This window comes from Vitis vinifera, chromosome 5 (assembly GCF_030704535.1).
Source record: "Vitis vinifera cultivar Pinot Noir 40024 chromosome 5, ASM3070453v1".
NCBI classification, from domain to species: Eukaryota; Viridiplantae; Streptophyta; class Magnoliopsida; order Vitales; family Vitaceae; genus Vitis; species Vitis vinifera.
Window position 1 is genome coordinate 7954957 of NC_081809.1, and position 64871 is coordinate 8019827.

Genomic DNA, 64871 nt, shown 5'->3' on the forward strand with positions numbered 1-64871 from the left:
AAAAGAATAAGGCAATGATGGCCACTTAGAGTGAAAGTGAAGATGAATCATCCGAAGAAGAAAATGAGAAAGAAGTGGCAAACATGTGTTTCATGGCAATAGATGAACTTGATGAGGTAAAATCTAACCTTAGTGATTAAGATATACATGATGCATTTGAAGAATTGTATGAGGATTTTTAAAAACTTAGTTTGAAAAATATTTCTCTTAAAAAGAAAGTTCAACAACTTGACAAAGAACTTAGAGAAGTAAAAGAAAAATTTTCAAATGTTAAAGTTTCTAAAACTCATCTTGAAAAAGAAAATGAGATTCTAAGAAAGAAAAATGAATAGTTGAACTCCTCTCTTTCAATCTTTTCTTCTAGACAAAAATCTTTTGAAATGATTCTAACTAGCTAAAAATGTGTTTTTGACAAACAAGGGTTAAGATTTAAATCTTCAAAAAATCAAAAGTATTTTAAAAACTATTTTGTAAAGGAATCCACAAGTGCAAGTCCTTCCACTACTTGCAACTTTTGTGGAAGAGAATGGCACATTAGTAGTACGCCCTTTAAGAAATGGTTCTCAAAAGAATTTAAATGCAAAAACTAAAAAAGATTTGGATTGAGAAATCCAAGGTCACTAACCCTCAAGGACCCAAAAAGATATAGGTACCTAAATCAACTTGAGTTTTATGTTGTAAGGTTCAAAGAATGATAAGTGGTTCTTAGATAATGGTTGCTCAAGACACATGACCGGAGATGAATCCAAGTTTGCTTTTCTTAAAAAGAAAAATGGAGGATATGTTACCTTTGGAGACAATGCAAAAGAAAGGATGATTGGTCAAGGCAACATTGGTAATGGCACATCCTCTCTCATTGAAAGTGTTTTATTAGTAGATGGTTTCAAACATAACCTTTTAAGCATTAGTCAATTTTGCGACAAAGGTTTTTAAGTGATTTTTTAAGCATCTCATTGCATCATCAAGGATATTCAAAATGATAAAACCATTTTCATGGGCCATAGATGTGATAATGTTTATGCTATAAATATTTCAAAATATGATGGCCATGATAGATGTTTTTCAAGCATGCATGATCAAAGTTGGTTGTGCCATAGGAGATTGAGACATGCTAACATAGACCTCATTTCCCAACTCAACAAAGATGAACTTGTTAGAGGCCTTCCCAAAATAATTTTTTAAAAAGATAAAGTTTGTGAAGCTTGTCAAGTGGGAAAGTAAATCAAAAACTCTTTTAAAAACAAAAACTTCATTTCCACATCTAGGCCACTTGAGTTGTTGCATATGGATTTATTTGGTCCCTCTAGGACACCAAGTCTTAGAGGAAATTCTTATGCATATGCTATTGTGGACGACTTCTCTAGATACACATGAGTCTTGTTTTTTAGTCAAAAGAATAAAGTTTTTTATGAGTTTTCAAAGTTTTGCAATAAGATTCAAAATGAAAAAGGTTTTTCAATTACTTATATAAGAAGTGATCATGGGAGAGAATTCGAAAATATTGATTTTGAAGAGTATTGCAATGAGCATGGAATTGACCACAATTTTTTGGCTCTTAGAACTCCTCAACAAAATGGGGTAGTTGAAAGGAAAAATAGAACTCTTCAAAAAATGACAAGAACCATACTAAATGAAAACAACTTACCAAAATATTTTTAGGCCAAAACGGTTAACACTTCTTGTTATGTTTTAAATAGAGTATTATTGAGGCTCATACTTAAGAAAACTCCCTATGAGCTTTGGAAAAACAAAAAACCCAACATTAGTTATTCCAAAGTCTTTGGATGCAATATTTTATAATAAACACCAAAGACAATCTTGGAAAATTTGATGCAAAATTGGATGTTGGAATTTTCCTTGGTTACTCAACTTCAAGTAAAGCTTTTCGAGTTTTAACAAAAGAACCATGGTTGTAGAGGAGTCCATCCATGTTATTTTTTATGAATCTCCAAGAAAGAGAGAGGATTGATGATGATTTAGGTTTGAAGACCTCTATAGGAAGATTGCAAATCGAAGATAGAAGACAACAAGAAGAAAATGGAGAGAATCCAAAGAAAGAAGGATCACCATTGGCACTACCCCCTCATCAACAAGCGCAAGGTGAATCAAGTCAAGAGCTTCCTAAAGAATGGAAGTTTGTCATCAATCACCCACAAGATCAAATTATAGGCAATCCATCTAGTGGGGTAAGAACTAGATCCTCTCTTAGAAATATTTGCAATAATCTAGCTTTTATCTCTCAAATTGAGCCTAAAAATATAAATGATGTTTTAGATGATGAAAATTGGATAATTGCAATGCAAGAAGAGTTAAATCCATTTGAAAGAAGTGGAGTATGGGAATTAGTACCAAGACCTTCAAATCAAAGTGTTATTGGAACTAGATGGATCTTTAGAAATAAAATGGATGAAAATAGCATAATTGTTAGAAATAAAGCAAGATTGGTAGCCCAAGGTTTTAATCAAGAAGAAATGATAGATTATGAAGAAACCTTTGCCCCCGTAGCTAGGTTGGAAGCCATTAGGATGCTACTTGCCTTTGCATGTTTTAAAGACTTTGTTTTATATCAAATGGATGTGAAAAGTGCTTTTTTAAATGGTTTTATAAATGAAGAAGTATATGTTGAACAACCACCCGGTTTTCAAAGTTTCAACTTTCCTAACCATGTTTTTAAACTTAAAAAGACACTTTATGGTTTGAAACAAGCACCTAGATCATGGTATGAAAAATTGAGTAAATTTCTTTTGAAAAAAATGTTTTAAAATGGGAAAAATTGACACAACTCTTTTTATAAAAACCAAAGAAAATGATATGCTCTTAGTTCAAATATATATTGATGATATCATTTTTGGTGCTACTAATGTCTCTCTTTATGAAGAATTTTCTAAGTGCATGCATAGTGAGTTTGAAATGAGCATGATAGGAGAACTCAACTTCTTCCTTGGACTTCAAATCAAGCAACTAAAGGAATGAACCTTCATCAATCAAGCAAAGTATATAAGAGATCTTCTCAAAAGGTTCAACATGGAAGAAGCCAAAACAATGAAGACTCTAATGAGCTCATCCATTAAGCTTGATAAGGATGAGAAAGGTAAATCCATTGACTCTATTATGTATAGAGGCATGATAGGTTCTTTGCTCTATTTGACCACTAGTAGACCTTACATTATGTATAGTGTGTGTTTGTGTACTAGATTTCAATCTTGTCTTAAAAAATCTCACTTAAGTGTCGTGAAAAGAATCCTCAAATATTTGAAAGGGACAATGGACATAGGCTTATGGTATCCTAAGAGTGATAACTTTGAATTAATTGGTTTTTTGGATGCTGATTTTGTCAGTTGTAGGGTTGAAAAATAAAACACTAGTGGCACTTTTCATTTCTTAAGACACTTACTTGTCTCATGGCATAATAAGAAGCAAAATTTGGTAGCTTTGTCAACAGCAGAAGCTAAATACATAGCAACTGGTTTATGTTGTGCACAAATCCTTTGGATGAAATAAACACTTAGTGATTTTGATTTATCTTTTGAGCATATTCCTATTAAATGTGATAATAGTAGTGCCATAAGTATATCAAAAAATCTCGTGCAACACTCTAGGACTAAGCATATAGAGATTAGACATAATTTTCTTAGATATCATACACAAAAGGATGATATAACACTTGAATTTGTAAGCATAAAAGACCAACTTGCCGATATCTTTACAAAACCTCTAAGAACATTTTGTTGATATTAGAGGACAATTAGGAGTGATTTCTTTATGATCTAATGTGATGAATTCTTGATGAATATACTTTTTGATTGCATGAATTTCATGTCATATATGCATCATATAGAAATATACTTAGATAATGGTCAAATTTCGACCAAAAATCAAAATTCCCATGGCATTAGGCATAAAAATTTTGGAATTTCAACTGAAAATGGTAGGAGGAGGATCACAAAATGAGAAAGTATGCAAAAATTGAAAAATCAAAACGTTGACCAAGCGGTCAATCGGACTAGACCGATCGACTAGTTTGTCGAGATTTAGGATTTTTAAGAGACTCCAACGCTTCAATTTTTGCACCGTTCTCCTCTATTTCTTCACGGTTTCTCTGATTTTGTCTTTTAGAGACTAATTTGAGTGCGTTTTGGATCAATTGAAGCATTTTGGATTGGATTTTAGGAAGATTGAAAGTTAAGGTTTCGGATTTGGGTCGCCTTCTCTTCCTCTCGCGTGTCACAATCAGCTTTAGCATTGTTCTCTTTCCATTTTCACACACCTAGGGTTTCAGTTGTGAGCATCTCTCTCTCTTTACCAACCACTACTCCCTTGCTTCTTCCATATGGCTCCTAGGCGAGAGTCCGCTACTTCTAGGGCACAAGGCAAGCACCCAACTGAGTCGTCTCAGTCAAAGGCACGTCGAAAAGTGAGATTTGACATTGCCTTGTTCAGTTCCATGGAGGACTACCAACTATACAAGCAACACTTTGCTTAGAGACGAGTAGTTCCCAAGAGAAATATTAATTTTCCTCAACTTCAGCATTTCGAATTTAAGGGTCTATTTACTAGGATGGTTGGTTGTCTATTGTCACAATTTCGGAGCCGGTTTTCCTGACCTTAGTGCGAGTTTTTTACTCGAGGGCGACTTATGGCATGGGTGGCATGATCATTTCTACTGTTGGAGGAGTTGAGATCTGTCTGGACCCAGAGAGCATCTGCCATATTTTCGATATTGCTCTGGTTGGACTCAAAGTATACAAGTCCAAAATGTGGCCCATTGTGCCAGGATTTGAGCTTAGAGAGGTCATTCAGAGGATTTGTGAACTTCCAGACGCCCAGGAGATGGGCAAACCATTGCCACACAGTTTGACGGTCATCAACAGGGTGCTACACCATATATTGTGCTCTATCTTTCTACCACGAAGTGGACATTGAGATGAGGTCTCTTATTATGAGGCATTCCTTATTGACTCCATTCTAACGGAGAGACGAATTCATCTACTATGTCATCATTCACTAAGCCTCCTCACAGTGACATACCACCTCATCAGGCACCTCTTGCTCCTGACCATGCTCCATTGATGGATTTATTTACTCATATTAGCTCTCTAGGCACTCGCATGAAGGAGTTTGTTGTAGTTAGTGATACATGGTTCTACTCCATAGAGGATCGCATGGATCAGTATCAGACTGGCTTCACGTCACAGTTTGAGTATCTCCAATAGAGGATTGAGCATATTGAGGATCACTTGAGCATGAGAAGATGATGGCTTTTCTATGCTCTGTGTTTCCACCTCCACCTCGTCAACCTTGATTTCTTAGAGACCCATTGTTTTCATTTTGTAATGTTGCCAAAAGGGGGAGATATTTAGGATCTAGGACTCTATAGGAGACTTACATGCATATCATTTTCATATCATTGTTTGGATCGTACATATTGGATAGTGATACTTTTTACTTATATATGATATGCCTATATGTTTCATGTCTTACATTGTTTCTTATTGCAAATTATCTCTAACATGTCTTGATTATCTTTTTTTTAACTTCATAAATTTTGATTGTTAACCCATGATTGGTTTGAGGGGAAGATTCTTCTTCTCCTAGATAACCAAGGTTTGTCATCATAAAAAAATTGGAGATTGTTAGCCCAAGGGTTCTCCTAATCATGTTTTGATGATAACAAACCATGCTTAAGTTACTAATTGGTTTGAATTATAAAGAATTTCAAGTGTTAATTTGAAAATTCATCAAAGAACCTAATGGATGCAAGATCAAGATTTTTGGAAGACCTTTAATCATAAGAAACATATGTAAGATGAATGCATGGGTGCACTTAAGATTTGCATATCATTTCATGCATATTTGGAAAACACGGTTTATGCTTTAAAGTTACATTTCCATCAAAATTTGAGATCCATCAAATGAACCTTAGGAAAAATGTTTTAAAATTGGCATATAATTTTACCTAAAGACCTTGCCTAAGTGTTAGAAGCAAAAGGACAAAAAAAATATAGGTTTTCTGGTCAAAAATGGTGAACCAGTCAAGGCATTGTCTAAATCAGCTCAATCGGCCAAGGTACCGGTCGATCGGTTTCCCTTTCCCTGTCGAGATCTAGTCAAGAGGTACAAAAATCACAATCTCTGTCTCTTTCTCTCTTTGTCTATCTTCCAGTAGTCTTTCCTTCCCGGTCGAGGGATTTGCCTTCCCGATTGAGGTCCGATTGAGAGTAATAGTCACTTGCCAAATATTAAATGCTCCAACAGTTAGTGAACTGGTCGACCCCCACCTTGCCCAGTTGAGGTTACTTTTTGGTTTTCTTGGCTCCCGATGTTAGAAACCTATAAATAGAGAGTTCCACTTCATTTATGAGCAAGAGAACACTTGCATTTATTTGTTTACCTACTTGTTCTTGCCTTAAAAGCTCTCATTTCTTTTCTTGGTGCATTAAATCTCCATTTTGATATCCTTTAGTGCACCTTTGTGATTCATCTTAGCCTTGAGTTGTATTTGAGCCCTTTTTTTAGCTAGGTTGAGAGTTTCATACTTGTTAATTGAGTGTTAAAGCCTTCAAGTGAGTTGAAACTTGTAGAGATTATGTGAGAGTCGATTGGAGCCGAAATCCAAGTGTAAAGGTGATTAGAAGCTTGGTTGAAGCTTCAAGTTAGTGGAATCCTCACTCAATTAGGAGCTTGAGGAGAGTGGACGTAGCCAAGGAAGTGTCGAACCACTATAAAATTTGAGTTTGATTTCTCTAACATTGTCTCTTTATATTTGTTTATCTTGTGCTTAAATTTATTGTGTTTAAAAAGAATTTTTAAATACCCAATTCACCCCCCTCTTGGGTGTTTTTCTCTTTTAAAATTAGCCTTTATTTTCTCACAAACTATTGTAGTATAGTGGTTTTTAGGTGTCATCCATTAGGATGAATTGTTCTCGGTAATTAAGGCGTGAATGAGAGGAGAATTAATGATTGTGATTAAGTAAAATTGATTTGAAAATTCATGGTGAAAAATCAATTTAACAATGGTTTCTAATTGAGAAAAACAATGAAATGTGAAATAAAATAAAATTAATAGGAAATGAAATTCTCGAAGTTAGAATTTTCTAAAAAACAAATTCCATGGTGAATGGATGTTGAGATCTAATTTTCATCAAGTTAGATTGAAAACCGAAATTTTCATATAAACTGATTTTTTATTTAGTTTTAGGTCTAGATTTAATTTCCCTTAAAATTAGGTTATTTAATCCAAGAAATCAATTCAAATCATATATTCAATTCATCTTAAATTATCTTCCAATTATTCACACAATGCAACTATTCAATCTCATCAAATCTAGCTTTTAAGAATTTAATGAATCTACCTAGTTTGCATTGTAATAGTCATCCATGACAATTTGAAGAGAAAAATAATTCAATTAATCAATCACTTGGATCAAATTACCTTTGCAATTAAAGTTCATTTCTCTAATTCACCACAGATTTTGTCTCTAGATCCTCCTTTCTCAAAGAAAAATGAGATTTAGCCACACATGATTGGAGATTTGGTCTCATAAGGCATGTTTAGCTAGTGATAAAATGAGAGAAAATAAAGAAAAATAGAGAATTCGATTAAGAAAGAAAATCTAAAAAATTCTACAATTAGAAATGTCCAAAAAGCTTTTTCATGAGAAAATCAAGTTTCTATTTATAGGCCAAGGTCAAGTGGACACTTGACATCATCTAAGAGGTCTTCCGGAAGCTTCTTCATCAAGAAATCTGGAGTTTAATAATAAAATGGTCATTTCACAAGAGCTCAAACAATTTCGCATGATTATGTGAAATAAAAAATGCAACAACAGCAATTTACATCTTCTTGGAGCATTTCGCATGACTGTGTGAAATTTTCACATGATCATGTGGAATCGACTTGACAACTCTCATTTAGCCTACAACATAATTCCACCTTTTGGTCCATTTTTCATAGTCATGCGAAATGGAAATATTTGATTTTTAAGTTTTCTTTTGTCATTTCTTTCATTTCCTTCTCTTGATTCCACTTCAACTACCTCCGAATCCTGGTCCAAACCAATTGCATTACTTCTTTCATTATGCATTTGGATCATCATCAACATTATTTGTTCTCTTCAATTTGATTCATCTCTTTTGTCACCAATTTATCAAAATCATACCTTGAAATGACTCCAAAACTTCATAAAACTTGTTAGTAACTCTTGCAAGGGCAACAACATATTAATTAAGTGTTTTAGGCATAGTTACTACTCAAAAGATGCGAAACTCATGATAATTATTATATAAAATATGCTCTTTTTGAGTAGTAATCAACTTTCTTGCATAAGCAGACCTTTTAGGGTGGAGTACTAAAGACCAATATGCTTGTCCTTGTTGTAATAAAGAAACTTGCTCTTATTGATTGCACCATGGGAGAAAATTTTGCTACATGAGTTATCATCAATTTCTTCCCACCAATCATAGATTTAGACGTGACAAGAGGCCTCTTAATGGCAAGGAGGAACTGACACTCACACTTATACAATTATCGGGCATTGATGTGTTGCAACAATTAGAATAACTTACACCAATTATGTTGGGGAAGTCACAAAAGGCAAACATGAAAACTAAAAGGAAAAAAGAAAAATGTTACATATCACCACAACTGGAAAGAAAAAAGTATTTACTTTCATTTGCCATATTGGAAAGCACTTATTTTACATCATAATAATTTAGACATAATGCATATTGAGAAAAATGTGTGACAATATAATTGAGACATTGTTCAGTATTGACGAAGAAACAAGGACAACCTAAATAGTCATCTCGATTTACAAGCTCTAACTATTAGAAATGAGATTCACCCAATAGAAAGCAGGACCAAATTTATTTTGCTTGCAACATGCTACTCACTCACCCCAAATGAGATTAAGGAATTTTGCAAGTTTTTGAAATCAATAAAGGTCCCCAATGGCTATTCTTTCAATATCTCTCGTTATGTGCAACTCAATGAAAGGAAGATATATGAGCTCAAATTGTATGATTGTCATGTCCTAATGCAACAACTTCTCTCACTTGTAGTTCGTGGAGTTCTACATAAGAATGTTTGTGGAGTTATCATAGAATTGCGTAATTTTTTCAAGCAATTGTGCTCAAAGGTGTTAGAAACAAATCACTTACACCAACTTGAGAACAATATTATTGTCATACTATGTAAAATGGAGCAAATATTTCTTCCATCATTCTTTGATATTATGGTGCATTTACTTGTGCATCTAGTAAGGCAAAGGTTGCAAGACTTGTGCAATATTGTTGGATGTACCTAATTGAACGATATTGTTATAATTTCATATGAATCATTTAATTTTATTTTATATTATGTTCAGTTCATTAACATGTACATTGGTCTACATATGGATGATGATAGGTACCTAAGCACTTTAAAGTCATATGTGCGTAATAGAACTTTTCTAGAAGGTTCTATTGTAGAAAGGTACCTTGCAAAAGAATGTACAACATTTTATTCTAGGTACTTGAATGATGTGGAAATAAAGTATAATCACAATGATAGAAACTTTGTTGGTTTCAACACTAGAGGAGATGAAAGGGGTTATCTTTAAACATATTGGACATGCATTGGGAAAGCCCATATTTCATTAACTTAGTTCAAAAGAGTGGTCACAAGCACATTTATATGTGTTGACAAATTGCGAAGATGTCATACCATTCATTGAGTAAAAAATTTATTTGAATTTTAATTAAAGCTCTAGTTTATATCCTTAATCAATGTTTTTTAAATTCACAAGGAGCACAAGCAAACCATCAAGGCTAGACCACATATACGTGTTTGAGACGTAGATTTAATTCATAACAAGGAATTTATCAAGTGGTTTGAAAGACATGTAAGTATATTCCTTATTATAAGGGATTTATTTCACATTATGTTTATATTGAATCCAAACCTATTATTGAATTGTAGGTTGAACAATTACATAATGAAGGTCATATATCTGAACACCTTCTCACATTATCATGTGTTCCAAATTCATTAGTTACATGCTTCAAATGATATATTGTCAATGGATTTAGATCCCACATTAAAGAACGTGATAAAAAAGTTTTTAAAAAAAGACTCAGAATAATGGAATTGTTGTAGTTGCAAAAACGTCAAGCTTTACAAGTGCATGTGATATGAGTCCAATTATTAGTGATGCTCTCTACTATGGTGTTCTAACTAAAGTTGTTGAGTTACATTATCTTGGTGAAAATAAGGTTGTTTTATTCGAGTTTGATTGGTGGGATGTTACAAATATTGGAAAATTGATAAAAGATGATGAGTACAATTACACATTTGTTAACTTTGCATGAATTCTAACCACGAACGAACGATTTGTACTTGCATCTCCAGCAAAGTAAGTGTTCTATGTGAAGAATGCGAATGAATCAGATTGGCATACTATCATGGAGATGCAACCTCAAGACCTCTATAAGATGAACGGGATAGGATCCAATGGTGATTTTGAACCATTTCAACAAAGTGAACTACATGATCACTAATATATCTCAGATTTAGTTGATGAAGATATAATCAAGTGGAACAAAAGTGATGTTTTAGGACTAATCATCCTAAAAAATATTGTAGTTTCTTAAAAAAAAAATGAAAATGAAGAAGATAATTGAACCTTTGTCATACTTTAAAAAGCAACTATGCATTGTTCATTTTGTATGTTTTGGTTTTCTTCATTTAATTTCCTGATTTTTGTGATTCAATGTCATATTATTGATCTTGAAATATTTTTCTAATTTTTCATTCTACGATGGTTTCAACAAGGATGACATCAAGTCAAAAAAGGAAATGTGGTCCCACACACAATATTGCATTACAGGGATTAAGGTCAGGGAAGAAGGTAAAAGTTGCATTTAATGAGTACAATCAATTGGTTAAACAGAAAAATGGAAAACACTTATCGAGCTACATAGGGACACTTGTATCTAACCAACACAATGTACCTCTCCAAGCTAGTGATTGGAAAAATGTTCCAAATGATGCAAAAGAGAAAGTATGGCCTTTGTTTTGGTATGTTGTATTTCTCACTATATGATGTCATTTCACTGTTATTCTATTTTGTGACTAACGTTTGAATCATATGTAAGAAAAATTTGAAGTAGATAAAGACTGAAAAGATTACATGTTGGGTATAGCCTCAAATAAATATAGAAGCTATAAAAATATGATGAATGCAAAATACTATGACCCTTGGCATAAGGATGCATGAGGAGAGGTTAATACATAAATCACCATTTGTCTCTGATGTTGATTGGAAGTGGCTTGTCTCTGATGCATAAACCAAATCCCCCACTGAATGTTTGATATTTGATAGCAGGAAAAACACACCCGCAGCTATACACCTCCATCATTCAGATAATTATAGTGGGGGAGATGATTCATGGTTGCCCTTATACCCTTTATTTGCACCATCTATTGAGATTCTTTATCATGGCCAGGTTTTACTGCAGCAATAAGATATGGTGGCAACAATTTTATCTATAGGTGCGGTTCCAGACCGCCTCCATAGGTGCGGTTCCTGACTGCCTCCATAGGTGCCTCTTCTTGTAATGTTTGTTCTGGGAATTACACTTGAAAGCCTTATCGTGATAAGGGATTACAAACACTAGTTCAGAGGACAGCCATGTTAAACTTCCACTATGTTTGTGTCACATTATCAGCAGCCTAGTGTTTATTGGTCATGCTATCTGCAACTAATATAACCCGGTGAACTTCAATCTAAATTCTGAAAGTACTCATGTGACAGATGGTGCCTTTCAGCAGATATCATCAATTTAAAAGTAGTGTGTGTGCCTATAGGTGGGAAGGCCTTGGCAAATGTTCAGTATTCCGGTAATTCAAGAAGGATATATCTAAAATAGATTTTCTTCTTGCCCATTTCAATAGTTAAAATTTGAGAAGATTGTGTCCACATCACACAAATATTATTGGTCCTTCTGTTGCAATTTACCTCTGAACATGTCTTCCAATTCCCACGGTCCTGTTACTCCAGGAAAACTATTTCGGTCATATTGAAAAAAAAAATATTAAAGAAGGTACACATGCTTTTAAGTGGACTGGGGCATTCATATCAGGTGGTCTGTATCCACATATGCCACTTCGTGAAAGGTGGAACAGCCTAATCACTAGGCTATTTAGTGTGGCCCAGCCACGTTAATCAAGCACAAGTCTTCATACTTAAAGTCAAATGGTGTCTTTAGTCTCATTACACATCGCTATTTGAAGATTAACTCATCACTAGTGTAATGCGATTAAGACAGTCCTAACTCAATATTTGTTCTAGTTTTGGATGCAAATGCTTGCTGGTTTCATCATTGGATGGGATAAAGGTGCAATCAGGACTATGAATACGTGCAGTAATACTTCATTCTCTTTTTTCTCAATGAGACTTCTTGGCACAATTTTGCTGCTCAGCAACCTACCTTTCCATGGAAAATCAGTTGTGACTGATAGTAATGGATATATTCTAGAAAGCTAAACATAGATAGCATTCAATATTATCGATATAACATTAACAGCGTATGTCTCAATGCTCATCAGCTACAAGCAATGGACAAACACTTTGAGTAACTCACAGCAGTCAAAATTCCTAAACAGGACAGACGTGACAGATCTATATATAGAACACTGCATATGAGTCACAGGAAAAGATAATACGGGTACATAGAAGCTCTTATTTTACATATTACTCATACTGATCAAAGTCGCTCAGTTGGGATGGATGGGAGAAGGAGGTTTGAGGGGTGGCTTGTGCGGGGAAGTTGGCAGCTTCTTTCCGGGAGCTGGTTGCTTCTTTGCTGGAGTTGAAGGAGGCTTAATCTTCCGAGGTGGCTTGTATGAGTCTTCAGCATTCTCAGCAGGAGGGTGACCAGGGTTGTGACCATAATGTGGTGGCTTCTCTCCCTTAGGTGGTTTGCCAACTGGGGTTGGTGGCTTGTTTTCTGGGAGTGGCTTCTCTCCCTTGGGTGGTTTGCCAACTGGGGTTGGTGGCTTGTGTTCTGGGAGTGGCTTCTCCCCCTTGGGAGGTTTTTCGAATGGGGTGGGTTTGTGTCCTGGTGGTGGCTTCTCTCCCTTGGGAGGTTTACCAATTGGGGTCGGTGGCTTGTGTTCTGGGAGGGGCTTCTCTCCCTGGGGAGGTTTAGTGGGTGGCTTGTGTTCTGGAGGTGGCTTCTCCACCGGAGGCTTATGCTCTGGTGGTGGCTTCTCGAAGGGGGGATGCTCAGGGTAATCACCAAGTGAGGGGGTGGTGAGAACCACCATGCCAAGCAACAACACTAGCAAGTATGTAGTAGACATCTTTGGGTTTGGACTCAGACAGTGCAAAACTACGAGAAATCGCTAGCCCTTTATAGCGGCTCGGACCTAATACTGACATAATATAAAATAAATATTATATTTTATCAAGAGAGAACAGAGTGTAATTTTATCATTAATACCGATCGAGGCCAAAGAAAGAAGACCCATAATCCATTTCCCACAAGCATACACAATGCAGCTGTAATTTTATCATTTACTTTTATCCCTTGGACCACTGCATTTTTGTTGAGAGACACAATAACACATTTTTATCTGTCATTCAACATTTACAGTAAAGAGAGGGCACAAAACGCAATTAGATAAATTATGTTTTGCCTGCTAAAAAGAGGCAAATAACTTTATTTGCAACATAATTATTTTGGTTTCTAGTGACCCCGGGGCCTTTCGGTTGGTTTGGGATCGGAAAATGAACATCATAGGGGGGGTTGTGCCCTTATGGGCATATATATCTGATAGCTTCAACTGGCCTTGTTCCTAGAAAGAAATTGCCAAAGATATAAACTTATTCCAGGCTGAAAGTAGATGAGAGTCATAATGAACATCAACCTTTGTTCAGTTTGATTCAATGCCCCCATAGTGTTCATTTCACAGATCTGAATGATTATATCCGTTGAATACATAAATTAATGAAGACAAATATGAAACCCAAGATACATCTCTGCATAACAACCCCAACCCTGGTTGCTATGTTTCCCTTCTTCTATTCACATGAGGATACTGGTTATAATTGTCAAACTTGCAACAAGCCCTTTGACACCTAACGTCAATGGACGAATTAAAAGTCTCCTTCAAACGTCTATTTCACAGCATGAAGCTTATAAAGGATGCTGACAACCTTCAGAGTTAGCGACAAAAGATAATTATCAAGGAGAGATAGTTCCATGAGAATTCCAAGGAGTCTGAATCAAAGACAAATTGCTCACTCAAGGGTTCTTATTTTCTTTTAGGTACAAATCTCTTGAGTGTTGTTAAAGAAACACGTCACTGTCATTTTGATTTGCATTTAACATTTCACTTTTGTTCTGGAAGGTTTGTTCCGGAAACATATCAAATGAGCATCATTTTCTTCTTCGGTGACACATGGTCGCGAGTACGTGGGTCCATTTTCATGCCACTTAGTTGAAAAGTTGGAAAGAAAAAACATGCCAACAAGAAGATAGTGAGAGAAGGGGCACTTCAAGCCTTTAACATGAACAAACAGTAAATAAAAGATGTTTCTCCACTCATAAAAGTGTGTTAGATAGCAATATAACGAATCACATCCAAAATCTTTACTAGGCTCAAACATAAAGAAGACTCATTTTTAAGAAAAGATAAAAATGGCATTGTCTGATAGTATCCAATACACGAGATGGCACTTAATTTGTACAAGATCTGTCAATGCTGACGCACATTTTCTGATTAAAAAAAAACTGATCAGTCAAAAGCAATGAAGAGAAGTGATGACAATGAATGATGCTTCCAATATTTTCACCCCTTATAGTGTTCTTCATGATTCAGATATATAATTGGAAATAGAACAACCCTATGCCATACATTCGTCTAAGTATGGTGTCTAATTTTTTGTGTCAGCGGTTGCGAATGGAGCGTGCAAAAGTCCAAATTGGCGTCTCTCCATTTCCACATAGGAAGGTGACCTTTATTGACAAATACCCAATATTTGTAGACATTCCTTAAATATCATAACTTCTTGTTGATTTGAAAATCATTTTTCAACTACCATGTTTTAATAAATATTTTTTAAAATGTATTTTTATCAAAGTCCACCATGATGGATAATATTCACCATGCAATAATTAATAAAGTACAAACTAAGCGAAATGAAAAGCATTTTCTTTGCTTTGAGTTGATTTTGGTTGCATTGAGTTGATTTTGGTTTCATGGTTTTTTCAACTCTTATTTTGATTGGAAGATGTCAAGAAAAGAAAACATAAAGAAAAATTAAAAGGGAAAAAAGAAGAAAAATAAAAAAAAATAGATTTAAAAGTTAATAAATTATTTTTTATATTTATTTTAATTCATTTCACTTATTTTTCTTTTACTATATAAAATTTAAATAATTTAAATTTTATAATTAATTTAATTACATTTCATTTTCTTCTATATTTAAATATTGGAAAAATATTTTACTTAATATTTTTTTCTTTAATTTCTTTGGCATTTTGGGAACCAAACTTAGCCTTTAAAATAAAAAACAAAAAAAAAATGAAAATAAGGAGGGAAAAGTGAGAAAAGATAAAAACAATATGTAAAGGATTTGAAAAGTATTAGTTTGTAATTACTATTTGGATTTCAATAGTATTTTATTTGTCTTTCTATATTTCATGTAAGAGAGAATTTAAGATATTCCCCAAGGCAAAGCATTAGTTACCTGCAATCAGTGGTGATAAGGCTCCAAGCCAATTTTGGGCCCCATATCTTAAGACAGTACAATTTCCATTTCAACATTTCTGATTTCTCAGATGTTTCACATACCACAGAAGAACATTGTTTGTGAAAATATGCATTTATGTTGGATTTTGTATGCTGTGGGGACTGGGGCAAGGATCATATGGAAGAGTGGTTGACTTTTTCTGTACTTTAACGGTTGAAATAGGATAAGCACGGGCATTTGTGAGGCTTAATTGATTTTGAAGCCTGAAATTGCGTTTCTGTCATTTTGTCAAAAAAATGGCAGATTCCATACTCATATGTTTGGCCTGTGGCCATGTACAGATGCCATTTAGTGACCAGTTTGTAACTGTCAATCGTTGCGTTTTGACTCTGCCTCAACAACATCTGCCATTGACGGGTTTTCATACTTGCAAATCAAATAGTCTTTCGTCCCATCAGGAATTTCGGTTTAAATATTATTAAGCATACGTTTGGCTGACAATCATTATCCAGTTCATGATTTGGTTTCTTACCCTTAATCAATGGTTTCTAAGTGAATATATGTAGAAGGAAATCCGAAGTGTAGACAGTAGTATCGATAACTCTCAATATTCTCTATATAATAGAATAAACAGCGTCATAGTGATCGTCGCCTACAAGCAAGGTACAAATACCAAAACGAGTGACTCACATAGACATCTCCCAACAAGATGTAGTAGTGACTGACACATGGACACAATTAACTCGTAGAAAAGGATAAGACCATTGCACAGCAGCTCTTATTTTACATACTACTTATGCTAACCAAAGTCAATTAGTTGGGATGGGTGGGAGATGGAGGTTTGTGCGGTGGCTTGTGGGGCGGAGTTGATGGCTTCTTTCCAGGAGCTTCTGGCTTTTTCATCGGAGCTGAAGGAGGCTCAATCTTATGAGGCGGCTTGTATGAGTCTTCTTTACTCTCGACAGGAGGGTGGCCAGGGTTGTGATCATAATGTGGTGGCTTCTCTCCCTTAGGTGGCTTGCCAACTGGGGTTGGTGGCTTGTGTTCAGGAAGTGGTTTCTCTCCCATGGGAGGTTTAGCAATTGGGGTTGGTGGCTTGTGTTCTGGGAGTGGCTTCTCTCCCTTGGGAGGTTTAGTAGGTGACTTGTGTTCTGGAGGTGGCTTCTCCACCGGAGGCTTGTGCTCCGGTGGTGGCTTCTTGGTTGGAGGGGGCTTGGGGTAATCAGCAAGAGATGGGGTGGTGAGAACCACCAGTCCAAGGAACAACACTAGCAAGTATGTGGGAGACATTTTTGAGTTTGGGCTGATCAGATGATGCAAAACTAAAGCATTACGTGACCTTTTATAGCATGTAGCTCCCAATACCCACTAAGTATTGTGGGGTCCATTTGTGCCCTACGGGGTTGAAAACTTAGACAATTGGGCAAGGACCCACCTGACTATGGAGGACTAGTGAGGTGTGATCATAGCTTTAGGATTTTTCTTCCTCTGCAGCCGTCGTGCCGTTGGCATGATTTTCTTAATCTTAAATAAAGGCATAGTTATAGAGTTGTTTAATCTCTAAATGGGATTTTATATATATCTTCAGATAGCCATTAATATATTTGATGAAGAAAGAAAGACAAGTGCATACAACATGTATACGACTAGCTTTCATGGAGTTCATTTATGATCAGTTTTCCTGTACATGTAAACCAGGATCATATATATGTTTCTGTTCCACAACTATTTTGGAATCTTGTTTATCAGTTTTTATCATTATAATGTCACATAGGCTGCCAACTTGGGCGCTAAAAGAACCAGTTGGGCTAGTTCGTTTCAGAATTTCAATGTGGATTCAGGAATTGTTTTGTAAGATATGCGAAATAGTAGAGGGATGAATAGTGTTTCATTAATAAAAGTGTCCTGTAAATTAGAAGGTGTCATAGAAACTATAATCAATAAATAACTTTTTTTCCCCACGGGTGGTGTTTCTTGTGGGGATCAGTGACTGGTTTAGGTTCACCCAAAATGAGTTCAGACTAAAATTGGTTTGAGTCAATGCCGTGTCTCTTTTTTCCAGAAATCAACTATTTTATGCATTGAATAAATCATACAAAGAAAATATGAACGCCCGCAAAACCTAAACCCTGGTTGCTAACTTTCTATGTTTCAGTTCTATTCACGCAAGAATATTAGTTTAAGTTTGGGAAAAATGGCAACTTACCTAGTGATTACTTGGTTTTGGTTTGCGACTATTTACGCAACCAACCATGAGTTTGACTTTAACGTCATGGGTTGAAGCCTCCTACAGGAAGGGAGAAAGCTCCACAGCTAGCTCCAAAAGAGAATTATCACATTGATAGCTCCAGAGATTCCCAAGGGGACTGAATCAAAGACAAGTTCCTCACTTTTTCTTCTTTTGAGGCCAAATATGAACCAAGGATCACACAACCTCATTCAACTTCATAAGTTTGATTTCATGCAGTTGAACACTGGGTGAAGGCCATGACAAGAATTGATTCAAAAATTCTATCACTCTTTTAAGTAATGGAAGATTATTATCTCTGATTGGCATCACAACAGCACATGCTCCTAGATCTTTCTAGACACTCCATGCAATGAAAGCACAATGGATCTTGTAACGATAGAAACTAAGCCATGCTACAGTACTAGATGATGAGGTAAAACTAGTAGACACGGGTGGCAGCCTATATGGGAGGGACACAAGTCTAATTGATTTGCATTTCAGCATTATAGATAGGTATGTTTTGGAAGATTTGTTCTGGAAATACCGCACCAAGTAGGATTCTTTTTCTCTTTAGTGGGTCCACTTGCATGCCAATTAACGAGTTGAAAAGTATGAGCACCTACCTCGTGCTCGTGGAACCGAAGGTCAGTGAAGTGGGGCTCCTTTTGGCCTCGTGTAAACTTGATTCAGAAGTGAAGTTAATAGTCTTCCATTCAGATGGATACATGGGAATTTTTCTCTTTTATTTATTTATTTATTTTTTTTTTGTGTGTGTATGTCAAAGGATAATGAATGAAGCGCGTTAGCTTGTTTTCTGACTGGAACCGCAGATGTCCAAATTGGAGTTCCTTCATTTCTTACTTAGGATTGTTACATGTATAAACAAGGTATAAGAAATATGCCAACGTGTCTTGAGGAGTTATTGATTAGAAATAACAAGTCACCCGACTGTAGAGTTCCAAGATTTGAATCTTCAGACCCTATAGCAGCCTCTGGGGTACGTGGCATCCTATAGCATATTAATGAAGGCTTTTTCGATTTAGACTTCACAATACCAATTAATATGTATGCACAAAATGGAGATGACCCCAAAAAAAACAGAATCGCCATAGTTTATGAGGTTAAGGTGATTCTCCACTTAATATCTACATTAGCTAATTATGTAAATCAAATGAACTTCTATTTTTCCTTTTTTTTTTTGGTTTATGTCAAATAGTAGCCCATAATTAACCCAACCATTAGCCTGTTTGAATTGATTTCACATGCACAATGTTGTAGTAGTTCATATTTTGAATTTTATTTTTACAAAGGTAGTTAAGGAAAATGAAGTATAATAATTATAAAAGCAGACTATATACACTACAATAATTGTTAGAATGGTATCTCAAATTCTAATTTAAAATATTATTTTTTGTAAAAGAAATATTATATAGAATATTTCCTAATTTTATAAATGATTATAATTAGATCTTTATAAAATAAGGAAAGTTGGTAAGAATATCTTTATAAATATTTTAGGTCATGAGAGAAAGAAATGGGATAAAAATGTGATGAAGAGGTGAAATAAGAGAGTTGATTAGGATATAGATGTGAAGAAGAAAGGGATTCAATATATATATATCTTTCAATTACCACATTAAAACCCTGTGAACCTTTTATATGGTTTACTTTATTTTTATATTCCTCCTTTAATATATTTACATTAATGCTTCCATTGGCACAACAATAACGAATTACAAATACAAGCAACAAGTCCCATGTTTTATTACCAAAAGCAGGTAAAATCCACCTAATATATTACAATATATTCATCCAATATTTTAGACCAATTCTTCACCATAAATATCATAATGTGGCTTTTGTTCTTTCTTAAATTTAAATTGAATTGTCTTATATCAATTTGTTTGTGATTTTTTCATTAACTTCACTTTCATTTGGTTATCTTTGGTTTTTGAAAAGTATTAAGGAATTAATTAACAAAATAATGTTAAGAAAAATAATTTTCTCTCTTTTGATTTTGATTTTGTAGTAGAAAAATATAATTAAAATTATTTAAAAAGTATGTAATTTTAAATTATTTAATATTTAGATAAAAAAAATAAGTCTAATGAGTTTAAAATAACATATAAAAATAATTTATTTATTTTAAATTTATTTTTTATTTTCCATTATGTTCTCTTTCTCTTTTACTTTTTCATATTTTTTCTTACGAAGAATCAAACACAACCTCATATTATATGTCAAGTGTTTGTCTATATTTGAGCAATGTTAGATACGGCCATGGATTCATCAAACTAAACTGATTTTAATAGATACTTCACAAATTGATTTATACACTAAATCATTGGATAGCAATGATGCATTGGAATTAAACGTAGGATGAAGCTCGAAGAACACTGTTTGTGTAACAACATATTTATGAAATTATGCAAAGGATGAGCTTCGGGGTAGTAGTACAAGGTCATTAATGGAGAGCCGTGTTAAACCTTGATTGTGATTGGATTCCGTTATCAGCAACAGCAACCTTGTTTGTAACCTTGAAAGTCATTCTGTCCACATCGAAACTCCAATTTGACGTTTGTAATTACCATTCCTGGAGTGTTCCTTGATTGAAATTTAAATAATAATTGCGGCCCACAAGGAATATTTTCGATTCTGTGGGAATTTGACAAGGTTTGTTAGAGAAGACTGGTGACATGTTGACTTCAATGGTTCAAATAGGAGACGTATGTGGATTTGGGGGGTTTAATTGAAACTGAGTCCCTATGGCTTTTTAATATTTGCATTGAGCAGTCTCCATGTGACTTCCTAATTCCCACCAACCCTCCTGTCCATGCTGTGAAACTAAATTGTAATTTATCAGCCTTTGTCAATGGTTTCTAAATTAAAGATATAGACCATGCATGTACTTTAATAAAAGCAAATCTAAAGTGTAGATAGCAGCAATGGTGACACCCAATATTCTCCATAAAATAGAATTAGAATAAGCAGTGTTACATTGTTCATGATCACCTACAAGCATACAAGAACTTCCATGAATAACTCATAGCAATTGCCAACAGGGCGTCGTAGAGACTCATACATAGAACACTATCCACCCAGAGGAAAGGACAAGACCAGTGCGCTGCAGCTCTTATTTTTCACATGTATACCACCACTCGTAATAACCAAATTCACTCAGTTGGGATAGGTGGGAGATGGTGGTTTGTGGGGTGGCTTGTGGGGAGGAGTTGGAGGAGGCTTTATTTTCTGAGGCGGCTTGTATGAGTGTGCAGGAGGATGCCCGGGAGTGTGACCATAATGTGGTGGCTTCTCTCCCGTAGGTGGTTTGCCAAATGGGCTTGGTGGCTTCTCTCCCTTAGGAGGTTTACCAATTGGGGTTGGTGGCTTGTGTTCTGGGAGTGGTTTCTCTCCCTTGGTAGGTTTGCCAATTGGGGTTGGCGGCTTATGTTCTGGGAGTGGCTTCTCTCCCTTGGGAGGTTTGCTAATTGGGGTTGGCGGCTTATGTTCTGGGGGCGGCTTCTCTCCCTTGGGAGGTTTGCCAATTGGAGTTGGCGGCTTATGTTCTGGGAGTGGCTTTTCTCCCTTGGGAGGCTTGCCAATTGGGGTTGGCGGCTTATGTTCTGGGGGTGGCTTCTCTCCTTTAGGAGGTTTGCCAATTGGAGTCGGCGGCTTATGTTCTGGAAGTGGCTTTTTTCCCTTGGGAGGTTTGCCAATTGGGGTTGGCGGCTTATGTTCTGGGGGTGGCTTCTCTCCCTTGGGAGGTTTGCCAATTGGAGTCGGCGGCTTATGTTCTGGGAGTGGCTTCTCTCCCTTGGGAGGTTTTGTTGGTGGCTTGTGTTCTGGAGATGGCTTCTCCCCTGGAGGCTTGTGCTCCGGAGGTGGCTTCTGAAATGGCGGGGGCTTGGGGTAATGAGCAAGAGATGGAGTACTGGTGAGAACCACCATTCCAAGCAACAATACTAGCAAGCATGTGGGAGACATCTTTGAGTAGTTGTAGCTAAGATGGCGCAACACTGTAGGCATTGGGTGGCCTTTTATAAAGGGCTGGACCCAACAGCCATATGACACGTGTCATGATGACAAATGAAGTTGAGGGGATCCAGATGGGTCCTACTGAGTCGAAAACTTGCACTAATTGATCTGGTGAGATGACTATTTCTGTCCTTTTGCCCTTCTCGGCCACCCTGTGCTGTTTTCCTTTTGCACGATTTTCGTTGCCAAACAAGCAAATAATATTTCGCCAAGAAAGAGGAGAGTGAATGTGGAATGCATCAAGTCCCATCAAGGATGGCAGAGAAGAAATAGAAGATTGCCCAACTGTGATAAACATAGCATACACGTAGCACCAGGAACTTCATTTACTTCCATCTAATGGAACATAACAATCTTCTAAAGTTTTTGCATGATTTTGTTATATGTCTCTTAGCCTAAAGTTGGAAATGCGCAACAAATTTTGTCACTTCTCTATTTCCCACTGATGATGTTAATTAGCCTTCATAGATATCATCCTTTCTACAAAGTGCTTCATTTGTGTGTTATTGTAAAGTGTAAGAAAAGTAATTGAACATGTTCTTTTTCCTTTCATAGATGACTTTTGATGTGCATTTTAAAAGCAGCGCTGTGAGTCGGTGACCTTGATTCACACGGAAACTAAGGCTCCTATAGGACCCACTTTTAGCTGGTTAGGGGTGAAGAAAATATCAACTTTTCAGAGTGATTTAAGTCAAGGCCAAGCCTCACTGTGTCATTACTCGTGTGAATTTTATATGCACATACATACATAAATAAAGTATGAGACCCAAATAACACCTTCCCTTTACAAACTTAACCCCAGCCGCTCTCTTTCAATTCTTTTCACACAAGGGTATTGACTCTATAAAGGTCAAGAAAATCATAATTTCCTAGGGTTTACAAGGTAATTGGCTTAATGCTAATGTGAAAACATAAAAGATAATAGTATATTGTAAGCTAACGAATATTCTATAGTTATAATTATTTGTGATGTGCATAAATAAATCTTCATATATATAATGGAACAATGAATAAAGAACCAATGAAAAAATACTATATATCATTGCTTGGCATTTAAACCGTATATGCTGCTCTTTCTAGCTACTCCATCCACTGAAAGACAACAAGGTAATCCATGTTATAATGATAGAAGATACTGTCTCTAGGCTTTTTGTGATGAAAAATATAAGATATGGGTAGGGTTGACCCTTGTATGTTTGTCCTATAAACACTTCAAAGTAACATATTTTTCTTCTTTAGCAACTCATAATGATGGGGTTCATTTGCATGTCACTGAGTTGAAAAGTTGGACAATTGCCCATGTCGCCTTCCTCCTAGATTCCGTAGTTCACGGGAAGGTAACTCAAGTTTGACATATTTTGAATTCTTTTCACTCGGACGTCTTCATAACCTGACAAAACAAAAATGAAAAACAGAGGATTGGTATATTATTCATGGTAAGCCTCAAATTATAGTAGTATGAGAAAGGAGAAAAAGATTTTGGGAACTCCAATCTGGATAATTCTCGTTTCTTCTCTTGAATAAAAATTTCACTTACCTAACTTCGTTTGGAGAAATGGCATATTTTAATTTTGTACGTCATTGCTAATAAATGGAGCAATTTAGCATGTTTTGTGACTGAAACTGCAAATGTCCAATTGGCATTTCTTCATTTCCCACTTAGGATCTGATCTTGTAGACCATATAACGATATGTATCTGTGCAAGCATTGAAAACTAATGTGAACTATGAGGAGTTACAAGCCACTGGACTGTAGAGCGAGTGCCAAGATTTAAATCTTCAGGCTCTATCTGGGTAAGGGGAGGATAGCGACCTAACCTTTTACCAAAGGCTTAGAATTTAGACTTTTGGAAAAAAATTTCTCATGTTTTGGCTGGATTTCTTGTGCTTGGCGCAAAAAGGAGATGGCCTCAAGAAATAGCAGACTCACTTTTGTTTTCAGCCCTTAATAATTCTCCACTGCTTTCCATAACTACATGGGTTATACATGCAGTCTGCTGCAATATTCCAGTTATATTTATTATTTCAAAGAGGGTGAATGACTTCACATGCAATATGTTGCAGTAACAACCCAAATTTTGGCACACCATCTTAAGAATAGAAAAGTATAATAAAAGAAATCAATCAGAGAATCACTTTGCATGCAGTTCATAGAGTTCGCCCAAAATGGAGCCACATGTACGGACAACCCCACAATAGACAATCTTCTCTATACAGTAATAAAATACAGAAATGGTTAATGAAGCTCTGTATTTCCTTATCATATATGACCGGTTGAAAACTCAGCAAGTCTTCCTCAATCACAGACAGTTGGAGTTGCTTCATCAAAATCATGCCTTCATTACTGGCTTCATTTTGGTTTCAATGTCTGTTCTACCCTTAAATTGGGTCTCTGCTTACTACCGGGATATCCTTTAGCGTCCTGCAATTCTACTAGATTAAAGAGAATGACTTAATTCTGCATTCTGCCGTCCCTAGTCCAAGTGGTACTAGAATTGATGTTTCCTTTAGTGTCCTTTCTTCATACTTTCAGGTTCTTCCCTTGTTTCAATAATGCTGTTTTCCTTCATGTTTAACCTCTGTTGAACCACTTAAAACAACACAATTTGCACACCAATGTTTCTTTACAGAAAAGACTGTTTGCAAAAATGCACATGTTATAAGGTTAATGGAAGAATTAATTTGGGGATAAGGGACTAGGATTGGGCCAATGAAGTTTGGTGTTAAATTTTGATTATGATTGCTTTTCATTATCAGGTACCTTATATTTGCTGATGCTATCTGGAACTAAATTCAAATCAGACATTATCCGATTACTAACAGGACATATCATGTCCCTCTGCAGAGTTTCTAAACTAACATGTATCGAAATGTGGCCCCAAAAGGAAGGCTAGGAAGATGGAGGATTTTGTAGGAATCGACCAGAATCAGATGGAAGAGAGATAGTCCTGTTGACTTTAATGGTTGTGATAGGAACATGCATCATTATATGAGAAGTTGCATGAATTTATGTATCCTGTTATCGTTCCTTGACGATTTCCCAATGCAATTTCACTGTCCACAAGACTAACCTCTCCATGCAGTCAAATGAATTGTAATTTCTCTATTGGTACCAGTAGTACATTTCATACCAAACATATAGTAAATATAAAATATAAATAGATCAAGGAAATCTGAATTGTAGATAGCACTGCAAGTAACACTCAATATTCTCTATATATAATAAAATAAACAGTGTCACAATACTCATCACCCAGTGGCAAGGGAGAAAAACCTACAATGAGTACTCAAATCACCATTCTCAAACAGAAACATAGCAGTGACTGATACATAGAACCTATATGCTCACAGGGAAAGAATAAGATGACCAGTGCACAGCGGGCAGCAGCTCTTATTTTACGTACAACTCAAATCCCAAACTAACCAAAGTCGCTCAGTTGGGATGGGTGGGAGATGGTGGTTTGTGGGATGGCTTCTGGGTAGGAGCTGGTGGCTTCTGTCCCTTTGGTGGTTTGCCTAATGAGCTTGGTGGCTTGTGCTCCGGGAGTTGTTTCTCTCCCTCGAGTAGGTTTCGAGTCTTGTCAGATGGCTTGTGTTCTGGTGGTGGCTTCTCTCCCTGGGGTGGTTTGCCGAATGGGCTTGGTGGCTTGTGTTCGGGGAGTGGCTTCTCTCCCTGGAGAAGGTTACGAGTTTTGTCAGATGGCTTTTGTTCTGGTGGTGGCTTCTCTCCCTGGGGTGGTTTGCCGAATGGGCTTGGTGGCTTGTGTTCGGGGAGTGGCTTCTCTCCCTGGAGAAGGTTACGAGTTTTGTCATATGGCTTTTGTTCTGGTGGTGGCTTCTCTCCCTGGGGTGGTTTGCCGAATGGGCTTGGTGGCTTGTGTTCGGGGAGTGGCTTCTCTCCCTGGAGAAGGTTACGAGTTTTGTCAGATGGCTTGTGTTCTGGTGGTGGCTTCTCTCCCTGGGGTGGTTTGCCGAATGGGCTTGGTGGCTTGTGTTCGGGGAGTGGCTTCTCTCCCTGGAGAAGGTTACGAGTTTTGTCAGATGGCTTTTGTTCTGGTGGCGGCTTCTCTCCCTGGGGTGGTTTGCCAAATGGGCTTGGTGGCTTGTGTTCGGGAACTGGCTTCTCTCCCTTGGGAGGTTCAGTTGGTGGCTGCTGTTCCGTAGGTGGTTTCTTCACCGGCGGCTTGTGCTCCGGAAGCGGCTTCTCTACCTGGAGAAGCTTACGAGTTTTGTCCGATGGCTTGTGTTGTGGTGGTGGCTTCTCTCCCTGGGGTGGTTTGCCAAATGGAGTTGGTGGCTTGTGTTCGGGGAGTGGCTTCTCTCCATTGGGAGGTTTAGTTGGTGATTGGTGTTCCGTAGGTGGTTTCTGAAGTGGGGGATGCTTGGGGTAGTCAGCAAGAGACGAGGTAGTGAGAACCACCAGTCCCAGCAGCAACACTAGCAAGCATGTGGAAGACATCTTTGAGTTCAGGCTGAGATCTGTGCAAGGATAACAGAATTAGGTGGCCTTTTATAGAGGCCTGGACCCAACACCCATATGACACGTGTCATGCACTCATGGTGACACATAATTCTATGGGACCATTTGGGTCCTACAGAAGTTGCAAAGTTGGACTACTGAGGTGTGATCACAACTTTTGTCCTTATTGCTTTCTCTGCGGCCATTGCACGATTTCCTTTAGCATCATTTTCTTGGCTAAATAAGCGTATTATATTTGTGGCAGACCGTCCACGTGTCATAAACAGATATATTATAATAATGTAGTATGCTTTTCTCCAATGGAACATGACACTCTTCTAAGTCTTGTTTTAAATATTGTGCAGGATTACTTTATACGTTGCAGTTCCAAGTCAAAATTGGTGGGCAAACGTTGGCCTTTTTTCATTTCACCTAAGATTAATGCTCACCTGGGATAGGCACTACATGACTTATCTGCTCTTTTACTGTAAAGTTGCTTTGTGTATGAGATACACCTCCCCTGCACACCCTCAACATTCGTTGCTCTGTTTTCCTTGTGTCCAGACGAGGATATTAATTGGAGGCTGACAAAACGACTGCTAGCCCAGGATTTACAAGGTCCTGGTTTGAGGCTTCGGTGAAAGTATTTTTGAAAAGACACACATAGAGATAGTGCGTTTGGTGCAATGCAGCACTGTGAGCCATTCTGACGCGTTCTTAATTTCAAAACTAATGAATGCTTCAAAATTTTAAGAAGTGACATTTCCAAATATTTGAGTTCGTTTAATTGAACATTGGATAACTAGTGATCATAGATTATTATCTGTGCTTGGCACTATAAGAGGGTATATGCTTCTTTTTCTGGCCCCTCCTTCAAGGGAGGAGGGACAATGTGATCTGTAACGTTAGAAGCTATTCCATGTCATCTTTGGGCTCAGTTCAAAACTAAAAGATAATGGGGGGGGGGGGGGGGGGGCATATCATTTTATATTTCTTCTAGAAGGTTTGTTCTGGAAATATTTCACAGGAGCATATCTTTTTCTTCTATTACGTCATCCGCAGCCTCCAATAGGTCGGTTAACAAGCCACCGAGTTGAAAAGTTGGAAAAATGGGAACACAGCCCGCCTCTTGTATTCAGTAGTTAAATAAAAGGTCACTAGAAGTGAGATCCCTTTTGGCGTCTTGATTTTCAATCCAGCACCTCTGTGACCTGACAAACCAAAAAAACTAAAAAATAAAAAACAGTACGTGGGTTGGTGTTAAGCATCAAGACATGTTAATGAAAGAAGGTAGAGAATAGGATATTGAAATCCCAATCCTGATAACATGATTTTCTTTGCTAACAACCATATTATATTTTATCAAGAAAGAGTAATGCATGTGGCGTCCATCAAGACCCATTAGAGTTCCGCTAAAGCTATAGTTCTGTCAACGTTATCATTTACGTTTCCTCTAGATAATGGCATTTTCCTCTAAAGCTCTTGCACCATTAGGCTTCAAGTCAAAATTTCACATGTGAACTTTGGAAATTTTCTCCATTTGCCCCTAAGGATACAGTTAGAATTGACTTAAAATCCTGATTGATATGTACTATTAACCAAAGAATATTGTATATAATAATTGAAATATTGTTGATTCATCGTGGAAATACATTTTGTAAGGAAAGTTGTTGAGAATTTAGTATGCTATATGGAGAAAAAAGTCATGACTTAAGGTTGTGTATGTATATTCTATATCAAATATTAGGTAGGAATGTGGGAAAGAGCAGAGTGTAATGATAAGAAACAAAGAAATATAAGATATTCTTGAAAGTGGAAAATATAAAATGGCTAACGAGTCAAATTTATGATGCGTAAGGGGGATCATGTCACATAAGAAAACCATGGCATACTAAAGACGTACGTGTGGTATGGAGTAATAATTTTGTTAAAATAAGTTTCTTGTTGGAGTACATTAGGTGACTATTCATAACGTATCAAATTAAAGAGTCAAGTGCATCAATGAAGGCATATGTAGAAAATTTGTTTGTGACATGTACCATAAAGATAAGATTGACTTGATAGAATTTAGTCTAAGTAGGAGTTGTTAAAGGTGTCTTAAATTTCTAATTGATGTATATTTTTTTCTAAAAAAATATTATATAGATATTTTAATAAATGATTAATTCTTTGTAAAAATACTTACATAATAAAAAACATCATTAAAAATATCTTTATAAATATTTTAAGTTACAAGAAGGAAAAAAACCACTGTGAGATAATGATGAACATGCAACACTGTACCAAGTAAATAAAAATGTGATAAAAAAAAAAGAGAAACACTCGATAAAGGAAGGCTCGTATATAAAGAGTAATATTTTTAATCATATGATAGAATGATTTTCTCTCATTCATGAATATAGGCAAGATTGGGGAACCATTATAAAATTTTGTACACCTCGTGTAAATTGATGTTTGTCTTCATATTTTACACCAACAAATGACATTGAAGTTGTCATTGATAAAAGGGAAAAGGCATGCCTCCACACCATGTGCTTGATTCGAATGGTTCAAGTTTGAAGAATTTTCTCCGGAAGATCTAAAACATTTTCGCCTTTAAATTTCATTTGATTATTAATATCCGAAAAAATAGTTAAATACTCTTTCTATTTTTGAGTTGTTGAATTTTTTGAAAGTTTTTATATTTGTTATCAAGAATTTCTATTTTATTAAGGGTGAATATTTATAAATAAGATATTATATAATATTTGGATAAGAGAGAATGGTGGAATATAATAAAGTTTTAATCCTTCCCAATTTTGAACCTTTTTTTTTTTTTTTGATATAATCGCCTTTCTCTTGCAATCCTATTATCAGGTACCTTATATTTGCTGATGCTATCTGGAACTAAATTCCAATCAGGCATTGTCCAATTACTAATAGGACAGATCATATCTCTCTGTTTCTAAACTAACATGTATCGTAATGTGACCTCATAAGGAAGGCTAGGAAGATGGAGGATTTTGTGGGAAGCGACCAGAATCAGATGGAAGAGAGATAGCCCTGTTGACCTAATGGCTGTAATAGGAGAAGCGTGTGGTTTTATGGGACTTAACTGATACTAAACCTGTATGATGCTTGGAGTGGTGTTTCTTTCATTTTGTTAAGAAAATATGGCAGCATACATGCTTTCAACTGAGTGCATCAGAGCATCCATAACAGATGGTCTGCAACCCTAGGTGCATGCCACTTTCTGACTGATAATGAAATTGTCAGGTACCTGGCCTTGACTAAGCTCAACAGCATCACATAAAGAGAAGCTTTCATACTTAGATTACTGTTTAAAGTTTTTGCTTATTTGATTTCTTAATGCCATTATGACATTATTGATTCAATTCTGCTTCCGATTTTCGAAGTTCTGGGCATCTACTGATTGCATCATTATATGAGAAGTTGCATGAGTTTATGTATCCTGTTATTGTTCCTTTGCGATTTCACTGCTCACGGGACTAACCTCTCCATTCAGTCGAAATGAATTGTAATTTCTTTACTGGTAGCAGTAGTACTTTTCATAGCAAAGATAATAGAAAATATGAAATATAAATAGAAGGAAATCTGGATTGTAGATAGCACCATAAGTAACACTCAATATTCACTACATAATAAATAGACAGTGTTACATAGGTAGAGAAACCTACAATGAGTACTCATCACCATTCTCAAACAGAAACATAGCAGCGACTTATACATAGAACCTATAGGCTCGCAGGGAAAGAGTAACATGATAAGTTCACAGCGGGTAGCAGCTCTTATTTTACGTATTACTCAAAATCTCAAACTAACCAAAGTCACTCAGTTGGGATGGGTAGGAGATGGTGGTTTGTGGGGTGGCTTCTGGGTAGGAGCTGGTGGCTTCTTTGTTGGAGTTGAAGGAGGCATATTCTTCTGAGGTGGCTTGTATGACTCTTCGGCACTCTCTGCAGGAGGGTGCCCAGGGTTGTGACCAGAAGGAGGTGGCTTCTGTCCCTTTGGTGGTTTGCCTAATGGGCTTGGTGGCTTGTGCTCCGGGAGTTGTTTCTCTCCCTCGAGTAGGTTTCGAGTTTTGTCAGATGGCTTGTGTTCTGGTGGTGGCTTCTCTCCCTGGGGTGGTTTGCCGAATGGGCTTGGTGGCTTGTGTTCGGGGAGTGGCTTCTCTCCCTGGAGAAGGTTACGAGTTTTGTCAGATGGCTTTTGTTCTGGTGGCGGCTTCTCTCCCTGGGGTGGTTTGCCAAATGGGCTTGGTGGCTTGTGTTCGGGAACTGGCTTCTCTCCCTTGGGAGGTTCATTTGGTGGCTGGTGTTCCGTAGGTGGTTCCTTCACCGGCGGCTTGTGCTCCGGAAGCGGCTTCTCTACCTGGAGAAGCTTACGAGTTTTGTCAGATGGCTTGTGTTGTGGTGGTGGCTTCTCTCCCGGGGGTGGTTTGCCAAATGGACTTGGTGGCTTGTGTTCGGGGAGTGGCTTCTCTCCATGGGGAGGTTTAGTTGGTGGTTGGTGTTGCGTAGGTGGTTTCTGAAGTGGGGGATGCTTGGGGTAGTCAGCAATAGACGAGGTAGTGAGAACCACCAGTCCCAACAGCAACACTAGCAAGGATGTTGAAGACATCTTTGAGTTCAGGCTGAGATCTGTGCAAGGATAAAAGATTTAGGTGGCCTTTTATAGAGGGCTGGACCCAACACCCATATGACACGTGTCATGCACTCATGGTGACACATAATTCTATGGGACCATTTGGGTCCTACAGAAGTTGCAAAGTTGGACTATTGAGGTGTGATCACAACTTTTGTCCTACTTGCTTTCTCTGCGGCCATTGCACGATTTCCTTTAGCATCATTTTCTTGTCTAAATAAGCGTATTATATTTGTGGCAGACCGTCCACGTGTCATAAACAGATATATTATAATAATGTAGTATGCTTTTCTTCAACGGAACTTGACACTCTTCTAAGTCTTGTTTTAAATACTGTGCAGGATTACGTCATAAGTTGCTTGTTCCAAGTCAAAATTGGTGGGCAAACGTTGGCCTTTTTTCATTTTCCCTAATATTAATGCTCACCTGGGATAGGCACTACATGATTTATCTGCTCTTTTACTGTGAAGTTGCTTTGTGCATGAGTTACACCTCCCCTGCACACCCTCAACATTTGTTGCTCTGTTTTTCTTGTGTCCAGACGAGGATATTAATTGGAGGCTGACAAAACGACTGCTAGCCAAGGATTTACAAGGTCCTGGTTTGAGGCTTTCACGAAAGTATTTTTGAAAAGATACACATAGAGATTGCGCGTTCGGTGCAATGCAACAATGTGAGCCATTCTGAAGTCTTAAATTTCAGATTAATGAATGCTACAAAATTCTAAGAAGGGCCGTTTCCAAATATTTGAGTTCATTCATCCGAACATCGGGTATATGCTTCTTTCTCTAGCCCCTCCTTGAAGGGAGGAGGGACAATGTGATCTGTATCGTTAGAAGCTATTCCATGTCGTCATCTTTGGGCTCAGTTCAATACTAAAAGATATGGGCGGGGCCCTTATCATTTTATATTTCTTCTAGAAGGTTTATTCTGGAAATCTTTCACAGAAACATATCTTTTTCTTCTCTACGTGATCCGTGGTTTGAAAGTTGGAAAAATGGGTCCGTTAACAAGCCACCGAGTTGAAAAGTTGGAAAAATGGCAACACCGCCAACCTCTTGTATTCGATAGTTAAATAAAAGGTCACTGGAAGTGAGATCCCTTTTGGCCTCTTGATTTTCATTCCAGCATCTCTATGGCCTGATAAATTAAAAAACTAAAAAAAAAGACAGTACGTGGGTTGGTGTTAAGCATCAAGAGTCAAGACATGATAATGGAGAGAAAGGATATTCAAATTCCAGTTCTGACAACATGATTTTCTTTGCTGAACTACCATATTATATTTGATCAAGAAAGAGTAGTGCATGTGGCCAGGATCAAGACATACATTAATTTCCACATGATGAAGACAGTTTCTGAGAGTTTCTTCTAAAGCTCTTGCGCGAGTAGGCTTCAAGTCAAAATCTCCCATGTAAACACTGGTTTTTCTTTCATTGCCACTAAGGATGCAGTTAATATTGACTTAAGATCCTACGTGATATATTTTTTTAAAAGAGCTATATTGTAGATAATATTTGAAATAATGTTGATTCGTTGTGGAAATATATTTGTAAGGAAAGTTGTTGACAATTTAATATAGTATAAGAAGAAAAAAGTTATCAACTAGCTAGAGATGAGTATGTAAAGTGAGGCTCACGATTCAACGCGTAAATATAAGATATTTTAAGGCTCAATAGTTATGATATCTATTTTATTTTTTGTATCTCATATATTCAAAGATATAGTAAAATGATTTTACATATATATATATATATATATATGAACATAACTATTTGTGCCAATTGATTTTTATCTTTATTTTGTATATTAGTAATTATATTAAAGTTTTTACTAATATAATAACTAATATAAAAGCTTTTTCTAAAAGAGTCAACAGAGCAAAACACTTATTATAAAAAATAATTTTGATTGAAGGTGGAGTCAATTATTCTTTATTTAACATGTAATGCATACGGCGTGTACTTCATAACTAAAGTATATAAGTGTAACATCTCTTATATATTCTCATTCAATCTCGAAAGTGGAAATTTTAAAAAGATTAAACGGTTCAAATTTGTCGTGCATAAAGGGGATCATGTCACATAAGCAAACCATGGCATACCAAAGACATAGGTATGGACTAAGAATTTTTTTCAAATAAGTTTCTTATTAGGGTACATTAATAGGTGACTTTTTATGACATATCAAAGGAGTCAAGTGCACCAATAAAAACATATATAGAAAATTCATGCATGACATGTATCACTAAGAGAAGATTGACTTGATAGAGTTTAATCCAAATAGGAGATTGTTAAAAGGTGTCTCAAATTCTTGATTGATATATATTTTTTTTATTAAAAAGGTTATTATATAGATATTTCAATAGACTATTAATTCTTTGTAAAAATAGTTATATAATGAGGATGGTGATTAAAAATATCTCTATCAATATTTTGGATTATAAAAAGAAAAAAAATGAGATAATGATAAACATATAAAACTTGTACAAGTAGATAAAGATGTGATGAAAGACACTTGATGAATGAAGGCTTTGTATTTCAAGATATAAATATATGGAGCAAAACTCTTAATTATATGATCAAATGATTCTCTCATATTCATGAATATAAGCAGGATTGGGGAACCATGATAGAATCTTATATGCCTCTCCATGTAGAGTGATCGATGTTTATCTTCATATTTTACACCAGTGAATGACATTGAAACTCTTATTGATAAAAGGGAAAAGGCATGGCCTCCACCCCAAGAAAAACAAGTAACCTCGGTTTAAATCACTAGTCTACACCCCGAAGAGAGAACTAGCCAAACCTACTAAAAGAGAAACTTAACAATTTAGAAAGAAACCGTCCATGATAAAGGGCCCCTAAAGGTCCAATTCAGTGAGGTCGTGAACAAAAACACTTTCATGTCAAAACAGAGATAGGTACCACCAAAATGTAAAGGGAAAGATGTAAACCACGTCGAACTTTGGTAATCAATGGTAAAGATAGCATGATAGCTAAAAGCACTAAAGCTGTGCTTGGTATGCAAAAATGAAAAGTGGAAATCAGCGTCTTATTCTTTTTCACCTTTATTCACATATTAGGATAACTAATATCTAATGTTTTTTATGTCTCAAATTCTATTCCATGTTATGGTAAACTTTCATCTTGTTTAGATCACTTTTGTCTGGTTTGGGCTCAAGACGATAAGCCTATAGAGACTTCATATTGGGTTGAATCGATGCCCTTGATCTGATCTGTTCGTTAGAAAAATCTGAATTATTATAAGCATTTAGATAAAAAATAAATAAATGTGAAACACAAACTACTCCCTGCACAACCTTGACCCTAGTTACTCAGTTTCACTGCTCACAGGACTAACCTCTCCATTCAGTCGAAATGAATTGTAACAAGAAGATTTTTGACAGGAGGACGGTAGTTTAAAATAATAATTTCTAAAGTACTTTTGTGAAAAAAAATAATTCCAAACGTGGATTTTATCAAGTAAAAAGAAAAAAAAAAGTTATTTTCTTTTAAAATCTGTTCTTCTAAAGATGATATATATACCAAAAAAAAAAATTGTTTTCTGAAGGTAAAATTTTTAAAATTCATTTTTAAAAAAATTTACACACTAAAATTATCTTTTCAAGAGAAGATTTTTTTAATTTTAAATAATTATTAATTTATAATTAATTTGTTATTAATTATTTATTAATTTTTTTATTTGAAAAATGCATTTATAAAAAACAAATTTGTTATTAATTTATTAAATAATTTTTACAAAATAAATAATTTTTTTTTATTTTAATTTTAAAATTAATTTTATTATATAAATTTTAAAATTAAAAATATTAATATTTAATTTAAAATTTAACTATAAAAGGAATAAAATATAGAAAAATAAATTAATTTATTATTCAATAAATTAATTTTCAATAAAATTTTCAGCATTAAGAGATAAATTTTTAAGTATTAATCAATTTAAAAAGAAATAATGATCATTTGTATATTAAGATATTTTATTTAGTAATTATGAATGATAAACAACTAAAGTAATTTGAAAAAATAATAAAATATTTAAAAAATAATAATTTAATACACGTAAAATTAGAAATGATTAACTATTTTTTATTAAGAAAAAATTGAGGAAATATTTTGTTATTTAAAATTTTTTATTTGTTTTCAATTTTTAATGTTATAGGTTTCAAGAAAATTGATCAAATAAAAATTAAGAAGTCATTTTTTCAAAAACTATATATCTAAATAAAAGCCTTGAAATTCAAATACACAATATCATAAATATAAACACCAAGTCAATCCTTAATTATCAAATGTTTTTAATATTAAAGAATCAAAATCACCTACTATCATGATAATAAGAAAACCAATAATATTGTTCATATAAATACTAAAAAGCTAACAAATATCCCAAACAATTAATAAAGTATCAAACATGATAAAAAGTCAATTATTATCATGAATGCAAAAAATCAATAATTTTGTTTATATGAACCATCAACAAAGAAAAAAAAAATCAATATCTAAATATTAAACATAATTTATATTTTTATAAATATTATTGTTGATAAATATCTTAACAATTATAATTTTAGTAAATAAAATTAATTAATTTTAGTTTAAGAATTATTTTTTTATACTTTCGTATTCTTATCAAAAATCCCCATTTTGCATGTCTCCTTTGGCATGACTTTCTTACCTAAACAAGCATATATATATATATATATATATAAAATATTTGGTTAAGAAAGAGTACTAAAGTTTATATGGCACACATCAAGATAGAAACAGAAGTGGAAGATAATCCAAATGTATGAACAGATATATTATATCCATGTAGTGGTAGTGACTTCATTATTTACTTTTATCTAATGGAGCATGACACACTTCTTCTGAATATTTTGCACGATTATGTTATGTGTCAGCTTGTTCTAAGTCAAAACTAGTGATAAAAATCGGTTTTTTTTGCATTTCCTTCATGAAGATGGCACCTGGATGGGGCACTACATGAGTGGCATAGCACGAAGTGATTTATCTGCTCCCTTTACTATAAAGTGCTTTGTGTATAAGTTACACCTCCCCTGCACTGCCTCAACATTTGTTGTTCTGTCTTCCGTCTGTCCAAACGAGGACAAACGTATGTTGTAGGTTGACAAAACCACAGCTAGCCTAGGATTTGCAAGGATCTAGTTTGATTCGTATGCAAAAGGATTGGTGAAAAGATTCACAAAGATAATGCTTTTTGCAATGCAATCTTGTTCTAATTCAACAGTGTGGACCATTTTCATGTAATGCTTCAACTAGATGTCAGTTTCATGAATTTTTGTTCATCTAATTGATCACTGGATAGGCCATAACCCGAAGAAATTCAAAATTCCCTTCAGTACTGTAGCTAAGGAAAGATCCCTATCTACCACTGGGATTTTAAGAGGGTAAAAATGTAGGTGGGTGCCTATATCATTTGCACTTCACTATAGGCCTCTTTGGGAAGATTTCTTCTGAAGACATTTCAAAGAAACATATTTTTCTCTTCTCTCCGTAAACGGCAGCTGCAAGTCAGTCCATTCACAGGCCACCGAGTTGAAAAGGCTGGAAAATTGGCCAAAGCACCCGCCTCCTGGATTCCATGGGTAAGGAAAAGGTCACTGGAGGTGTGATCCCTGTTGGCCTCTTGATTTCCATTCCGCCATCTATATGACCTGATAACCCAAAAACACAGAAGGAAAACGTCACCTGGGTTCATAGTAAGCATCAAGTCATGATAGAGACCAGACAACATGACCAACAAAGAGTAGCGAATGGGGCCAACATCAAGCCCCATTACGGTTAGAAGATGGAAGAAGTAGAAGACAATCCAATTCTGATAGATTCGGGCAAATGTAGTGCTGTTCAAACTTAATCATTTACTATTTCTTCATGAATCACGGCATTTTTCTTCTGAAAATTTTCCAAGATTAGGCCTCTGAAGAAAAATTTCATATGTAAATTGGTATATTAAGGAAAAGGCGTTACAAAGGTGAAAAAAAACCAATCAAATCTTATATATGACATCTCAAAAATATGAACTTGCTATAAATATTTAAAATCAAAATCTTGCACATCACCTCGTAGTACGAACTTGCTATAAAACTTGAAAATCAAGAAGAAAGGGGCAGTATTGGACGAGACTACTTAGCACATATTATTATGATGTTTTTTCATTTTCTTAATGTTGTTTTTATGTCTTAAATTCTATTATTCTATGTTACGGTAAACATTCATCTTGTTTGTGTGGAATAGGATCACTTTTCTCTGGGTTGAGTCGATGCCCTTAGTTAATTTGTTCATTTGAATAAACTAAATTATTATAAGTATTTAGATAAGAAAAACGTGATACATAAATTACGCCTCTCGGCACAACTTCAACACTGGTTACTCTGTTTCAGTTTCCTCACACAAGATTATTGGTTCTAGGGTTTATTTGGTTTTGGTTTGATTCTAATTGCTAAACTTTCTCAAGGAAGATGTTATATAGGGAGTGAGAAACCTTCACTCTTGGCTACCTCCAAGAGAAGAGCAAGTGGTCTGAATCAAAGATATACTGCTCACTTTTTCTTCTTCTAAGGACAGCTATGACCTTGCTTTAAGGTTCGAATAGCCTAATGCAACCTCCCATTTCTCAAGTCAGCTGATGATGTAAGTCACCTTGGCTTTCCACATTCATACGGTGAGGACGTTTGTGGGTGTAATTCTCTTAACAGTTTTCATTTTATATGGAAAAATTCATAATTAAGGGTAATTACTGATTCCATTTGACAGTGACCAAGTTTAAAATATTAATTCATATATTAAATGCACATTAAAAAATCATGGAATAAATATATTTACTAATATATAGTTCTTTTGCCATGTTCTGTCACAGAAGCATCGAACTTTCCCTAGAAATTTTTGCATGGTATTCTACTTATGATTTTGAAAACTCTAGGCACCTGAGGCCACTAATTGCATGGTTGGATGAGGAGCTGCATGAGATTATGTATCGTGTTGTTCCTTAACTACAAATATCAGTTTTAAGTAGCATCTCCATGTGACATTTTCCTGATGCAATTTCGCTGTCCACCAACAAATTTCACCATGCAGCAAGATGAATTGTAATTTCTTTATTGTTATCAACAGCTTTAATTAATCTTGATATATATATATAACTTAGTAGAAGTATATTAATCTAGATTGTAGTTGCACTAAGATAATAGGCAATATTATAACAGTGCCACAATGCTCATCGCCAAATAGAAAGGTAGAAAAACTACAATGAGTAACTCACAACATTCTCAAACAGGACATAGCGGCGACTGATACATAGAACACTATTGGCACTCAGGAAATGATAAGATCAGTGCCCAGCAGGCAGCACGTCTTATTTTACATACTACTTAAAACTAACCAAAGTCATTCAGTTGGGATGGGTGGGAGATGGTGGTTTGTGCGGTGGCTTTTGGGTAGTTGGTGGCTTCTTTCCTGGAACTGATGGTTTTTTTGTTGGAGTTGAAGGAGGCTTAATCGTCTGAGGTGGCTTGTATGAGTCTTCAGCACTCTCTGCGGGAGGGTGCCCAGGGTTGTGACCATAATGGGGTGGCTTCTCTCCCTTAGTTGGTTTGCCAAGTGGGCTGGCTGGCTTGTGCTCCGGGAGCGGCTTCTCTCCCTTAGGTGGTTTGCCAAATGGGCTTGCTGGCTTGTGCTCTGGGAGCGGCTTCTCTCCCTCAAGAAGTTTACGGGTTTTGTCAGATGGCTTGTGTTCTGGTGGTGGCTTCTCTCCTTGGGGTGGTTTGCCAAATGGACTTGGTGGCTTGTGTTCGGGGAGTGGCTCCTCTCCCTTGGGAGGTTTAGTTGGTGGCTGGTGTTCCATAGGTGGTTTCTCAACCGGGGGCTTGTTCTCCGTTGGTGGTTTATGAACTGGGGGATGCTTGGGGTAGTCAGCAAGAGACGGGGTGGTGAGAACCACCAGTCCCAGCAGCAACACTAGCAAGTATGTGGAAGAGTACATCTTTGAGTTCAGGCTGAGATTTGTGCGAGACTTGAAGAATTAGGTGGCCTTTTATAGCTGGCTGCACCCAACACTCACATGACACGTATCATGGTGACACATGTGCTATGGGTCCATTTGGGTCCTACAGAAGCTGAAAACTTTTGACTATTGAGGTGTGGTCACAACTTTTGTCCCTATTGCTTTCTCCGCAACCGTTTTACATGTTTCCTTTGGCATAATTTTCTAAGCTAAACAAGCATATATCATATTTGGTTAAGAAAGAGTAAAGTGTATATGGCACACATCAAGGAAGAGAAACAGAAAAAGTGGGAGACAATCAATTGTGATAAACAGATATATTATATTCATGTAGTACTAGTGACTTTATCATTTACTTTTATCCAATAGATCATCACTCTTTCTTCTAAATATTTTGGAGGATAATGGTACATGTTGCTTGTTTCCAAGTCAAAATTGGTGGCAAAAATCGGCATGATACGAAAGGATTGGTGAAAAGATTCACATAGATGGTGCTTTGTGCAATGCAGTCTTGCTCTAATTCAACAGAGTGGACCATGGTGATGTATTTTAAATTTTAAATTTTAAATTAATGCATGCTTCAAAGTTTTAACTAGATGTCACTTCCATGGATTTTTGTTCATTTAATTGAGCACAGGATAGGCTATCAAACTTGAAGTAATATAAAAATCCCTTCATTACTGTAACTAATGAAAGATCATTATCTGCGCTTGGTATTTTGCCAAGGTATTTGCTGCTCTTTCTAGCCCTGTCTTACAGTTAAGGACAATGTGATCTAGTTAACCTTAGAAGCTATTCCATGTCAGATACAAGAGATCAAGCACATTATCTTTGGGCTCAGTTCAAAACTATAATATATGGGTGGGGTGGAGGCCCATATCATTTGCATATCACCACTATTGGTTTAGTTTGGAAGGTTTCTTCTGGAAGATTGCTGCTTTCTGGAATCATTTCAAAGAAATATATCTTTTTGTTCTCTTGGTGACGAGCAGCGGCAATCAAGTCTGTTGACAAACAACCGAGTTGAAAAGTTTGAAAATTGGTCACAGCCCACGTCCATGGTTAAGGAAAAGGTCACTGGAAGTGATCCCTTCTGGGCCTCTTGATTTCCATTCTGACATCTATATGACCTGATAAATAGAAAGAAAAAAAAACAGAAGAAAAGCGGCACCCGGGTTCATAGTAAGCATCAAGACAGGATACTGAAAGAAGGGAGAAAGGAGATTGCAAGTCCAATCCTGATAAAATGATCAACAAAGAGTATCAAAATGGGGCCAACATAAAGACCCATTGAGGTTAGCAGATGGCATGGCATTTTTCTCCTTAAGTTTTCCATGATTAGACTTGAAGTCAAAATTTCACATGTAAATTTGTATTTCTACATTTCCCACTGACGACACCCAACTTCAACTTGAGTTAGAATAACATTGTGTGAACTTATCTGGCCCTCAAAATTTACTGTGAAGTGCTTTCTGCGTGTGAAGATTCAGAAAAGCACCAAGGGAACATGTATGGTCTGCCTTTTTCTGATGTTATGTTTGTCTCTAATTCTGTTCCATGTCATGGTAAATGTTCACATTGCTTGTATGGAACACACCAGGATCACTTTTTCGGGTTTATTTTGAGGCTTCATATTGGGTTCATATTGGGTTCAATGCTTTTAATGTGTTCATTAGACAAATCTGAATTATCATATGCATTTAGATAAGAACAATAATGTGAAACCCTAGTTACACCTCCCCTGCATAACCCCAACCCTGCTTACTCTATTTCAGTTTACTCACACAAGTTTTACCGGTTCTTATAAGTCAAGAAAAGGCAACTGATGTTGGATTGACTCTCTTCCATGTATAAAAAGCAACTTTTATATATACATAAAATAACTTCTTCCCCTCACCAATGTGGGATATCATGGATTTATTCTGGAAACACATCAAAGGAACATCTTTTCTCTTGGGTGACCCTAAGTGGTGAGTCAGACCATTTGCATGCCATTGAGTTGCACAGTTGGATAAATGCACCTACCTCCTGGGCTCCAGAGTTAAAAGGGTGGATCCCTGGATCGCAACCCTCTTGGCATCTTGGTTTCCATTCCAACATCCACATGACTTGACAAAACAAAAAACAGAATAAAATCATCACTATTTTCATGCTAAGCACCAATACATGATGGAAATCATTGCTTAAAGATTTGGGGTCATTTAGGTTTTGACTGCCTCCTAACACCTCACCTAATCACAAGTTTTTATGCTTACAAATCAAATATCGTTCTTCATTATATTAAAATCATTTTAAGATTTCAGATCCATCTGCTAATTATGATTATGATAACATTAATTCACCTGTGCTTCTCATTTTCGACACACAAGGCATCTAGGTTTGCAGGATTTCCTTATTAGATGAGATAAATGAGTACGCATGGTTATGTATGCAGCATTCATTAACCATGGTATGTGACATTTAGAATTAAGATAGCAAGCAAACTTTCCCTGCAGCTTGAGTAAATTGTGATTTCTTAGCCTCTATGAGTGGTTCCCAAATCAAATTAACATAGTGAAATATACGTAGTCCAGTGAAAGGAAATGTAAATTATAAACTAACAGCACTACACTACTGGTAACACTCGATACTCTCTATATAATGCAATGAAATATACGTTATACGTTGCTTGTTCCAAGTCAAAATTTGTGGCCAAACGTTGGCCTTTTTTCATTTTCCCTAAGATTAATGCTCACCTGGGATAGGCACTACATGATTTATCTGCTCTTTTACTGTAAAGTTGCTTTGTGTATGAGTTACACCTCCCCTGCACACCCTCAACATTTGTTGCTCTGTTTTCCTTGTGTCCAGACGAGGATATTAAGTGGGGGCTGACAAAACGACTGCTAGCCAAGGATTTACAAGGTCCTGGTTTGACGCTTCCGCGAAAGTATTTTTGAAAATATACACATAGAGATTGCGCGTTCGGTGCAATGCAACAATGTGAGCCATTCTGAAGTTTTTAATTTCAGATTAATGAATGCTACAAAATTCTAAGAAGGGCCGTTTCCAAATATTTGAGTTCATTTATCCGAACATCGGATAAGTAATGATCATAGATTATTATTATTATCTGACGTTCTTATAATGGTTGGCATTATAAGAGGGTATATGCTTCTTTCTCTAGCCCCTCCTTCAAGGGAGGGACAATGTGATCTGTATCGTTAGAAGCTATTCCATGTCGTCATCTTTTGGCTTAAGTCAATACTAAAATATATGGGCGGGGCCCCTGTCATTTTATATTTCTTCTAGAAGGTTTGTTCTGGAAATCTTTCACCGAAACATATCTTTTTCTTCTCTACGTGATCCGTGGTTGGAAAGTTAGAAAAATGGGTCCGTTCACAAGCCACCGAGTTGAAAAGTTGGAAAAATGGCAACACCGCCAACCTCTTGTATTCGATAGTTAAATAAAAGGTCACTGGAAGTGAGATCCCTTTTGGCCTCTTGATTTTCATCCCAGCATCTCTATGTCCTGATAAACTAAAAAACTAAAAAAAAAACAGTACGTGGGTTGGTGTTAAGCATCAAGAGTCAAGACATGATAATGGAGAGAAAGGATATTCAAATTCCAGTTCTGACAACATGATTTTCTTTCCTGAACAACCATGTTATATTTGATCAAGAAAGAGTAGTGCATGTGGCCAGGATCAAGACATACATTAATTTCCACATGATGAAGACAGTTTCTGAGAGTTTCTTCTAAAGCTCTTGCGCTAGTAGGCTTCAAGTCAAAATTTCCCATGTAAACACTGGATTTTCTTTAATTGCCACTAAGGATACAGTTAAAATTGACTTAAAATCCTACGTGATATATATCTTTAACAAAAGTATATTGTATATAATATTTGAAATAATGTTGATTCGTTGTGGAAATATGTTTGTAAGGAAAGTTGTTGACAATTTAATATAGTATAAGAAGAAAAAAGTTATCAACTAGAGATGAGTATGTAAAGTGAGGCTCACGATTCAACGCGTAAATATAAGATATTTTAAGGCTCAATAGTTATGATATCTATTTTATTTTTTGTATCCCATATATTCAAAGATACAGTAAAATGATTTTATATATATGAACATAGCCGATAGTATCATGTTAAAACCTTATATGACTCTTTGTGCCAATTGATTTTTATCTTTATTTTGTGTATTAGTAATTAGTATTAAAGTTTTTACTAACATAATAATTGATATAAAAGCTTTTTCCAAAAGAGTCAAACAGAGCAAAACACTTATTATAAAAAGAATTTTGATTGAAGGTGGAGTCAATTATTCTTTATTCAACATGTGATGCATACAGCGGGTACTTCATAACTAAAGTATATAAGTGCAACATCTCTTATACATTCTCATTCAATCTCGAAAGTGGAAAATTTTAAAAGATTAAATGGTTCAAATTTTCCGTGCATAAAGGGGATCATGTCACATAACCAAACCATGGCATACCAAAGCCATGATATGGACTAAGAATTTTGTTAAAATAAGTTTCTTATTAGGGCACATTATGTGACTATTTATGACATATCAAAGGAGTCAAGTGCATCAATAAAGACATAGAAAATTCATGCATCACATGTACCACTAAGAGAAAATTGACTTGATAGAGTTTAGTCCAAATAGGAGATTGTTAAAAGGTGCATCAAATTCTTGATTGATATATATTTTTTTTATTAGAAAGGTTATTATATAGATATTTCAATAGACTATTAATCCTTTGTAAAAATAGTTATATAATGAGGATGGTGATTAAAAATATCTCTATCAATATTTTGGATTATAAAAAGAAAAAAAATATGAGAAAATGATAAACATATAAAACTTGTACAAGTAGATAGAGATGTGATGAAAGACACTTGATGAATGGAGGCCTTGTATTTCAAGATGTAAATATATGGAGCAAAACTCTTAATTATATGATCAAATGATTCTCTCATATTCATGAACATAAGCAGGATTGGGGAACCATGATAGAATCTTATATGCCTCTCCATGTAGATTGATCGATGTTTATCTTCATATTTTACACCAATGAATGACATTGAAACTCTGATTGATAAAAGGGAAAAAGCATGGCCTCCACCACAAGAAAAACAAGTAACCTCGGTCTAAATCACTAGTCTACACCCCGAAGAGAGAACTAGCCAAACCTACTAAAAGAGAAACTTACCAATTTAGAAAGAAATCTTCCATGATAAAGGGCCCCTAAAAGTCCAATTCAGTCAGGTTGTGAACAAAAACACCTTCATGTCAAAACAGGAATAGGTACCACCAAAATGTAAAGGGAAAGATGTAAACCAAGTCGAACTTTGGTAAACAATGGTAAAGATAGCATGATAGCTAAAAGCACTAAAGCTGTGCTTGGTATGCAAAAATGAAAAGTGGAAATCAGCGTCTTATTCTTTTTCTCCTTTATTCACATATTAGGATAACTAATATCTAATGTTTTTTTTATGTCTCAAATTCTATTCCATGTTATGGTAAACTTTCATCTTGTTTAAGTGGAAGAGTAGGATCACTTTTGTCTGGTTTGGGCTCAAGACGATAAGCCTATAGAGACTTCATATTGGGTTGAATTGATGCCCTTGATCCGATCAGTTCGTTAGAAAAATCTGAATTATTATAAGCATTTAGATAAAATAAATAAATAAATGTGAAACAGAGACTATTCTCTGCACAACCTTGACCCTAGTTACTCAGTTTCACTGCTCACGGGACTAACCTCTCCATTCAGTCGAAATGAATTGTAATTTCTTTACTGGTAGCAGTAGTACTTTTCATAGCAAAGATAATAGTAAATATGAAATATAAATATATAGAAGGAAATCTGGATTGTAGATAGCACCATAAGTAACACTCAATATTTACTACATAATAAAAGAGATAGTGTTACAAAGGTAGAGAAACCTACAATGAGTACTCATCACCATTCTCAAACAGAAACATAGCAGTGACTTATACATAGAACCTATAGGCTCGCAGGGAAAGAGTAACATGATAAGTGCACAGCGGGTAGCAGCTCTTATTTTACGTATTACTCAAAATCTCAAACTAACCAAAGTCACTCAGTTGGGATGGGTAGGAGATGGTGGTTTGTGGGGTGGCTTCTGGGTAGGAGCTGGTGGCTTCTTTGTTGGAGTTGAAGGAGGCGTAATCTTCTGAGGTGGCTTGTATGAGTCTTTGGCACTCTCTGCAGGAGGGTGCCCAGGGTTGTGACCGGAAGGAGGTGGCTTCTGTCCCTTTGGTGGTTTGCCTAATGGGCTTGGTGGCTTGTGCTCCGGGAGTTGTTTCTCTCCCTCGAGTAGGTTTCGAGTTTTGTCAGATGGCTTGTGTTCTGGTGGTGGCTTCTCTCCCTGGGGTGGTTTGCCGAATGGGCTTGGTGGCTTGTGTTCGGGGAGTGGCTTCTCTCCCTTGGCAGGTTCAGTTGGTGGCTGGTGCTCCGTAGGTGGTTTCTTCACCGCCGGCTTCTCTCCCTGGAGAAGGTTACGAGTTTTGTCAGATGGCTTCTGTTCTGGTGGCGGCTTCTCTCCCTGGGGTGGTTTGCCAAATGGGCTTGGTGGCTTGTGTTCGGGAACTGGCTTCTCTCCCTTGGCAGGTTCAGTTAGTGGCTGGTGTTCCGTAGGTGGTTTCTTCACCGGCGGCTTGTGCTCCGGAAGCGGCTTCTCTACCTGGAGAAGCTTACGAGTTTTGTCAGATGGCTTGTGTTGTGGTGGTGGCTTCTCTCCCTGGGGTGGTTTGCCAAATGGACTTGGTGGCTTGTGTTCGGGGAGTGGCTTCTCTCCATTGGGAGGTTTAGTTGGTGGTTGGTGTTCCGTAGGTGGTTTCTGAAGTGGGGGATGCTTGGGGTAGTCAGCAAGAGACGAGGTAGTGAGAACCACCAGTCCCAGCAGCAATACTAGCAAGGATGTGGAAGACATCTTTGAGTTCAGGCTGAGATTTGTGCAAGGCTAGAAGAATTAGGTGGCCTTTTATAGCGGGCTGGACCCAACAACCAAATGACACGTATCATGATACACATATGTGTTATAAGATCCTTGTGGGTCCTACAGAAGTTGAAAACTTTGACAATTGAGGTGTGATTACAACTTTTGTCCCTATTGCTTTCTCGTCAGCCGTTTTGCAAGATTTTTGACAGGAGGACGGTAGTTTAAAATAATAATTTCTAAAGTACTTTTGTGAAAAAAAATAATTCCAAACGTGGATTTTATCAAGTAAAAAAAACAAAAAAAAGTTATTTTCTTTTAAAATCTTTTCTTCATGATTCATATACCAAAAAAAGAATTGTTTTCTGTAGGTAAAATTTTTAAAATTCATTTTTAAAAAAAAAAAATTACACACTAAAATTATCTCTTCAAGAAAATATTTTTTAAATTTTAAATAATTATTAATTTATAATTAATTTTTTATTAATTATTTATTAAATTTATATGTGAAAAATGCATTTATAAAAAACAAATTTTTTATTAATTTATTAAATAATTATTTACAAAATAAATAATTTTGCTTTATTTTAATTTTAAAATTAATTTTATTATATAAATTTTAAAATTAAAAATATTAATATTTAATTTAAAATTTAACTATAAAAGGAATAAAATATAGAAAAATAAATTAATTTATTATTCAATAAATTAATTTTCAATAAAATTTTCAGCATTAAGAGATAAATTTTTAAGTATTAATCAATTTAAAAAATAATAATAATCATTTGTATACTAAGATATTTTATTTAGTAATTATGAATGATAAACAACTAAAGTAATTTGAAAAAATAATAAAATATTTAAAAATAATAATTTAATACACTTAAAATTAGAAATGATTAACTATTTTTTATTAAGAAAAAATTGAAGAAATATTTTGTTATTTAAAATTTTTTATTTGTTTTCAATTTTAAATGTTATAGGTTTCAAGAAAATTGATCAAATAAAAATTAAGAAGTCATTTTTTCAAAAACTATATATCTAAATAAAAGCCTTGAAATTCAAATACACAATATCATAAATATAAACACCAAGTCAATCCTTAATTATCAAATGTTTTTAATATTAAAGAATCAAAATCACCTACTATCATGATAATAAGAAAACCAATAATATTGTTCATATAAATACTAAAAAGCTAACAAATATCCCAAACAATTAATAAAGTATCAAACATGATAAAAAGTCAATTATTATCATGAATGCAAAAAATCAATAATTTTGTTTATATGAACCATCAACAAAGAAAAAAAAAATCAATATCTAAATATTAAACATAATTTATATTTTTATAAATATTATTGTTGATAAATATCTTAATAATTATAATTTTTTATATATTAAATTTAGTAAATAAAATTAATTAATTTTATAATATAAGATATATATAATAATTAAGAGACTATTTGTCCCAAACAATTTATTTATTTTTTTTTTAGGAAATTGTCTCTTCAAGAGACGACTTCTCCCAACATTTTTAAAAAAAAAAAAAAAAACATCTATTCAAAAGACGATTTCTCCTCATTTTTTAAAAATGAATTTTAGAAATCATATTTTCAAAAATGAATTTTAGAAATCATATTTTCAAAAGACGATTTTTTTTTATATAAATTATTTTTTAAAATGACGATTTTAAAAGGAAATAACGATCTCTCTCCTACTTGGCAAAAACTATGGTAAATTTGGAATTATTTCTTCCACAACCATAGTTTAAGAATTATTTTTTTATACTTTCGTAGACTTATCAAAAATCCCTATTTTGCATGTCTCATTTGGCATGACTTTCTTACCTAAACAAGCATATATATATATATATATATATATATCACTTTTGTCTGGGTTGAGTCAATGCCCTTAACTAATTTGTTCATTTGAATAGTCTAAATTATTATAAGCTTTTAGTTAAGAAAAATGTGAAACATAAATTACACCTCTCGGCACAACTTCGACACTGGTTACTCTGTTTCAGTTTATTCACACAAGATTATTGGTTCTAGGGTTTATTTGGTTTTGGTTTGATTCTAATTGCTAAACTTTCTCAAGGAAGATGTTATATAGGGAGTGAGAAACCTTCACTCCTGGCTACCTCCAAGAGAAGAGCAAGTGGTCTGAATCAAAGATATACTGCTCACTTTTTCTTCTTCTAAGGACAGCTATGACCTTGCTTTAAAATGTTCGAATAGCCTAATGCAACCTCCCATTTCTCAAGTCAGCTGATGATGTAAGTCACCTTGGCTTTCCACATTCATACGGTGAGGACGTTTGTGGGTGTAATTCTCTTAACAGTTTTCATTTTATATGGAAAAATTCATAATTAAGGGTAATTACTGATTCCATTTGACAGTGACCAAGTTTAAAATATTAACTCATGTATTAAATGCACATTAAAAAATCATGGAATAAATATATTTACTAATATATAGTTCTTTTGTCATGTTCTGTCACAGAAGCATCGAACTTTCCCTAGAAATTTTTGCATGGTATTCTGCTTATGATTTTGAAAACTCTAGGCACCTAAGGCCACTGATTGCATGGTTGGATGAGGAGCTGCATGAGATTATGTATCCTGTTGCTCCTTAACTACAAATATCAGTTTTAAGTAGCATCTCCATGTGACATTTTCCTGATGCAATTTCGCTGTCCACCAACAAATGTCTCCATGCAGCTAGATGAATTGTAATTTCTTTGTTGTTATCAACAGCTTTAATTAATCTTGATATATATATAACTTAGTAGAAGTAATTAATCTAGATTGTAGTTGCACTAAGATAATAGGCAATATTATAACAGTGCCACAATGCTCATCGCCAAATAGAAAGGTAGAAAAACTACAATGAGTAACTCACACAACATTCTCAAACAGGACATAGCGGCGACTGATACATAGAACACTATTGGCACTCAGGAAATGATAAGATCAGTGCCCAGCAGGCAGCACGTCTTATTTTACATACTACTTAAAACTAACCAAAGTCATTCAGTTGGGATGGGTGGGAGATGGTGGTTTGTGCGGTGGCTTCTTTCCTGGAACTGGTGGTTTTTTTGTTGGAGTTGAAGGAGGCTTAATCGTCTGAGGTGGCTTGTATGAGTCTTCAGCACTCTCTGCAAGAGGGTGCCCAGGGTTGTGACCATAATGAGGTGGCTTCTCTCCCTTAGGTGGTTTGCCAAGTGGGCTGGCTGGCTTGTGCTCCGGGAGCGGCTTCTCTCCCTTAGGTGGTTTGCCAAATGGGCTTGCTGGCTTGTGCTCTGGGAGCGGCTTCTCTCCCCCAAGAAGTTTGCGGGTTTTGTCAGATGGCTTGTGTTCTGGTGGTGGCTTCTCTCCTTGGGGTGGTTTGCCAAATGGACTTGGTGGCTTGTGTTCGGGGAGTGGCTCCTCTCCCTTGGGAGGTTTAGTTGGTGGCTGGTGTTCCGTAGGTGGTTTCTCAACCGGGGGCTGGTGCTCCGTAGGTGGTTTATGAACTGGGGGATGCTTGGGGTAGTCAGCAAGAGACGGGGTGGTGAGAACCACCAGTCCCAGCAGCAACACTAGCAAGTATGTGGATGACATCTTTGAGTTCAGGCTGAGATTTGTGCAAGACTAGAAGAATTAGGTGGCCTTTTATAGCTGGCTGCACCCAACACTCACATGACACGTATCACGGTGACACATGTGCTATGGGATCCATTTGGGTCCTACAGAAGTTGAAAACTTTTGACTATTGAGGTGTGATCACAACTTTTGTCCCTATTGCTTTCTCCGCAACCGTTTTACATGTTTCCTTTGTGGTGTTTAATAGTGTTTTTTTCCTTAATTCTAAATAAACCTTAATACTTAATAATGTTAAATATTAGGTTATTTATTTTTATAATATTTTATTTATATTAAGTATTAAAAAGTAAAGAAAAATCAATATATTTATTTTTCTATTTAGAAAAAACTATATATTTTTAATTTTTTTATTTAATAAAAAATTTATAATAAATCATGAAAAAATAGAAAAACAAACAACCTAAATTTTAAAAATAAATTGTTTTTAGTAAAAACCCAAAAAAACAAACACCACCTTAACTAAACAAATATATATTATATTTAGTTAAGAAAGAGTAAAGTGTATATGGCTCAAATCAAGGAAGAGAAACAGAATAAGTGGAAGACAATCAATTGTGATAAACAGATATATTACATGCATGTAGTACTAGTGACTTTATCATTTACTTTTATACAATAGATCATCACACTCTTTCTTCTAAATATTTTGGAGGATAATGGTACATGTTGCTTGTTGCCAAGTCAAAATTGGTGGCAAAAATCGGCATGATACGAAAGGATTGGTGAAAAGATTCACATAGATGGTGCTTTGTGCAATGCAGTCTTGCTCTAATTCAACAGAGTGGACCATGGTGATGTATTTTAAATTTTAAATTTTAAATTAATGCATGCTTCAAAGTTTTAACTAGATGTCACTTCCATGGATTTTTGTTCATTTAATTGAGAACAGGATAGGCTATCAAACTTGAAGTAATATAAAAATCCCTTCATTACTGTAACTAATGAAAGATCATTATCTGCGCTTGGTATTTTGCCAAGGTATTTGCTGCTCTTTCTAGCCCTATCTTACAGTTAAGGACAATGTGATCTAGTTAACCTTAGAAGCTATTCCATGTCATATACAAGAGATCAAGCACATTATCTTTGGGCTCAGTTCAAAACTATAATATATGGGTGGGGTGGGGGCCTATACCATTTGCATATCACCACTATTGGTTTAGTTTGGAAGGTTTCTTCTGGAAGATTGCTTTCTGGAAACATTTCAAAGAAATATATCTTTTTGTTCTCTTGGTGACGAGCAGCGGCAATCAAGTCTGTTGACAAACAACCGAGTTGAAAAGTTTGAAAATTGGTCACAGCCCACGTCCATGGTTAAGGAAAAGGTCACTGGAAGTGATCCCTTCTGGGCCTGTTGGAAGCAGGGGAGGTTAACACACCAAGCAACAAAGAACAGAGATATGCTGCTACTGATCTATATTTTTTATTTGATCATAAGGCTAAATTTATACAGATTGTGTAACAGATATGACCTCAAAAAAAAGCATCAAATCAAGCTACTTGTTGAACAAACAACTACCTTCTACAAAATAACATCAAAATTTAACTTAAAAGCAAAAACATAAAAATAGCAACAGCAAAAATAGAAACATAAAAATAGCTTCAGCATTCTAGTAATCTCGTTGACTTCAATTGCATGTGGTTGACGATTTCAGCCTTTTCCTCAGCAGCTACTAAGGCATAACTCTCAACACTCCTCCTTGACTTAGGAGGTGCAAACTCCAAGTCTTTCTCATAGAAACTCAAATCTTATTTTAGGAAGAGCTTTAGTCAGAATATCTACATTTTGACTGTCTGTATTGCAGTAGACTAGTTGTATATCTCCTTCTTTCTGTACTTCCCTCAAAAATTACAATTTAATCTTGAAGTGCTTTGTTTTACCATGAAAAACTGGATCATTTGCAATAGATATAGTGGCCTGGTTGTCTACAAACACCTTTGTACTCACTTCTTGCTTCATATCCAAATCTGTCAGCAACTTTCCAAGCCATAAGGCTTGATTTACAGCTGTAACAGCAGCAATATACTCTGCCTCAGCTGTGGATTGAGCCACGACTTCTTGCTTCCTTGAACTCCATGAAAAAACACCAGAACCAAAACTAAAACAATAGCCTGAAGTACTTCTCATATCGTCAACACAACCAGCCCAATCACTATCAGAAAATCCATGAAAATTGAAACTTTGAACTTGACTGAACTTAATGCCATAATCCACAGTGCCTTTAACATTTCTTATCACACGCTTTGCTGCCTGGAAATGAATTTCACTAGCACAATGCATGTATCTCGAAAGTAGACTTACAGCATGCATTATATCGAGTCTTGTTGCAGTCAAGTACATTAAGCATCCAATCATGCTTCGATAAAGTCCTTCATCTACCTTTTTAGCACCGTCCTCCTTACAGAACTTCTCTTTCTGGTTCATAGGGGTAGATGTAGGTTTGCATTCCTCCATTTTGAATTTCTTCATAATTTCTTTGGCATATTTTTGTTGGCAGATGAAAATCTCATTCTGCTTCTGGTGTACTTCCATTCCCAAGAAGTAAGACATCTCATCTAGGTCTGTCATCTCAAAAACCTGCTCCATTTCAGCCTTGAATTTGTTCACAAACCCTGCATTACTTCCTGTTACAAGCAAATCATCAACATATAGAGAAACAATTAATATATCTTCTTCAATCTTCTTAATGTAGAGTGTAAATTCACTCAAGCTCTTGTGAAAGCCTAAAGTTAGCAGGTGAGTGTCAATCCTGCTGTACCAAGCTCTAGGGGCTTGTCTTAACCCATACAAGGCCTTCTTAAGAAGGTATACTTTTTCTTCTTTTCCTTTGATAGCAAAACCTTCTGGTTGTTCGACAAAAATCTCTTCCTCTAAGTAGCCATTCAAAAATGCTGACTTCACATCTAGTTGATAAATCTTCCATTTTCTTTGAGCTACAAGAGCCAACAACATCCTGATTGTATCCAAACGAGCTACTGGTGCAAAGGTTTCCGAAAAGTCAACACCAAACATTTGTGCATACCCTTTGACAACCAGCCTTGCTTTATGTTTGTTTATAGAACCATCAGAGTTGAGTTTGGTTCTGTAAACCCACTTAACCCCAATAGGTTTTTTGTGTGAAGGTCTATCTACTAGCTCCCAAGTGTTGTTCTTGTCAATCATATCTAGCTCCTCCTGCATTGCAACCCTCCATCTTTTATTTTCAGCAGCTTCAACAAACCCTGCAAGTTCAAGAACAGCTATATTACACCTTTGATAAATATCAAAAAGTGTCATGAAACCTCTAACTGGAAGTTCATCAACATCTTCATCAATATATTGCTGATTCTGCTCATCCCAACTCCATTTCTCCGTTTCCAAAAACTTAACATCTCTACTTACCACAATTTTACTATTTTGTGGCAAGTAGATTCTGTAAGCTTTTGAGGTGCTGTTGTATCCAATGAAAATTCCTGGTTCTGACTTTTTATCTAGCTTGTCTCTTTTCACCTGAGGAACATAAGAGAAACACAAGCAACCAAAGGTCTTTAAATTCATTAGCATAGGCTTATAAGCAAACCAGGCCTCAAAAGGTGTCTGTTTCTGCAATGCTTTTGTTGGTAGTCTATTTAGCAAAAATACTACTGTATTTGCAGCTTCAACCCAAAAACTTTTTGGCAGCTCTTTCTCATGCAAAAGACATCTTGTCATTGATTACTACTCAAAAAGTGCTATTTGATAGCCTTTAATTAATCCTTTTTAACACTTTTGAGTAGTAGTTTAGGCCTTTTAACTCAATTGGCATGTTAAGGATCCTTTAAAGCAATTTTGATCACTTTGTGCAAGTTTTGGTGTTTTTGTTAGTATTTCGATCACCAAAGCAAGTCAAGAATGAGGAGAGCTATGAGGAATCTTGGGCAAAGCTTAGAATTCAATTGCCAAGAGTGAATCCGGATTGCAAGGAGAAAAAGCAAAGAGGATCAGTCATGGAGCATATTCTTGATGACAGTCGTAGCAGCCACTTTTGGATCACTTTCTGAAGTCCAAATGATGCAAGCTATATACCATTTCAAAGCTCAGGAAGTCAACAATCCAATGCTTCAAACGGTGTGCGATTCGGAATTGAAACGAAGAAGTTGCAGCCATTACAAGCCAGACACTCTAAAGTGTTGCGGAATCAGCCATGTGTTGCGAGAATTTCGCAGCACTTTTGTACAGTAAGGTGTTTCTCCTTCTAACGATGCACGAACCATGCCGCGAGAAGGGAGCTGGAAACTTCAAGATGGAAGCCAACTTTGCAGCCTAGTGAAGATAGCTCGGTCTTGCAAGATAATTTCGCAGCCCTCTTGGGTGTCTGCGAAATTTCGCAGGCCTCATTTTTCACCTGCGAAATGGCTCTTGAAGCCTCCCGAAGCTTGCTACCGACATTGGGAGATATTTTCCATTAGATTTTTGTTGTCTAAATCCCAAAATACTCCTTGTAAACCACCAATTACATGATTCCTTAGTTTTTAAGTTAGTAAAAAGACCAAATATCTTTGTAACAATTAGTTTTATATTTTGTTGTTATAAATACCTCTCGGGAGCCTGTTCTCAGGGAGGAGTTCCTTCTGTAAACGTTTGGTAAGCAAGTAAAGTCTATTTTCTTTCTACTGCCTTACCTTCTCACTTTGTATTTTCATTTTATTTCTAAGTTATGAATTCTCTGAGGAGTTTTCCCCAAAGAATGAGTAACTAAACCTCCAATTCCTTGGAGCTAAGGTTGCCGGGGAAGGTTCCAAGTGCAAGAATGCAAAGCTCTGTGGTTTTAGCTAGTAATGAAGAGGAAGTGAAATCCTTTAGTGATTTCAATGTTTTTAGTTAACTTAAAACACTTTGGAGTCACCTGGGCCAACACTTGGTAAGGCAAGTGATTTCCAACCATGGAAATGCACTAGTTTACCCCTTGCGAGCCTCTGGTAGGTGACTTCAAGGTAGGATTTTCTGGAATTACCAACACTTGGTAAGCTTTTGGACTCCTAGGAGACATCCATTAGTTATCTCTTGCGAGTTTGTGAAGGGAATCCAAGGTTAAAGATCACCTTGAATGGTAAGTGCTCGTGAGAGGCATGAACCATTGCAAGTTGTATCAGTGAGAGAATTAAAGTGAAATCTAATTGAAGGAGTCTTTGTACATCACCGGTTAGAGAATTGACTATAAGTTGAATCTCTAATGCGAGGAAATGAACCAACTGACCAGAGCCGTGTCTTTTGCATGAGGAACCACCCCAGTGAACCTAAATCTCCAAGGAATGTTTTTTTCTTCCTAAATTATTCCAAACTTCTGTTAAGTTAGTTAGTTTAAATCTCAACCTTTACAAATCAAAGTTTGTGTTTTATTCCTTAAGCTAACCGTGAAATGAAACAAGACCAATTCACTTGGAATTGGTATCATTGATTGCCTGCAAATCATTCCCAGTGAACGATCCTAGAGCCACTATACTATAGTAGCTTTGTATTTGCTACCCTAGTGTATGGTGTTATAGGTATAAATTTTGTTGATCACTTCCTCAATCAAGGAGCACCAGCTGAACACAAATCAGCTGAGACACCAATTAGGCATGAGTCAAATGGCGCCGTTGCCGGGGAATGAATGTCAAGTTCATTGTGATACCATTGTTGAGCACTTGTGATTTTCATCACAAGTTGGTAAAGTTTCTTTCACTTTACTAATTTTCATTCTTTCTTTGTTTATTTACAATCTAAGTTTATCTTTTTAAATTTTAGTCTAGTTTAATTTTGTTGTTGTAGCCCTGTTTTTCTTGTTGTCCTCTGTTTTCATTTTTTTTTTCAGGTAGATACTAGTTGTGTATGCCCAAGTGGATACGAGACATAGGAGGTAGGCTTGTTAAGTGTGATACACCTCAGAAAGGAGAATTTGAAGTAATCTTGAATATCATGGAGGCTGCACCTGAAGATCAGCATAGTCACCAAGGTCGTCAAGACAATCTCAATGAATTCAGATCAATGAGGGACCGTATGCATCCACCTCGTATGAGTACACCATCATGTATAGTGCCCCCTACAGAGCAGCTAGTGATCAGACCATATCTTGTTCCACTTCTACCAACTTTCCATGGGATGGAAAGTGAGAATCCGTATGCACACATCAAGGAATTTGAAGATGTTTGTAATACATTCCAAGAAGGAGGAGCTTCAATTGACTTGATGAGGCTTAAGTTATTTCCTTTTACTTTAAAGGATAAGGCCAAAATTTGGCTTAATTCTTTAAGGCCAAGGAGTATCCGCTCTTGGACTGATTTACAAGCTGAGTTCCTTAAGAAATTTTTTCCTACTCATAGAACAAATGGCTTGAAAAGGCAAATTTCAAACTTCTCAGCTAAAGAGAATGAGAAATTCTATGAGTGTTGGGAAAGATACATGGAAGCTATAAATGCTTGTCCTCACCATGGCTTTGATACTTGGCTATTGGTGAGCTATTTTTATGATGGTATGTCCTCCTCAATGAAGCAACTCCTCGAGACAATGTGTGGAGGAGATTTCATGAGCAAAAATCCAGAGGAAGCTATGGATTTCTTGAGCTATGTAGCTGATGTTTCAAGGGGATGGGATGAACCAACTAAAGGAGAAGTGGGAAAGATGAAGTCTCAGTTGAATGCTTACAATGCAAAGGCTGGGATGTATAATTTGAAAGAAGATGATGACATGAAAGCAAAGTTGGCAGCTATGACAAGAAGATTGGAGGAGCTGGAGCTGAAAAGAATGCATGAAGTGCAAGCTGTTGCTGAAGCACCAGTGCAAGTGAAGCTGTGTCCCAATTGTCAATCATTTGAACATTTGGTGGAGGAGTGCCCTGCAATTTCAGTTGAAAGGGAAATGTATAGAGATCAAGCAAATGTTGTTGGACAATTTAGGCCCAATAACAATGCTCCTTATGGAAATACCTACAATTCAAGTTGGAGGAATCATCCAAATTTCTCATAGAAGGCCAGAGCAACTCAATACCAACAGCCGGATCCACCATCTCAGCAATCTTCAAGTATTGAACAAATAATAGCCAATCTCAGCAAGGTAGTGGGAGATTTTGTGGGAAAGCAAGAAGCCACCAATGCTCGAGTTGATCAAAGAATGGATAGAATGGAGAGTGTGTTGAACAAAAGAATGGATGGAATGCAAAATGATATGAACCAAAAGTTTGATAACATCCAATATTCAATTTCAAGGCTTACAAATTTGAATACACTGCAAGAAAAAGGAAGATTTCCTTCTCAACCTAACCAAAATCCCAAAGGTGTCCATGAAGTGGAAAGCCATGAGGGAGAATCATCACAGGTGAAAGATGTGAAAGCTTTGATCACTCTAAGGAGTGGTAAGAAAATTGAGCAGCCAACACCCATGCCACATGTTGAGAAAGAAGAAGGGATAAAGAAAGGAAAGGAAATAGAAGATAAAGACAGTGAGATCAGTGAAGAAAAGAAGGACTCTGATTCAACAATCAAAGCAATTCCAGAGAAAGAGCTTCTGAAGGAAGAAATGCTGAAGAAATCAACTTTTCCACCTTTTCCTCAAGCATTACAGGGGAAAAAGGGGGTTAGAAATGCAGCTGAAATCCTTGAAGTCTTAAGACAAGTAAAAGTTAATATTCCACTGCTGGATATGATCAAACAAGTTCCAACGTATGCAAAATTCCTAAAGGACTTGTGTACTATCAAAAGAGGGGTTGACTGTAAACAAGAAAGCCTTCTTGACTGAGCAAGTAAGTGCAATCTTACAATGCAAGTCTCCTTTGAAGTACAAAGACCCTGGAAGTCCTACCATTTCAGTCATGATTGGAGGAAAGGTAGTGGAGAAAGCCTTGCTAGACTTGGGAGCAAGTGTGAATTTGCTTCCATACTCTGTCTACAAGCAACTGGGACTTGGAGAGTTGAAGCCAACAGCAATCACTTTATCTTTGGCAGATAGATCAGTGAAAATTCCAAGAGGAGTAATTGAGGATGTATTGGTTCAAGTGGATAATTTCTACTATCCAGTAGATTTTGTTGTTCTTGATACTGATCCAACTGTAAAGGAAGCTAATTTAGTTCCTATCATCCTTGGAAGGCCATTTCTTGCAACTTCAAATGCAATCATCAACTGTAGAAATGGGCTTATGCAACTCACTTTTGGTAACATGACACTGGATCTCAATATTTTCTATATGTCTAAAAAGCAAATCACTCCTGAGGAAGAAGAAGGTCCAGAAGAGCTATGTATTATTGATACTTTGGTGGAGGAGCACTGCAATCAGCATATGCAAGATAAGTTGAATGAAAGTCTTGTGGATATTGAGGAAGGTTTTTCTGAATCTCCTATTGGGCTTGCTACTCTACAAAGTTGGAGAAAGATAGAAGGAATTCTACCTTTGTTCAATGAAAAAGAGGAGGCAACTGTTGAAGAAGAAATTCCAAAACTCAATTTGAAGCCTTTACCTGTGGAGCTGAAATATACATATCTTGAAGCAAATAATCAATGTCCTGTTGTGATATCCTCATCTCTGACCAGTCATCAAGAGAATTGTTTAATGGAAGTTCTCATGAGGTGTAAGAAGGCAATAGGATGGCAAATATCTGACTTGAAAGGCATTAGTCCTTTAGTTTGTACTCATCATATATATATGGAGGAGGAAGCAAAGCCAATTCGTCAATTTCAAAGAAGGTTGAATCCTCATCTACAAGAGGTGGTGCGAGCTGAGGTGCTGAAGCTACTTCAAGCAGGAATCATTTACCCTATTTCTGATAGCCCTTGGGTGAGTCCTACTCAAGTGGTACCAAAGAAGTCAGGGATCACAGTGATTCAAAATGAAAAAGGGGAAGAAATTACTACACGCCTCACTTCAGGTTGGAGGGTGTGTATTGATTATAGAAAGCTGAATGCTGTCACCAGGAAGGATCATTTTCCATTGCCATTTATTGATCAAGTGCTGGAGAGAGTCTCTGGACATCCATTTTATTGTTTCTTGGATGGGTATTCAGGCTATTTTCAAATTGAAATTGATTTGGCAGATCAGGAAAAGACCACTTTTACATGTCCATTTGGAACATTTGCTTATAGAAGAATGCCTTTTGGTTTATGCAATGCACCTGCTACATTTCAAAGATGTATGTTGAGTATTTTCAGTGATATGGTGGAGAGAATTATGGAGGTTTTCATGGATGACATCACCGTATATGGAGGTACATTTGAGGAGTGCTTGGTTAATTTGGAAGCAGTTCTTCATAGATGCATTGAAAAAGATTTGGTGCTGAACTGGGAGAAATGCCATTTTATGGTACGTCAAGGAATTGTCCTTGGCCATATCATCTCTGAAAGAGGCATTGAAGTTGATAAAGCAAAGGTGGAGCTTATTGCCAAATTACCATCTCCAACAACTGTGAAAGGAGTAAGACAGTTCCTTGGCCATGCAGGGTTCTATAGGAGGTTTATAAAAGGTTTTTCAAGTCTTTCAAAACCTCTTTGTGAGCTGTTAGCTAAGGATGCTAAGTTTATATGGGATGAAAGGTGTCAGCATAGCTTTGATCAACTGAAGAAGTTTTTAACAACAACTCCAATAGTGAGAGCCCCTAACTGGCAATTACCTTTTGAACTGATGTGTGATGCCAGTGACTTTGCTATAGGAGCTGTGCTTGGCCAAAGAGAAGATGGGAAGCCCTATGTGATTTACTATGCAAGTAAAACACTAAATGAAGCTCAGAGGAACTACACAACTACAGAGAAAGAATTGTTAGCTGTGGTATTTGCTTTGGACAAATTTCGAGCTTATTTAGTGGGGTCTTTCATCATTGTCTTCACTGACCATTCAGCCTTGAAGTATTTATTGACAAAGCAAGATGCAAAAGCAAGGTTGATTAGATGGATTCTATTGTTACAAGAGTTCGATCTTCAAATCAAAGATAAGAAAGGAGTGGAGAATGTAGTAGCTGACCACTTGTCAAGGTTAGTTATAGCACATAATTCCCATCCCTTGCCTATCAATGATGATTTTCCTGAAGAATCACTCATGTTCCTAGTGAAAACTCCTTGGTATGCTCATATTGCTAATTATTTAGTAACTGGGGAAATTCCAAGTGAGTGGAATGCACAGGACAGGAAGCACTTCTTTGCCAAAATTCATGCTTATTATTGGGAAGAGCCCTTTCTCTTTAAGTATTGTGCAGATCAGATTATTAGGAAGTGTGTCCCTGAAGATGAGCAGCAAGGGATTCTATCTCAGTGTCATGAGAATGCATGTGGAGGCCACTTTGCCTCTCAGAAAACAGCCATGAAGGTATTACAATCAGGGTTTACTTGGCCATCTCTTTTCAAAGATGCCCACATCATGTGTAGAAATTGTGATAGATGCCAAAGGCTTGGAAAGCTAACAAAAAGAAATCAAATGCCTATGAACCCCATTCTGATAGTTGAGATATTTGATGTTTAGGGCATTGACTTCATGGGACCTTTCCCAATGTCTTTTGGTAATTCTTACATTTTGGTGGGGGTAAATTATGTTTCTAAATGGGTTGAGGCAATCCCCTGTAAGCAAAATGATCACAGGGTGGTTCTCAAGTTTCTTAAAGAGAACATTTTCTCAAGATTTGGGGTGCCCAAGGCCATAATCAGTGATGGAGGAGCTCATTTTTGCAACAAACCTTTTGAAGCTCTGTTATCCAAGTATGGAGTGAAGCATAAGGTAGCCACACCTTATCATCCTCAGACATCCGGGCAAGTTGAGCTAGCTAACAGGGAAATAAAGAACATTTTGATGAAAGTGGTGAATTCCAACAGAAAAGATTGGTCTATTAGGCTTCATGATTCATTGTGGGCATATAGAACAGCTTATAAAACTATTCTTGGGATGTCTCCCTATCGTCTTGTCTATGGCAAAGCATGCCATCTCCCTGTGGAAGTTGAATACAAAGCTTGGTGGGCAATAAAGAAGCTGAATATGGACTTGATCAAGGCCGGAGAAAAGAGATTTCTAGACCTTAATGAGATGGAGGAATTAAGAAATAATGCTTATATCAATTCCAAAGTTGCAAAACAGAGGATGAAGAAGTGGCATGATCAACTCATCTCCAACAAGGAATTTCAGGAAGGGCAAAAAGTTTTGATGTATGACACAAGACTCCATATCTTTCCTGGGAAGCTCAAATCAAGGTGGATTGGTCCATTTGTTATTCACCGAGTATATTCCAATGGAGTGGTGGACTTATTGAATTCCAATGGCAAGGATAGCTTTAAAGTCAATGGATATCGTCTCAAGCCGTTCATGGAGTCATTCAAATCAGAAAAGGAGGCAATCAACCTCCTTGAACCTCAAAAAGCCTAAGTGAAAAGGGTTTGCTGGACGTGGCTTTACCACAGTCCAAAATTTTTGTAAATTTTGTAAATTTTCAAGTTGTTTCTATACTTTTGATTTTAGTTTTTGATCTTAAATCATGTTTTTAGGTGTGTTTTAATCGTTTTAAATGATCCCAGGTGGAAGAAATTTCAAGGGGATTGAAAGAAAAAAAATCGGGTCGAAATTGGAGCCGAAACAGAGCAAAAACAGGGGAAAAACAGAGCTCTGCGAAATTTCGCAGGGTGAAGGAAACCTCTGCGAAATGAGCATTTTGTTGCGAAACCATTCCGCAGCACTGTAGAAGCCTCTGCGAGTGTATTTCGCAGCTGCGAAAGTGAATTTGGCACACGAGTGCCACTTCGCAGTACAGTAGCATCCATTTGGCAGCTGCGAAACTCATTGCGAAATGGAAAAGCGTGATTTCGCACCAAAAGTCCCATTCCGCAGGGTATTTCGCAATTGCGAAAGTGGTTTTGGCACACGAGTGCCACTCCGCAGCACAGTAACATCAATTTCGCAGCTGCGAAACTCACTGCGAAGTTGCTGCGAAAATGGCAAGTTGCTGCGAAATTGGCGTTTAGTTGCGAAACTTAAACTGACCCCTGAGCTTCCGTTTTTCCTATTTATACCGGTCAAAAGTGCTGCGAAAAGGGTTTCAAAAATCAGAGCACCATTCTCGCAGCCCCTTCATCTTCTTCGCCAAGCCACGCCGTCCGAACCTCCGGTCGTCTTCTCCGTTTAGCAGCGCCGGCCAAAGATCGATATTCCAAAATGGCACGAACGCGAGGGGCAAAATCTTCATCCCCTTCGAATCGCAAAAGGAGTCTGCGAAAGGAGCCAAGTCCAGGTTCTGCTCCAGAACCTGCTCCAAAGCCTTCGCCGTCGAGACCACAACCTTCTCCAGTGAAGCCGGCGCCACTAAAGCCGCCGGCAAGACGATATTTGACAAGGTCAGGCGGTTGGCCATTGAAGAAGAAGCCCAGGGTTGAGAGCTCTGAACCAATTGATTTGACTGAGCAATCCCCTGAGCAGTCCCCAAATCCTTCACCAGTTCAAACTCCAGTGCCGTCACCGGTTCCCTCGCCAATTCCCTCACCTGAAGCAACTCCAATTCCATCGTCGGTACCATCTCCGGCACCCCAAGAAAAAGCTCAGGAGCCTCAAGCGCCAATTCCAGAGCCCCAAATTGCAGCTGAAGCACCTCTGGAAGAAGTGATCCGAAGGCCAATGCTGCCCCAGCCCCCAATCGAAGGAAACTTGGATTGTCGAACACGGGCATTCCATTCTGAGCTTTGCTTCGATTTAACAGCATTCAGAGTGAGGCCAGAGCTTGCCCAATCCTTCCAGCTGCTGAGGAGATATCATATGGAGCATCTGCTAGCTCCAAGGGATTTTTTCTATCCCCGGGTAGTCACGGACTTCTACCAGACCATGACAACCAAAGAAGTAAGAAATCCAACTCTGATCCATTTCATAATTGATGGAAGGCATGGTATTTTGGGAGCAAGACACATTGCTGAAGCTCTGCAAATTCCTTTTGAGCCAACCCAATTCGACAATTTTAAAGCTTGGGTAAATCCTACTGAGTTAGAGATGGTTCGCACACTAACCAGAGGAGCTGCAAATCGATCACACCTGTTGAGGGGGGAGCTACCTCCAGTGATGTTTTTGATTGATGCCTTTTTGAGGCATAATATCTATCCCCTGCAGCATTGGACCCAAAGAAGGGGAATTCTCCTGGAAGCTTTGTACAAGATGTCAGAAGGATTCTTCTTTGGGCCCCATCATCTTATCATGGCAGCCCTTCTATACTTTGAGGAAAAGGTTCACAAGAAGAAACTTCAAAGAGCAGATTGCATTCCACTCCTCTTCCCAAGGCTGCTATGCCAAGTTTTGGAGCATCTCGGATACCCCTCTGAGCCTCAGCAGGAAAGAAAGAGAATATGCCGTGAGCCATTTACTCTTGATAAATGGAATAATATGACGGCCTACAAAATTGATCAGCCTGGGCAGCCTCAGCCAGCAGCAAGGAGAGCCTCCCCAAGACATGCACCTGAAGGTATAACACTTGCTACTCCTGCCATCCCTCGAGCTTCACCAGCTGCACCTGCTGCATCACAGCCATCCACATCAGCTGAGCCGAGGATGGCCATCCCTATATCCGAATATCGAGAGCTGTGCCGAGCATTGGAGACTCTTACAGCTTCCCAGAGCAATCTTGCTCAAGAGTTGGCAGCCATCAAAGCATGCCAGGAGCAGATGTTAGCCTCTCAGGCTCAACAAGCTGCCATCCTAAGGCAGCTTCAAGTCCATTTCGATCTGCCACAAGCTGTAGAGCCCTCCACTGAGACTCCACCAGAGCCACACTCTCAGCCTTCAGAGTCTCTTCCTCCAGAGCCAGAAGCCCCAACTGATCCACCTACAGAGGAGGCGGATCCTTCTGCTTAGCACCATCACCCCACTCATCAGACATTATATATATTTGCTGTTTATGTTTTTATGCATGTTTGTTTTGTTTTAGTTGAAATGAAATCCCAGTATTTTGGTACTATATATGGGATTCCTTGTGATTACTTGTCCTTAGCATTGTACTCGAATGAATTGAAAGTAATACAAGTTGAATTTTTCTTGTTAAAAGTTAGCATTAAAATTCTCCTTATTTCCTTTTCTCACATATTCTATTCTTTTTGAAACATGTGGTTTTCCCCAATCAATATTCGAATTTGATATCAGCATGGAGGTACCACTTCCTCCCTTTTATTACAGTCACTCAAATCACATTGAGGACAATGCTCAGTTCGGTTGGGGGGTATGAGGAAGGAAGTATTCTAAATCTTTTTGGTATTGCAATTATATTGGTTAATTAGTTGTAGATTTTACGTTTTACTCTTGTTACTCTATTCTCCATGAATTTTGAGGAAAAATTTTCAAATTAAACCAAGAGAAATTGAACTGTTGTTTTTCACTTGACTTAGAGTATGGATTATGCTTACTAAAGTGGTTCAATTGTTGAAACTTCTACTGAAATTGAATTGAGTTCTTCCATTTTAAGCTATCCACACACTGTGCACATTAGTTTCTGATTATAAGATGAAAAGCTATTTCCCTCTTGACTTAGGATAATTTTGGGACTTGGTATATTTGACCTCATTTGATAAAAATTGAAACACCCTGCAAAAGGCCAATGAGCCTTTGAAATAAAGAAAGATGTTTGCTTGCCTTGAAACCCGAGCAAGGTCTGAGGGGCATATGGTGAAAGCCTTTAAAGCCTGGTGCCCTAAGCCTTAATTGGTTGGGAGTCACCGACCTCAATGCTCGTTACAAGGGTGAATAGGTAGAGCTAGCATATGGTAGATGCTTGGGTATTAGAAATTCATTCTTAAAAGTCCAGGGAAAAATCCGAGGAGTTAGTGGTTGAAAGATCCTTAAAACTTGGTGCCCTAAACCTTAATTGGTTGGGAGTCATCGATGGACCCCCATTACATGGACAAGTCAGAAAGAGTACCCCATAAAGCTACTTTAAAAAAAAAAAAAAAAAAAAAAAAAAGATGATGAAAGTGTGTTCTTTTCTTATTGATTTTGGTCAGATTGCTAAAGTGTTGAAAAGAGATAGGTTGGGGGGGGAGACTAGTTTAGCATATTATTCTCGGAATCTAAGGAACCAATACACATAGATTTTTGTGGAAGATTGAAGTTTAGTTCTTAGAAAGTGAAATGATTTTAAAACTTCAGTTTGCATAATGCACTCCCTTGATTGACAGTGTTTAGCATAGGTGTTAT

At 36.6% G+C, this 64871-nt stretch overlaps 8 protein-coding genes across 9 annotated transcripts; all 8 read right to left on the minus strand.

Annotated features, from left to right (window-relative positions):
• Positions 1-12510: 12510 nt before the first annotated feature.
• Positions 12511-13362, minus strand: LOC100247822 (early nodule-specific protein 2-like). The gene has a single exon (XM_002281099.4). It carries the CDS (start codon positions 13342-13344, stop codon positions 12757-12759), a length of 588 nt encoding a protein of 195 aa, XP_002281135.1. The 5' UTR covers positions 13345-13362; the 3' UTR covers positions 12511-12756.
• Positions 13363-16328: 2966 nt separating this feature from the next.
• LOC100242457 (proline-rich 33 kDa extensin-related protein-like) lies at positions 16329-17049 on the minus strand. Its single transcript, XM_002281107.4, has one exon. The coding sequence runs from the start codon at positions 17027-17029 to the stop codon at positions 16553-16555; it is 477 nt and encodes a 158-aa protein (XP_002281143.1). The 5' UTR covers positions 17030-17049; the 3' UTR covers positions 16329-16552.
• Positions 17050-20403: 3354 nt separating this feature from the next.
• Positions 20404-22000, minus strand: MRIP1 (ripening-induced protein 1-like). The gene has a single exon (NM_001281174.2). The coding sequence runs from the start codon at positions 21951-21953 to the stop codon at positions 21147-21149; it is 807 nt and encodes a 268-aa protein (NP_001268103.1). The 5' UTR covers positions 21954-22000; the 3' UTR covers positions 20404-21146.
• A 3195-nt stretch (positions 22001-25195) lies between these two features.
• On the minus strand, positions 25196-26814 carry LOC100264738 (proline-rich extensin-like protein EPR1). Its single transcript, XM_002281117.5, has one exon. It carries the CDS (start codon positions 26461-26463, stop codon positions 25438-25440), a length of 1026 nt encoding a protein of 341 aa, XP_002281153.3. The 5' UTR covers positions 26464-26814; the 3' UTR covers positions 25196-25437.
• A 3255-nt stretch (positions 26815-30069) lies between these two features.
• LOC100244140 (early nodulin-75) lies at positions 30070-31111 on the minus strand. Of its 2 annotated transcripts, XM_059736624.1 has the most exons (2): positions 30456-31110; positions 30070-30350 (listed from the first exon to the last, which is right to left on the minus strand). In XM_059736624.1, exons 1-2 carry the CDS (start codon positions 31081-31083, stop codon positions 30295-30297), a joined length of 684 nt encoding a protein of 227 aa, XP_059592607.1. In that variant the 5' UTR covers positions 31084-31110; the 3' UTR covers positions 30070-30294. The 2 variants fall into 2 exon arrangements, with proteins under 2 accessions (XP_059592607.1, XP_019075449.1); XM_019219904.2 differs by having other exon boundaries at positions 30070-31111.
• Positions 31112-38321: 7210 nt separating this feature from the next.
• On the minus strand, positions 38322-39153 carry LOC132253709 (proline-rich 33 kDa extensin-related protein-like). Its single transcript, XM_059736625.1, has one exon. It carries the CDS (start codon positions 39127-39129, stop codon positions 38539-38541), a length of 591 nt encoding a protein of 196 aa, XP_059592608.1. The 5' UTR covers positions 39130-39153; the 3' UTR covers positions 38322-38538.
• A 5819-nt stretch (positions 39154-44972) lies between these two features.
• On the minus strand, positions 44973-46120 carry LOC100259740 (proline-rich extensin-like protein EPR1). The gene is made up of 2 exons (XM_059736626.1): positions 45410-46120; positions 44973-45304 (listed from the first exon to the last, which is right to left on the minus strand). Exons 1-2 carry the CDS (start codon positions 46098-46100, stop codon positions 45249-45251), a joined length of 747 nt encoding a protein of 248 aa, XP_059592609.1. The 5' UTR covers positions 46101-46120; the 3' UTR covers positions 44973-45248.
• Positions 46121-48895: 2775 nt separating this feature from the next.
• On the minus strand, positions 48896-49731 carry LOC100261279 (proline-rich 33 kDa extensin-related protein). The gene has a single exon (XM_002285060.4). It carries the CDS (start codon positions 49711-49713, stop codon positions 49144-49146), a length of 570 nt encoding a protein of 189 aa, XP_002285096.3. The 5' UTR covers positions 49714-49731; the 3' UTR covers positions 48896-49143.
• Positions 49732-64871: the final 15140 nt, after the last annotated feature.

What these genes read in the sequence shown, in the direction of transcription:
- LOC100242457 (XM_002281107.4), bottom strand. Translation starts at nt 17,029, where the DNA reads ATGTCTCCCACATACTTGCTAGTGTTGTTCCTTGGACTGGTGGTTCTC.
- LOC100261279 (XM_002285060.4), bottom strand. Translation starts at nt 49,713, where the DNA reads ATGTCATCCACATACTTGCTAGTGTTGCTGCTGGGACTGGTGGTTCTC.
- LOC100259740 (XM_059736626.1), bottom strand. Translation starts at nt 46,100, where the DNA reads ATGTCTTCCACATCCTTGCTAGTATTGCTGCTGGGACTGGTGGTTCTC. An exon ending in ACCAAAGGGACAGAAGCCAC is followed by an intron (nt 45,305 to 45,409) that starts CTCCTTCCGGTC and finishes CAAAGAAGCCAC; the next exon opens with CAGCTCCTACCCAGAAGCCA.
- LOC132253709 (XM_059736625.1), bottom strand. Translation starts at nt 39,129, where the DNA reads ATGTACTCTTCCACATACTTGCTAGTGTTGCTGCTGGGACTGGTGGTT.
- MRIP1 (NM_001281174.2), bottom strand. Translation starts at nt 21,953, where the DNA reads ATGTCTCCCACATGCTTGCTAGTATTGTTGCTTGGAATGGTGGTTCTC.
- LOC100244140 (XM_019219904.2), bottom strand. Translation starts at nt 31,083, where the DNA reads ATGTCTTCAACATCCTTGCTAGTGTTGCTGTTGGGACTGGTGGTTCTC.
- LOC100264738 (XM_002281117.5), bottom strand. Translation starts at nt 26,463, where the DNA reads ATGTCTTCCACATGCTTGCTAGTGTTGCTGCTGGGACTGGTGGTTCTC.
- LOC100247822 (XM_002281099.4), bottom strand. Translation starts at nt 13,344, where the DNA reads ATGTCTACTACATACTTGCTAGTGTTGTTGCTTGGCATGGTGGTTCTC.